The following is a 52,680-nucleotide window of genomic DNA, read 5'->3' on the forward strand; positions in this document are numbered from 1 at the left end:
TCTGGAAGATGGAACGATGGCTCAGGAGCACGCAGAGACTGACAACAGAGGCATCGCAGCTGACGGAGGCAAGGTGAACGACACTACAGAGGCCAGGGAAAGTCTGCAAGAGTCGTCAGAGGATGATCCTGACCCTCCACCAGTGAAAAGCTACCCGCAGCGACATCGGCACCGTCCCCAGGTTCTGACCTACAATGCCTTGGGTGAGCCAACGTGGGTGAAAGCCGGTGCGGAGAGCCTGCCAGTCGTGAGTATGACTCCAGCCTGCAAACCACCAACCATGTGGCGTCCATGGACATCTCTGGATACTGAGGTAATGGGTTGAACTCACACAAACTAGCTGCAAGAAAATTGACTAAAAAGGTAAAAGGACAATGGTGAAATTGGATCGAGTGAAGAGACGCTTCCAGGAGAATGTATTGAAGTAGTACTGTACAGATAGAGACGGGTAACAGACTAAAAGAACTGAGGCCGATATGAGTTCTGTTACATGAGAGTGTTGATCCAAATAGGGTCTAAAGTACAGTAGCTGATGTTTACTGGTATTAGGGCTAAATTGTCCAGATACTTTGATGAATAAGTACTAATTGTATGTCATGTCAAGGGCGACACAAAAAAAAAAAATTAAAAATTACATCATAGGTAATACCATGTTATCAGTAAGAAACTTCAATATGTGGCATGGTACATTTTGGGTATCAGAAATGTCTGTGGACATTTGTTATTGGGGAGGAGAGTGTGGCATACAGAGCCATCAGTAGGTTAAAATATCCACCCCATAATCAAAAAAACATGTTAAATCTAATATAAATGTACCACTGTTATGTTCAAGTTGTGGTGAATTTATTTTCTAATAAGTACAGGTGATTTTGTTATGTTGAAATTAGTTATTGAACAGAAGTCACTGTCGACCCCTGACCAGCAGAGGGCGCGTTCGCCACACTGTGTGTTCTCGGTCATTCAGAGAATGAGGACACGTATAGACTGTGAAGCTGATATACGTGTGTGGCGAACTCTGATTCTAATATCAACATTTTTGGCTCTTTGCAGAAGAAAAATAAAGCGGAATTTCAAATTAAATGTGTAGTGGAGACAGCTTCATGCTGTACCACGCTACACTCACAGTAGGCAAACACACATTGTCGGCTTGATCTGTTTAGCTCAATTTAAGATTAAAGTAGTGTTTGCTAAATAAGAGCATTATTTCCTTTTTATTAGGTATTTTTTGTTGTGATCATTGGAGTGTTTGCAATGGGGCAAACGTCTCCCAACATTCAGACATTTGCTAGTGCCCGCGGAGCTGCCTATAAGGTGTACAACATCATCGATCATGTGAGTAATGCAACAAATATGAACTAACGCACACTTTTTGTCTGAAGGCGTGTTGTCAGATTTTATCACTGAATGTGCATTGCTGCACTTTGGCACACTGTGAGGTTCCTTTGAAGCAGCCAACTGCCAACTATAATGACTTGAAGGACTTTTCTCTAATTGGAGCCCCTGCTGCCTCAGAGAAGAACTGTGGGTCATTCAGTTGATGCTGCACAGTTGTTTTTTTGTGTAAATCCAATCCCATTTAGTGAATCCAGCTTATTTTCTACATCCACCCAGTGACTTTTAATGTAAATTGATAAACCATACTGTTATTTTTCAAATATTTTTCTTCAAGGCTAAAAAAATTATTATGAATTCATCTACAATAAGAAGCCCTGCAGGGCTCCATTTTAAAAAGCAGGTTAATCGACCTGTTGCTGTAGGAACATTCTCCCCAGTGCTAACATTGTTCAGTAAAATCGGCGACCTCTGTCTCCGCTCTCCTTCTAAATGTATATATTAACCTATGCTTTAATCCGAGCATCAATCTTCTTCCCCGCCATCTTCCATTCTTTTGCAGCTGTAGCGCTGTTTCTGTCTTTAAAAAACATTCTCCCTTTCTTTTTTTATTTTTCTTTTTTTATTTATAAATTAAAATTTCTAGTTCCAGTGGTGTGTTTAAGGTGAGCCTTAAAGGGGAAAATCTTTTTATTTTAAATTGGGTCCTTAATTTTATGAATCACTGTCCCCCAGACATCCGCGGTTATATTTTTTATATTTATATTTTTTTAAAACAAAGCAGAGTGTGTATGATGTCATCCACGCGTGCCAGCTACCATTCATTCATCCTGTCCACTGAACTGCTGCTAGTTTTACTCACATGCCTGGAAGATGTCTAGTGCTACTACCACAGATGATCTCGCTCTCGAAATGGAATTGAATGATTCAGATTTTTTAAAAAGGTGTTGAAATTAATCGGACGTCTTTTGATACATTCTTTTAATGCAGGGGATTTAAAAATCTATCAGTAGTTGGTTATTGTTATTTTATTGAACAGAGGTCATAGTCACTTAGACAAGAGACGACTCACCTAAGTAGGTCTTGAGGCTCTATTCTCCTCAGAAAATTACATATGTCAAAATATGATGTGATATGATTTATTCATGGTAATTAATTTGAATATTGCTTAAGCATCTAACTCAAAGAATTTCTTACAGAGAAAATTAGGGGAAATTTAATATGTGTCTAAGTCTTGACTGCATCAAGAAAAGCAGTCGAAAACACAAAGAACTGAGGAAATAAACATTTGGTCTCGCTAAACCTGCTCACTCTAACATGGAAGGCGAACAGCCTTCCTCCTAATGTTGGTTTGAAGTGTTTGTAGAAATATTTTAATCCTGATTTGGGCAAAGAAAACATTTTCACATTTCTGTTCTTTTTTTATCTGCAGAATCCAACTATCGACAGTTATTCAGAGACTGGGTTTAAGCCGGACCCGATCAAAGGAAACATAGAGTTCAGTAACATCCACTTTAGCTACCCGTCCAGGCCTGATGTCACGGTTGGTTCCACATCTACTGCTCTGTGGAAGAACTTCTACAGTAAATTTTTTTGTCAGTTTAAACTGGTTAACAGCTAACATTGGTGTCCTCCTCAGATATTAGACCAAATGTGCTTAAGTGTGAGCAGTGGACAGACCATGGCGTTGGTTGGTAGCAGTGGATGTGGTAAAAGCACTACGATCCAGCTGCTGCAGAGGTTCTACGATATTCAGGAAGGATCTGTAAGTAATGTTTTTATTGTAAACTATAGTGAATACTTTGTCAGTAAATTTGTGCTTTTGCAAATATAACTCAGAAAGATGTATATCAAATGTATAACAGGATCTAATGGCTTTTTGTTTAAAATAGAAAGCACTACCATTTTTACTGTTATTATCATTATTGTAATGTGTGATATTGACATATTTGTGCAGGTCGCCTTGTGAAGGAGCACGGAATAAATTTAGTGTTACTTTCTTCTTTCTTGCAAAATATTATGAGGTTTCCCTATTCTGCACTTTGTAGAGTAACACAAATGCACTCAAACAAGTTGATATAGTCAGTTAAATAGTTAGAAGTAAGACATTTTTTTTGTCCAGATATAGAGTAACCATACATGTAAAAGCCAGTAAATTAGAGTATTTAGAAAAACTTGATTTATTTCAGTAATTGCATTCAAAAGGTGTAACTTGTACATTATATTTATTCATTGCACACAGACTGATGCATTCAAATGTTTATTTCATTTAATTTTGATGATTTGAAGTGGCAACAAATGAAAATCCAAAATTCCGTGTGTCAAAATATAAATCATTTTTCAGAATATTCTAATTTACTGGCTTTTACCTGTATGTTTTTTTTAAAAGAAAATTATTCTAATTTTTTGGCACAAACGACCTTCCTTTATAAGTCAGCTGTGCATTTGTTTGTGAAACGCCATCAGCCTCAGCCCTAGTACTGTTCCAACTCACATGCACAAGAAGACCAAGAATGGACATAGTCCCCGGATGGGACATTATACTTCATTATACTTTTAAGCATCACTATATGGCCCATTTACTGATTAACCACATAATTAAGAAAAAAATTCCAATGTTGAGAGGACTGTGGCAACCAGAAAAGCTAACCGCAAAAAGGGCTAATTTTAGCCTGTCTGCAGCAGCCCTCTTCTCGACATAGCCATTTGTAAAGTACTGCTGCCTGTGATGGCTATTTTGTTGTTTTATTTGGCGAAATGTTCATTTGATTTGTGTATACCCGCCTGTTAATTATTATTCCACCACTAAATGGAAAGGGTAAGAATTTATTATTATGTAGAAACTATTAATAAGAGGAGGAGAAACGTCATGGCTCCAGACGAGCCGAGCGTGTGTTGACGTCACAAGAACGCATCTGTTCCAGTTGACTCATAGTCATGCTGCATGCTCCCGTTCTCCCCGGGTCCACATTTTACTGTGTTCTTGTGAAGAACATACTTGGCGAGGACACAAGCTCGGACTTGCGTTCTTGTGAATTGGAAAACGGCCTTTGTCTGCATTACCTTTATTCCACTGCTTTGGCTCTCTGTCTAATCTATAGAAATGTAATCTCTAAAACAATCTTTTACAATATTTTGCACAAATTGTGGGAAAAAAAAGGTGGCTTATATTCTGTTTGAGGAAAGTTTCTGCCTCAAGTGGAAGCGTTCTAGTATCTTGGTGAGAATGGAGCGGGAGATTGATAAACGGATCAGTGTAATGTGGACGCTGCACTGGTCTGTTGTGGTGAAGGGAGAGCTGAGCAAAAAGGAAAATTTCTTTGATTTACAGGACGGTCTATTTTCCTACACTCAACTATTATTCATGACCGATCCCAGACACAAGTGGCTGAAATGAACTTTTTCCACATGGTGGCTGGGTTCTCTCTTAGAGATAGGGTTCATTCAGAAGAGGCCAAGAGTAGCGTTGATTCTCCACATAAAAGGAGTCAGCTGAGTTGGCTCAGACATCTTTTTGAGAAGCCCCCGGGATGCCTGATTGGGAGGTGGCCTAGAGGAGGGACTATAGCCCCATTTACACTACCCTCTGAAAAGTGATCTTTGCCGAGCATGGATTACTTAATCGTGCCATGCTTGGTTCCTTACGTCCATTTACAGACCACCTTGCGCGATTCCTTGCCTTCTAGTGGCAATCTACAGTACTACTAAACAAATCCACATGGTGGCGCCTGTGACATTCAGGAAGTTATGTTTTGTTATCATTGTGATATTTCATTGTTTGTAGAGATTCAGGCGAAGAAGGCAGCCTTTGGTGAATTTACTTAACAACAGTCGGCTTTTGGGAAGTGGATACGACAAACGATAGTCCAATCAGGGCTAACAGAGGCAAAAAACAACAATGGATGTTGAGGCACATCACATTGCTAAGCAGAATCATCACTGGGAATGAGGGAGGTAAGCTAGTGTTTTAATGAATGTCTGAAATTTCATGATTATGTAGGCTGACGTAAGGAGATGACGCGGTCTGCTCATGCGCTCTTTGTTATCTGAGAACTGAGACACAACTGAACTGCGCTGATCCCTACTGATGAACTGGTACCAGTTTAGCGCAGTTTGGTTGTGTCTGGCTCGGTCCAGTTCAGTTTTGCGTGCTATTTATACTCAACAGTTATCTCGGGTTACCTTGCTCAGACCAATCTCAGCACGGTTTCAAAAGGTTAGTGTAAATGGGGATTATGTCTCTCAGCTGGCCTGGGAGCACCTCAGGCTTCCCCAAGCAGAGATGGAGGAAGTGTCTGCAGAGAGGAAAATCTGGGAGTCTGCTGAGACTGCTGCCCCCGCGACCCGGTCCCCGATGAAGCAAAAAAAAAAAACGACAATGCCGATTTTCACAATCTTTCTTTTCAAATTGCGTATATAAAATATGTAAAACCTTTACAGGCAGCGGAGTCTCATTGCTTTGACTACATCCAGTGGCAAGACATGAACCCCTAACTCTGCACAAACTTGTCCTGTGAATGCAGGCCACAGAAAATAAGATCAGAACAAGGTAGTTTGTTTGCATACCAGAAGTTACACTTTAAAATAAAGTGTGGATTGGTGTTTGGTTGAAATATATATTTTTTCCTGGGCAAGAATCTCCTTTTTGTATTGATGAGACCATAACAAACATTTCTTTTATAGAGAGTAAAAATATAATAAGTAGTGAAGAATACACATAAAAAAGTAACAGAAAATAATATTTTTTCTGAAAATTAAGTAAATCTAAGGAATTGCATATAAACCTTAACTCTATACCTCTTGTTCTGCATCTGCTGCTCTGAATCCATGCAGGTATCTATTGATGGCCATGACATCCGCTCTCTTAACGTGCGCTACCTCAGGGAACTGATAGGGGTGGTGAGCCAGGAGCCCATCCTTTTCGCCACCACCATCTCCGGGAACATCCGCTACGGCAGACCTGACGTGACACAAGAGGAGATTGAAACTGCTACCAAGGAGGCCAACGCTTACGACTTCATCATGAACCTTCCTGATGTAAACTCAGACTTTTGCTAGCATTTCAGCCACATTAGTAATTAACTAGAAATATTATTTTGGTCTAATGTGGTGATCTTACCATTCTGAGCAGAAATTTGAGACACTTGTTGGTGACAGAGGAACTCAGATGAGCGGAGGCCAGAAGCAGAGGATTGCAATTGCTAGAGCATTGGTCCGCAAGCCCAAAATCCTTTTATTGGATGAAGCAACGTCTGCACTGGATGCTGAGAGTGAGACCATTGTGCAAGCTGCGCTAGATAAGGTACGGTTCCAGGCAAAAGATGGAGTGACTGTTGAAAGTTCTATGGATATTTGTATCTTCCATATTAAAACAATGTTTGTACACCTGCATTTTTCCACAAATTAATACAACTGGGTTGCACAGGTGCGTCTGGGTCGTACCACTCTGGTTGTGGCTCACCGCCTCTCCACAATCAGAAATGCTGATGTGATTGCAGGCTTCCAGAAAGGTAAAGTTGTAGAACTGGGCACTCACAGTGAGTTGATGGACAAAAAAGGAGTCTACCACACGCTGGTCACCATGCAGGTATACATACATATGGATACATATGTCTCCAGATCGGGTGTTAGAAGGGCTGTCTTTTATAAATTAAACCCCCGTGGGTTCCGCTTTTCCTCTCTCCAGACCTTCCAGAAAGCGGAGGAGGGGGAAGATGAGGACGAGCTGTCAGCAGGTGAAAAAAGTCCCATTAAAGACATCATGGAGTCTCCTCTGCTGAGGAGGAAATCTACAAGAGGCTCTTCATTCGCTGCTTCGACTGGAGAGAAGGGAGAGAAAAAGCTAAAGGATGAGGAGGACAGTTTGGACGAGGTGTTGTTTTAGGTTACGTTTCTAGAGTAATATTTTATTTGTTGATTTGAAAAACGGGGAAAAAATTACAAATCTTTATGAAACTCTTGATGCTTAGAAGACATAAAAGCTCACACGTCGTCATGAATCCTTTCTCAAGATATTGCTCAAATTCTCTCCCTACAGGAAGAAGACGTCCCCATGGTGTCGTTGTTTAGGGTGCTGCTTCTAAATGCTTCTGAGTGGCCTTATATTTTAGTAGGGCTAATTTGTGCCATCATAAATGGAGCGATGCAACCTATCTTTGCCGTCCTCTTCTCCAAGATTATCACTGTAAGTCACTGCCAGCCCTGTTATCAATTCTGGATATGCCTTCTGGAGGGTTAATAACAAACTGGTTGTATTAATCTCCTCTCAGGTGTTTGTGGAGACAGATCAGGACCTTGTCAGAAAAAGAGCCAACTTCTTTTCTCTCATGTTCGTTGTAATGGGAGTCGTTTCCCTTTTCACCATGTTTCTACAGGTAGGCACACACTTTTGATCTCACTGGGCACAAGCGATATTAGCCAATAAGATCAACTACGTTCTGGAAAGAAGACCTGTATTTGTATTGGAGCCAATAATAAGCCTGTAGCGATATGAACAGCTTAAAGGAAATGTCACTTACAAAAGTAAGACTACAGAATGTGACGTAATATGCTGGGCAGAAACAATAATAGTTATATATATAATAGTTTAAACAGATTAAAGTATGCTTATTGTAATATTAAAATGTTTCTACTTGTTTTAGTTCTATTAGGAAATGCTTCCAGCCTGAGTAGAAAGGTTGTATCTCAGACATAAAGGAAGCAGGGACACAGCCAGCTAATCTGTAAACATAATCCACATTCTGGCACTTCGAAAGCAAACTAACTATTGTTACCGTAACCCTGATCCAAGGTGTCACAATACGTTAAGGCTTCTCCATGGTGTCACTTTTGAAAGCTTAATACATTACAGAGCTGCCAATGATTCATTAATGCATATGACACACATCCTGCTAATATCTGTTTGGTTTTGTTTCCTGTTCTTTTTCTTAGGGATTCTGTTTTGGAAAATCTGGAGAAGTTCTCACCTTGAAGCTGAGGCTGGGGGCCTTCAAGGCCATGATGAGACAGGTGTGTGCACAAGCTGAACTGAGGCGATAATCCCTCATTGTTTCTGACAGCCTAAATAAGTGTACAGCAGACTTAGCATAACTTAAGGACCAGAGTTGTTTACTGGAGTAACTTGCAGGATTCATTTGTCTCGCATTAACGGCTAGCTGGTTTTCTAAAACTAATAATGCTGGGTCTGCAGAGATTTACTACTAAACTCATTCAGAGCTCTGACTTATCCCACTTTCCTACGTGTCATTTCTGTCCTGTAAGTTTGGCTAAATCAGGTTAAACTTGTTGTATCTTGAGATGCAGGAATGATGGATCTACTCTTCTTGTTTTATTTAAACTAAATCATAATATTTTTTTTTACTTTAAAACTAACGGCCATCAACATAGGAATCGGGAGATATTTTCTGTTTTTAGTGTTTCCTTTTTGTGTGTTTAGTTTAACCAAGATTATAAATACAGCCCTGAAATATTGCAACGTTTGGATGAACCATGTATTTATGCTAGCTCTCTGTTAACTGTAAAAAGTTTTCAGGCATTTTATTGCAACAATGTTTTTTATTTCAGGGGGATAATAAATTTTTTATTAAATACATATTTTAAATTAAAGATGATCAGAGAATTTAGTAGTCTCATCAAACAGTCCTATATCTCTTGTCAACTACCTAAAATGGGAGAAAAGCCATTCAGGTAACACAGTTAACCATTTTATAAGTTAAGAAATCTCTATAAATAATTGGTTGCTATCTTCACCGCTTAGTATGGTTGATCCAGAGACTGAAGTGAGACGCTTAGGCACAGCATCTTCAGGTTTTATACTCATGCTTTTTCCCCCCCCTTGTACCTAATGTTATGGCCGATTCTAGGTAGGCATGTATGACTCAGACGGCAAACAAACAACCCCACCCAAAATGTACAAGTAGAAAACAAAGCTGTTTCCAAAATCTTAAAAGCCTTTCCATGAGACAGTGACAGTAATATCTTTCCAATAGTTTTTCACAGTCAATTGATCCCAGTGATCAATTTCTCATTTGAATTGAGAAAGCTTCCTGGAGGGGAAGCAAAACGTCTTCAAACCTTTGAAACCAAGTCCAGTGGATTGTTTTTTTAAACTTGTACGGAATAGGAATCAAAATGAAATCATTTATTTTTTCCTCTTGCAAATCACAAGTCAGTCAGTTAAGGGAAAATGAGCAGATTTCCATCTATAGCTCATTGGTTGGTGTTTCTCAACTTTTATTTGATGATAATTCTTACTACGGAGGCTTCTCTATTTCATGTGTTTGTCATTCCTCTTTGGAGCAACTACTAGAAGGAAACATTTGGCAATTCACAGGGGTTACGAGATATAATGGCTATAGATCAGGTATTAGCTTAAATGGTCTTTTTAATTCATGGGAATCCTTCCTGATGGCCTTCCCAGCTCTTGTTTGTTTAAACCTGTAGCAGTAAATAATGACCAGAAGCTCTTATCTGAATCCCCAGAGAAAGGCTTGGTTATGAACTGTGGGTCCTACTTAAATCTGAGAGGAGAAAGAAAATGCAGCAGAAACCAAGATTGAGACCCAGCCTTTATTATTTAGCTTTTAGCATCACAACAACTAGAGCAGAATGGAAAGAAGGTCAAATTTAGGCTTTTTCATAGCTTCTCTCATGGACCCGTTGATTCTAATGTTGTTTTTACCTTCCTGTCTATTGGCTTACAGGAGGGGCCTGATGGTCAAATACCTCAGAGTTAGACTTTTTTGTCTGGAAGTTTCTCATGTTGGATCACTGTGAACCAAATCATTTATATTCAAGCTGGACATTCCTCTAGATAAACTGTCTGGGTCAAGCTGACAGAAACTAAACATTATGTGCTGCTTCTTACCTAACCTGTTGAAGATGTATTCTCACCTCATTGTCTTTTTTTTTTTTATGCATTTTTATTATTTACAACATTTACTGTTTTTAAATGTTAATTGTTGTCCTGAAGGATCTTGGGTGGTTTGATAACCCCAAAAACAGTGTTGGGGCGCTCACTACAAGACTGGCTACAGATGCAGCCCAAGTTCAGGGGGTGAGTTCAAATGGTTGAACTAATGTTCCGCAGAAGGTTGTAGCAGTGATCCAGCAGCTGAAATCGCTGATCTTACTTTCCGTATCCTTCAGGCCTCAGGTGTACGCCTGGCGACATTCGCCCAGAACTTTGCCAACCTCGGCACCGGTGTGATCCTGGCGTTTGTGTACGGCTGGGAGCTGACTCTGCTGATTCTGGCCGTGGTGCCTGTCATTGCTCTGGCCGGAGCCGTGCAGATGAAAATGCTCACCGGGCACGCAGCGGAAGACAAGAAGGAGCTCGAGAAGGCTGGAAAGGTGGCGAATCACCCTCTGGAAATGTTACTACAGACCCTTGTTTTTTTAGGCTAATTTTTTTTTAATGCTCTCTCTTTAGATTGCAACAGAGGCTATAGAAAACATACGCACCGTTGCCTCTCTCACAAGAGAACCAAAGTTTGAGTCCTTGTATCAGGAAAATCTGGTAGTTCCCTATAAGTATGTGCAGATATTCAATCAAATGTGATTTAGCTGAAGGCTAATTATCAAGAAGTTAACTTTTCCCCTTTACGCAGGAACTCCCAGAAAAAGGCCCATGTGTACGGCTTTACCTTCTCCTTCTCCCAGGCTATGATCTACTTTGCCTATGCAGCTTGTTTCCGTTTTGGAGCCTGGCTCATCATTGAAGGAAGGATGGATGTGGAGGGAGTATTCCTGTGAGTATTGTCCTATCTTCTGGGCAGATGTTCAGCAGTCGGTTTAGGATCAGAAAAATGTAAACCTGATAACATCTCAGGTAAACATTCTTGCCCTCACTAGAGAACTTTTTATTGCGTTAATGATTACACCTGTTCATGTGGTGATTCACTCTACATATAAGCATGTGTTGGGATCATACAGTTATCGATAATTTACTGCAAGAAATAGTTATGGCTCCCATTTATATTGTACCTGTTATCTTAAGCAGAGTCTGAAGTCCACAGAACAGTCTGAACACATAGAACTGCATAAATATTCCCTCCTATTGCTTTGGCACCTCTGAAGCAAACATGGAGATTATAAAAAATAAAACAGCTTTTTAGAAAACTTTTTGAGTGAGAAGATGCATGTAGCTAAAATAAGGCCCTTGTATTTGCTATTTTCTTTAAAGATATGATTTATTACTTTGTGAATAATACTAAATAAATATGACTATTTTTTTTGCTTGAGTTAAGCAGTGTTTATCAAAAATATTAGATTTGGCAACATTACATATATATATGCGAAATCTTAATATCAAAGGCTGCGAGTGCTATGTTTTCAAAGATTTTGCAAAGCATGGTTAAGGGAGGAGAGTGGTTCTGTGTCCCACAGGGAGACACTTGGCAAGAAAGATGTTGTTCTAAAAGTCCTGTAGTTTCCGCACTATAAGGCGCACCTAAAAGCCTTACATTTTCTCCAAAACCATCAGCGTGCCTTATAATTCCGGCATGCCCTATGTACAAATCAAGATTAAGCTTCTTCAGGTCTGGTAACTGACGTCTCCATTCTCTCCCGTAGAAGAAGTAGCACCTGGCGCATACTTGGAATTTTCATTTTAATTTGTGTGTGTTAAGAGCCCCTAATGGCTTATTTCAAGAGATAGGCGTATGACGTAGAGTTTAGACTTAGTGCTATCAGTTGCCCAGTAAAACATGGGAATAGAGCAGAAGCTTGAGAATTAAACATTAATGAATCAATGGTGAAGAAGTGTAGGAAGCAAGAAGATGATCTGTGCCAGGTAAAGAAGACTGAAACGAATTTCCGAAGGAACAAAGCAAGATGGATACAGTTAGAGGACAAACTCGAAAAGTGGGTTATTGAACAGAGCAGCAAGTAGAAGTGTCTCAACAGTCACTATTTAGCACGCAAACTTAACAATGACTTTAAGAGGCGGTCCTTCTTGGTGCTTGCGGTTTATGAAATGACGTAATCTGTCCATTCGCTCATGAACTGCTGTTTTGTAGCAACGGCCAAAAGACTACCAAGAAAAGCTGGCCTCTTTCCGTGCATACTGCAAAAAGATTTGTGAAAAAAGATTAGACAAGAGCACATCATCAACATGGATGAGGTTCCACTGTGGATAAAACAGGAGCACGTACAGTGAATGTTCGCAACACAGGGAATGAAAAGTCATCCTTTACCGTATTTCTTGCCCACCAAGCTAACTCCGCAGGGATGGATGGATGAAGAGAAGATGAGTAAGTGGTTGAGAGAAATTTACGTTGGGAGACAGGGTGGCTTTTTTCACACAGCTCCGTCCCTTTTGATCTACAACTCGATGCGCTCCCATATCACCGATGGTGTCAGAAAAACAAGTGAAGTCCACTAATTCAATGCTTGGTGTCATCCCGGGTGGATTGATAAAATAACTCCAGCCGCTAGATATTGGTGTCCACATGGCATTTAAAGCTAGACTGTTAACTGCTTGGGAGCAGCGGATGTAGAAGGCGAACACACGTTCACCGAGACAGGGAGACAGTGTAGGTTTACAGCTTAAGAAGGTTGGTCATATTGTAAATACCATAATACAGTATATTAAAGTTTGACTTGCATATCTGTCTGTTATATTGACATTCTCTTTAGCGCAGCTGCATCTAGTGGATGTATAGCCCAACTCTACTGTAGCTTCTATTCTATGTGTCTTTTCAATTCATTGAAGGTGCGCCTTATAAATTTGGTGCGGCTTATAGTGTGAATAATACGGTAGCAATAAAAAGTTTGCTAATAAAGGGTTTCCCAAATATTTCAGCCTTTGAATCCCAAAACAAACAATGCAGTAGAACTAGGCTAACCCCTAAAAATATATTTAATTACGAGTAATAATGTCACTAAAAAAAATAAATTACATTGAATTCTTCATTATTTTATGTGTTTTTAATATAATGATACATTTAATTATTTGATTGTGCATTTTGCTATTTAATGGCATTAAACCACATATTAGGAAAATAAAATAAATACGACATCCTATTCACCTGGAAAAGTTCTAGAGGTGTGAATATTTTTTTGGGACCCCTTATAAACTGTTAATATGGCTAAACTTACAGTTTTGTTCATCAGAAATCTAATAAGTATTTGTTTTTTGTTTTTCTGTCAGTGTGATTTCTGCCGTTCTGTTCGGAGCCATGGCGGTCGGAGAAGCCAACTCTTATGCTCCAAACTACGCCAAGGCCAAAATGTCTGCTTCCCACCTCATGATGCTGTTGAACAAAGAGGCAGAGATTGACAACCTTTCAGAGCAGGGAGAGTCACCGGTATGGCACCAAGCAACACTCACCTTCTACACAGTACAAGAAGGTCTTTCTGCAAAGTCATTGTTATGCAACACCTCTTTCTGATCTAAAGGATACATTTGAGGGTAACGTGACCTTCGATATGGTGAAGTTTAACTATCCTACACGGCCAGACGTGCCCGTCCTGCAAGGCCTGAATCTGAGTGTGAAGAAAGGAGAGACTCTGGCCCTTGTTGGGAGCAGCGGCTGTGGAAAGAGCACCACCATCCAGCTGCTGGAGAGGTTCTACGACCCCAGAGAGGGCCGAGTGGTAAGGAGGAGGAACACACACCTCAATATGAGAGCTCCCTGCCCTTCCAGTCTGATAGTTAATGTTTGACTGAACCATAAACAACAGTTCATGGCGCATAAAGACATCGCAGAGTTAATTCACCAGGCAAACTTTGATCTAGGATTAAAACCATTTATTGAATCTCAGAGAGAGAGAGAGAGAGAGCATTTATTATCATGTTCTGGTGTCTGGCTTTATCACAAACCTTAATATGAAGCTTTCTTTTCTCTGTTTATAATACAGATAATCTAAAATAAAATATAAATGTACAGAAGATTTTTAAGTTATATAGCGTCATCCCTTTTAGTTGAGTGTTGTGATTTTATGTTCAATTCTATTCCCAGCCTGTTGGGAATTTATATTTCTGATACTTTAACACTAGATGTCCCGGAGAATTCCAGTTTTCCTGTAAGCCCCCCTCCCCTCTTCAAGTTTGCGTATTCACTCTACATTGCTAACTGTCCCTAATGTAATGCAAATAACCTGTGATATGACCAGCCCTTCTACATGAGACTGGATAAGCCTGAAACAAACTGGCCTTAGAACAAGAGCATAATCCAAACACTTTTCATTACCTGCCCCAGCAACATCAGACCTTCTAGCAGGAATATCTTGATAAGTGATATCTAAATTTTTTATTTAGGCAAAGCTATTGAACAACCAGATATCATACGGATCCTAGTTCCTGAGCTGAGAACAGGTCATAACCATTCTTTTCCAACAAGGCAAGGCAGAACCTATTTATATTGTCCATTCACCAACAGACTCATTTATATTGCAAAGCTCACTATGTAAAAGAAACATAGAGAACAATTGTGTTTTGTCTTGTCTCACCTTTTCATGTCATTCAACATTCAGCTTAGAGAATGACAAACAGTATGATTTCAGTATAGCAGTAACATTTATTTCACCCAAGGAAAAGCACTACATATGAAGCTACGTACAATTGTCCCATTTAGCAGTTTTCACAAACCCAAGATGAGTCCTTCCTGCATTTTTGACAGTTATACTTCGTTCAGTGCTGTGGTTCCTGTTGCAGAGATTGCACACCTGGCCTGCTTATAATAACAATGAAAAATATCTAAAAAATAGAGTTTAGCACATTTTCCCAAAGTAAGAGTTGTAGTATGAACTAGATGATGTTATCTATGTGCTACAAGTTTTGTGGCACTACAATGATCTATAGTGTAATTATTTGCTATTATATGCTTATAATAACAATGAATAAATCTGCAAAAATACTGATTGGCCTATCTTCCCCAAGTAAGAAAGAAAAGAATGTTAGAACTGTAAATATACAGTCATATGTTTATATAACTATTTTTAAAATGTATTTATTACTGTTTTCAAGGCTGCACTTTAAAATATGTAATTCTCTAGAGCTGTTTTAAACAAAATTACTTTTTGTTTACACTTGTGTATACAAAATGACAAAATAAATCTGTCTAAGTCATAAGTAATTATTGGCTTTTATATTCTTATAATAACAATGAAAAATCAAAACAAAAATAGAGTTAAGCACATTTTCCCAAAGTAAGAGTTGTAGTCTGAACTAGATTAGGTTATCTATGTGTGCTACAAGTTTGGTGGCACTACAATGATCTATAGTGTAATTATTGGCTATTATATGCTTATAATAAAAAAGACAAAATCTCCAAATATACATTTTGGCCTACCTTCCCAAAGTAAGACTTGTAGTATGACCCATGTCATGTATTTATCCGGGTTTTATTTCAATAACGAGGAGACGGGTAGTATGGTGGTTGCGGTCCGCTTTACTGAATAGAACTGGCAGGATACAGGAAAAACAATCCCCTACGTAACATGGGGGTACGGTGGCCGCCGAGGCACAAACATAGCAACAGTGAAACCCGATTTAATATCTAACATTTCCTCCTCCCATATTCAGTAAGACTAACCCCCGAATAAGATAACGTACCCCAACAGGGGGTATAACCTAACTTCAAAATTTCCAATCGACAAGAAAAAAAAGGATATGAAAATCCATCAACTACAAGTTCAGGCGGTCAGGAGGCCGTCGCTCCCGCGTGGGATACCGGTGAGGATGGTGGGTCACCGGAGACGACGGTGGCGCTGAATCCGTCGTCAATGGGGGCTGGGGAACCTGGTCTGTGACGTTGTCCTCTTGAAGTGTGGTTGACAGGGTGTCCGGGGCGGCCTGGTCCTCCACCGCGTCTGCCCGGTCGGAGATATCTTGCGGGGAGGAACCCATTGGATCCGGGGCAGGGCCCCTGCTGGCCAGCAGTTGGTCCGTATGACGACGCCACACTAAGTCATCGTTGGTGCGTACTTGGTATGACAGTGGCCCGGTAATGGCCACTACCTTCGCTGGCACCCACCTGGGACCCCTTAGGTAATTGCAAGCTAGGACCGGGTCACCAATGTGAAAAGACCCTGGTGTGCCTGGTGTACCATGTTGAGTGCTTGGGCACCCTCCACTCGGGAGCAACATAACAATAGATTACTTCTATTTTCTCAGTGGTGCTCGGCCTGAAATAAGGACCCAGTTTCCTGTCCAGTGCCTACTATTGAGAAGTTTCTCCAGTCTCTGCTTGATAGGGGTCGTTCTCCTTCAACCCTTAAGGCATATGTGGCAGCACTCTAACATCATGCATCTGTTGATGACCGTCCGGTGGGGGACTGGAGTCTGGTCTCTCTTTGTCTGTGAGGTGCTCATAGTTGGCGCCTGCTGCTCTCTCCTCAAGTGCCTGACTGGGATCTGCCTTTGGTTTTCAACACTTTGTGCTGTTCACCTTTCAAGCCCTTGGTGCAGTGGAGCTCAAGTGGCTCTCATATAAGACTGCCTTTTTGTTAGCCATTGTCTCAACTAGGAGGGCTTTGGATCTACATGACATTTCTGTCAGTCTCTCATGTTGTGTAATCTTATTACCTTTTGGCCCAACTGTGCGTTTGTGGCCAAGGTGTTGCCCCATTCACATTGTAACCAGCCATGAGGTTGGCCTGGTTTCAAACACAGTCTGGCATGACTGAGGAAGGCTCTGAATTGTTTTGTCCTGTAATGGCACTGGAGGCATAATATATTGCTGCCACTACAACTGTAAGGTGCACAGACCAGCTTTTTGTGTGCTCGTCATGATACTATATACTCTAACAAGATTCCCAGGAGTTTTAGCCTCAGTTTGATCACTTAATTTGGGACATGCTTTATCCTCCAGGTGATGGACAGCATTGATGTGAAACAGCTGAACATCCACTGGCTCAGATCTCAGATTGGCATCATGTCCCAGGAACCGGTGCTCTTCAACTGCACGCTGGCGGAAAACATCGCCTATGGCGACAACAGCCGCAAGGTGACCATGGAGGAGATAGAGGCAGCTGCAAAATCTGCCAACATTCACAGCTTTATAGATGAATTGCCTCAGGTAAATGCACACACATCACACAGAACATCTGGGTTATTATCCTGTCATATCTCCTCTATTTCAGGTCAGGTTCGTCTCCTTCAGCAAATGTTGGAGCACATTCTTTGTTTAGCTTGTTGAGGAAGAAAGATGAGGTACCTAATGTAGCATCATGTCACCAAAAATCTCATATTGAAAATATTCCGATTTTCAGAAACCTTTTATAAATATGTACGCCATGATATTTTATATGGGGATATCTATCCTAAAAGGTCATCTTTACATATTTGAATTATCGAATTTACACCAGATAAGCTTATTTCAGCTAGATTTTCTTTTCTTGGTGATAAATAAAACATTTTGTGTGGGTTTTTTTTTTATAATTTAAGCAGCTTAAAACAAAATTATGTATGCAGCAAATTCTAATTTTAGTATTTATCACCAGAAAGTATAAAAATGTTCTAGCTGAGAGATATTTTTTTTTTGATAGCATATCTTATAGACTGTTTATAATTCATACAAACATAATATATTGGATGTTTTTGCCTACTATTTATATGGTTAAGGAGGACAAGAATCAACACTTCTGATAAACCAAACCAGTCCACAGAAAAACATTTTCCAACTTATTCTTATCACCCATGATGTTATTACTGGCAGTGTTTAAAGTTGATTAAATATTTAAATAAAGTTGATTTTATATTTTGATGTGATGCTATATTTCTGCAGGACTTGAATCCAGGTTTCATCTTGAATTGAATATTTACAAGTGAACAGTTATATTCAATAGATTACAATATTATTGAAAAGCATAATTTCACTCACTCAATGGAGTCAGTGAAATCAACTATATAAATTATGTTTTCAAGCCTTTTATTTCTGTTAAATATGATTTCATGCTTACAGCTACTAAAAAAACATTTCATAATATTAAACCGGAACAGTTAAATTAATGATATAAGAGTTTTTCATTTCATATGCAGAAATGTCATCCTAAATGAAAAGTATATAATCAAAGAAAATGTGTGCAGGTTTATATACCTTTAACCTGACAAGCCTCTTTGGGATTGTGAAAGAGCATCACTGTTCCAAATTAGAGGGACAATATTGGAATGGTCTGGGGCAAAGGTTACTTCCTGCATGGTTATCTAAACAGCTTTTGAAACAACTTCAAACAATAGACTCTTGATAGCTTTTCTCAGATTTTTTTTCTAAAAATTTTAAGGCTGCAAGAAAACGTCTGAGGTAATCTTAAGCAGTTTTTATCAAGCAGTTACCTTTATGAGGTTTAAAAGGTCTTTGGTCATCCAGATAAAATGTCTGTGATGACTCGCAACGTTTAAAAGTAATGGTTTATGCTTTAACTACAATTAACCATGTATGACTTATGCAGTTTTGATTATATCTTCTCAGATTCAAAAATATCTTAACATTTTTTACAGATATTTTAAACTTTAATATTTATACTCATTGAGCTCACCTATTTATTGCAACATGATTTGTAATGTAGGTTCTGTAACCAAAAAATGGACAACCATTTAGCAGCTGTTTTCTCACTCGGCTTCAGGCTCAGTTTAAAGTTTTCTATAATTGGAACAAAATATCCCAAGTGAAGGAAACCCTCCTGGAAAACAGGCAATGACTCACCCAAAACATAAATATCCTGCAAACATAAGACTTGATTACAGGAAACTGCTTCCACAAATATGTAATGCTACTATAAAATCTCTGTTTCTGACTCTTTTTGTCCTCTTTTCTGCTTGAGCAGAAATACAACACTCAGGCGGGCGATAAGGGAACGCAGTTGTCTGGTGGTCAGAAGCAGCGAATAGCCATCGCCAGGGCCATCCTCCGCAACCCTAAAGTGTTGCTGCTGGATGAGGCTACCTCTGCTTTGGACACAGAGAGTGAGAAGGTTTGTCTTTCTATTCCATCACTAAAGCTTTGATTACTAAATGATCTTCAAGCAACTGCAAAATCAATCACTTCCTAGAAAGGATGGTGGGCACACAGTGCCATGAAGCCCAATAAAGAATGTTAATAACTGCAGGAAAAATTATATATGTATATATAGTTGGGTGGGACCTTAAAGGGTTCCATATGCTACTATTGGTTATCTAAAGAGTACATTTCTCATATCATAACTATAGTAAATGCAGATTCAGCAGTTATATCAGTGGTTTGACACAAGAATGACAAAGGAAAGGAAATATAGTACGAACAACAAACGCATCGGGAAACAGACTTACTAAGAAACACTAGTTGGTAATAAGGTAAGGTCAATATTTTATTTCATGGTACTAACATTTATGGCAAAACTGGTTTACCGAATCCTAGTCTATGTAAAGAAGAAGTAGAGCATAAGCAGTTGTATTCTCTAAAGAATCAGCCATAATGTTGAGCTTCAGGTCAATCAGCACACAGTCCAGTTTGTCCTAAAGGATAATAGAAAATATTCATTTTGGCTTTATTAGTTATTCCCAAAAGGTGTTTTATCAAAGGAAACACAACTGATTAACTCAGAGTTGCACTTTACTACTTCTGAGTAAGCTTGTGGCGACAGTGGACAAGAACGGCTAATATTTAATGGGGAAAGCCCTGAAGCAGAACCAGACTCGTTGAGAGAGGCCATTTTTAATGGCCTGATGGGGCCAAGAAACTTTCAGATCATTCGTTTATTCTGAGTAGCCTGCCAGCATAGAAAGAGCCAGGGCATCATTCTTTATCTGTCTGATGCTAGAAATATCTTTAATAGAAGAGATCTGATACAGATGAAAGCATCTTGGGGCAGTGCATAATACTGTCTTGTATATTACCTACTAAATGTATTTGGGTGGCCTATATGAAGACGGCTAGCGCTTATTGCTTGATGAAATGCTGCAAGTTTCAGTCCTCGTCTACCTCAATGACCCTTGTCTTAGAAAGACACACATCATCTCGAGATCAACTTGGAGGAAATGATCTGTAGCCGGAGCGAGCATTCAAGCAGGTGTACCATCTATAAAACTTATTTAAAAAAAAAAATAAATAAACTTTGCATGCAAAAGTACTTCCCATGTCTTGCTGGTTTAGTTCATAAATGGAAATTGGTTTTACTAGAGCATGTTGATGATTTCCTCGTCTCTCTGCAGGTGGTGCAGGACGCCCTGGACCAGGCCAGCAAAGGCAGAACGTGCATCATCGTGGCGCATCGTCTGTCTACTATCCGGAACGCCGACCGCATTGCCGTCTTCCAGAGAGGCGTGGTGGTTGAACAGGGGACGCATCATCAGCTGCTAGCAAAGAAGGGAGTCTACCATATGCTGGTCACTACACAGCTGGGCCACGGGACAGAGTGAGGGGACGGTGGGAGTCACTATTTGTCCTGTTGAGGGATTTAAAGGAACTTAGAGGAGCACTTTCTGCCTTCTTTTAGGTTGTTTTACATTAATGCACTTTCACTGATTTATGCTCAATGATTTCAGTGAAACAACTGGGACTGAAAAAGATGGCTATGCCTCGTTAGTTACACTGTTTTAAGTTTAACTGCTGTTATTTGCTGCTGTCACCTTATAAAACTTTTTGAAAACAAAAATATTTTCCTTGAGAAAGTAGAAAAACTGGATTGTATTTGTCCGTTTCTTAGAAGAAATGTTGAAGACTCACATTTCATTTTCTTTTAAGCATGACATCAGTTTATCTATCAGATTAACTAAAATGGTGCTCATAAAACAACTATGATTGATCTGATTCAATAAACTTGTGAAATTATAGATTTAAAGCAGATTTGATTTGCAATAAATGTCCAGATTTGGTTTAAATCTGGTCTTTATCATAGATCCCCTAACTCTCATATGATTAGCTTTATTTTTTATGTCAAATCTACCATTTGCTTTAATGTAAGCCTCATACCTCTATGCTTACCTGCAAACTGTGGCACATTTTTAAACTTTAAGATATTGATCACCACACATTGCTCTTTAAAAAAACAAGTCTGGCATATAATTTACCATGTAAAGCTGTGGATCTCCAAATTGGGGCTGAGGCCCCTTTTGTGGTTCTTGAGATGCTCTCCAGACATCAGATATGTAAAAATGCTTGTTTATAGCAGATGTCATAATGAAAAGTGTTGGATTGACATAACTGACATAATTGTGGAGAAAGCAGAATACATTATTCCTTCCTTAAACTTCCACAATGCCAGCATCTGTTTACTTCAGCAGTCTTTGTTTAGCAGGTTAATAGATTGAGGGACACTCCTGTTTGAATGCTTTTAATCTGGTTGACTCAGGTGTCATATAAACTGATCAGGAAATAAGACTGAAAATTATTTTGTTTAAAAATAAAGTTAAATAAGAGTAACAGCCAATAAGAAATCCTACATTCTGCACTGAAACTGTTTTGTTCTGTTTAAAGATTCAGAGTTTTTTTGTAAGGCCTAAATGAGTTAGTTCATTTAATGATGGATGGATTGACTTTATGCAGATTCTGATCTGCAATGTGTGACTTATAAACGGGGATCACTGATGCAGAGCTGATATTCTGAGGTGAATATATTCTGGTTATTGATACTTCAGCAATATTTTTTTTGGGGGGGTGAGTAAAAATGAATTGTGTTGTGATTTTATATTGTTTTCAATTTTATTTCCAGCCAGTTGGGAATTTATATTTTCTGATACTTTAAGATGTTTATATCCTCCCCAGTAGGGGGGGTAAAATCGTATTTAATCAGATATTGTTTCGTCTGTTATATACTTTTTATGATACACAGCCCTACTAGCTGTGTGTTAGAACAATAGATGAAAGAGTGATTCGAGCACTAATCATGGTCAAACAGTTGATTCTGCACATACATGGAATAAATTCACCACAACTTCTGTTCAAAATATGAGTTTATTAACAAAAATCATTCAGCTCCAAGTCAAACACATTTCAGTTTAACAATCTCAACTAAGACTAGTAAAACTCAACTAAACTAAACTACTAAGTACAAAGAGAAAGGGGAACATGGTTGAAAACCGTATTACAGTTTAAAATGGATTTTTGTGTTTGAAACCAAAGTTTATCTGGAAGAATTTGGGATTATGATCAAATGATCAAATTAGCTTTTCACTAATTTGAAAGAAATTGGAATGTTTTCAGAGCAATTCACAATACAAATCCATGAGGTGAATAAAACATAATTTGGCCGAATAATGTTTTATTAAATGATTTGCTTAATCAAGAACCAAAAACCTTTAGCTAAATGATTCTTTACCCTCTTTGAAATAGCTAGCAGCAAATAGACATCAGGATTCCACTAAATGAGTCTTGGTCATACTTGGTAATGGAAATGTAATGAGAATATAAAGAACACATGAACACTAATGTTATACCAGTGTTTTAACTGTTAGTGGAATAAAGCTTGTCCAAGCTTCAGCAACAGCTCAGCACATATTCCTGTAGCATAGCGTAGCATACAGTCCATTCTTTAGTGTCAATTAGCGTTGTCTTTACTCAGCAGTAAACACGTTTGTTCTTTTTTTTTTTTCCATGTCCAGTTGGAAAGCTTGAGTTCCATCCAGCTGCAGCTGACCAGGGGTTTTTTGTCTCACACCCAGGGCATGGTTCTCATGCAGTTTGGCTCTATAAGTTCTGAAACTCAAGAGAAAACGGGGGATGTTGCAGAGATTCCACAGCTGATTCCACATAATCATGTCAAGATGAAATATGGACATTTGTTCCCAATGTCCAAAAAGTATGATCATGGCATATGGCGCAACACAGTGGCTAATGAGATTATTCTTATTGATTTAGCAGCAAAACTGGTGTTAGAAGAGAGGGATGCCCTGGCTGGACTGGAAGGACTGATATGTCTGCTAATACTCCAAGGCACTGTTTTTAAATCAGGATGAGGGCAGCATTCTAGTCAGACTGACTTACATGGCATAACTCATAACACTGTAAAAGAAAGCTCTGTGTTTATATTTTAGCTCTCTCTACTCAATTCTATCCACAGAAGAGATCACTCGGAACAAACACTTTAAAACACACTTTATAAGGTTTATGTAATAATGAATAGAAAACATGACAACAGCTTTTACAGAACCGTAATCTTACTCAGACCAGAGAGATTTCATGGTGATGATGGGCCATCGGCTTCACTTCATCAGAGTCAGCAGCAGCCCTGAATAACGATTTAAAGAAAGCATTTTACACATCTCTAGTGTTCCACCTGGGCACATCATCATATCTCATGATTACATCATACACATTTTTGTACGTGAGGAGACTTCACTGGCTCCAGCCATATCAAGATATTATAGCGCTCTGGATCAAGCACAATGCTCCCATTCTGTTCCCAAACATTCGTTATGTACATAATGAAGATGCTAACTTTTATCCTGACAGAAGAGCTGTCCTACACAGATAAAGTGCTTGGGAAAACATTTGTATTGACACATAACAGGCAGGTATTATTAAGATTTAACAAGCACCTACATCAGTAATAAAAATAATCAATAATAAACAATATGCTGTCAACACGATGTTGATTAGTCTAGCTTCCAGGCTAGGAGAAGTAAATATTTAGAATAAATTTGGGGGAAAATCCCTGCATATCCTAGATTTTCGGTTTCAGTAAGCCTAAATTATCCCAAGTCAAATGAATACCCCCATTTACTCTGTGTAGGGAGCAGGATTACCTCAATTTATTCTAAGTCTGCACATTTTAGCTGAGATCAGTCACAAGAAAAGCATTAAGAAAAAGGGACATTTACCATAGGAGCCTGTAGATGTTGGCAAGCAAATGCTCATTACACTCTACTGTGATTTTTAATGGGCCTAGAGATTCATAGAATTTTGAGCATCCCTGTTTTTCCCAGAAAATTTCAGGCACAGATCACTTATATGACACAGCGAAGACACTTTTTTATGGTGAGGGCAAACTGTCTCACAAAATAAAGGATGGTACATGTGTTTCATTTTTTTAAATCATTTTTAGGTTTTATCTTTGAATTAAAGTGGTTCCATTTCCCTTGTAAATAAACCTTGCACCATTATTTCACAGGGGGAATGAAAAAATATAAATTTCAGCTGCAACTCTGCTCTTTTTTATGATATGAAGACAGGTTTAGGTTCTTACATAATAATTATATTTGTTGGATATGGTTAATGAAGGCCATATTTTTAAATAGGTCAAGCATAAACATAGCAATAGCTGCAAACTGAAGTCTACCTGATTTGCCCAGTTTTATATTTCACTCTGATTTACTGCTCATCCTTTTTACACCTACTGGTTTACAACTAACTACACATTTCACATGCACACATACATTTTTTATGTTAAATAAGTGAAATGTTGAGTGTAGAAGCAAGGATGTGTATTTTGTACTTGTCATTGGGTGTAATGTGCATGTCTGGCAGTATGGATGTGTGTGCGTGGGTGAAGCTAGTCTGTGGTTGTGTGTTTGTAGCTGAATGATTGTCTAACAAATATCACCTGGTTCACTGCCCAAAGCTTCATTCAATTCCCTTGGGTGACATCTACTGGCTGAAGCGATTGTTGCATCAAATCCTAAAAATGTGATGCTGCTATTCTGTATATACAAAAACTTTGTGTTTCTCATTTAACCGATGAAACAATAATCTTTCATAAACAATGTAATAGGCCCACTGCTTAGGCATATTCAACCTGTCGATTTTGAAGCGTGCACTGAAGCTTCAGTGCTTTTATGTGCAAAATGGTGTAAAATGTGTAAAATCTCCAAAAGGAATTCCAAGTAAGAGTGAATAAAATAAAAGACATAATCCATCTTAAAATTATCTAAAGGGGTAGAATGATAATGTTACTGAGGTGAAAGTCCAACTGGACATATTGATGTATTTGCATGAGGAAGCAATGTACCTGTATGAGTCACTGATGGAAATATTTCCTGAGGTCGAAAAGGACAAACAAAAGGTGGGGTTTGATGCATCAGTAAACATTGCAAGGGATTTATTGCAGATGTAAAATGCTGGATCTCTGAAATAAAACAACCAAGACACCCAGGTGTTTGATGGAGATCCAATTCAATATCATGCCTTTCTGAGAGCCTTTGAGTACAATGTAGAAAGAACAGAAGACAGTGAATTCTGTCTGCACTTTTTGGCCCAGCACACAAGGGGAGAACCACGCAAACTTGTTTGAAGCTATCAACAAATGTCCTCAGACAAAGGCTATCAGAAGGCATGGGCATTACTGGAATAACATTTTGGGAATGAACAAAATATTTCCTCTGGGTATTTGGACAAAGCATTCTCATGGCCTGTGGTTAAAGTGTAGATTGTTAAAACTCTTAAAGTTTATGGTATCTTTTTAAGAGGATTTCAAAGAATGACAGAGTTGAATGTATGAGCTTAACATGCTGATGATGATCCAAAAGTTGCCATACGATCTAAGAGACAAATGGAGGTCAGTAGCTTTTGATATTTAAGAAGAGCTAAGTTTTTTGACATTGTGAACTTCATTGAATGGCAAGTAAAATGACAACAGACCGTCTATTTGGCAACATACAGGACACTAATGACCACACAAAGAGAGCAGCAAAGGTAACTACCATGGTCACACATGAGGACTGCAGGAAAAGACTTGTCAGGTAAAAACATGTGGCACTAACCCCCTTGCATGCTTCTTATTCACCCAAAGAATAAGGATCAAGATGAAGGTCATGCAGGTGAAGTGAAATGTGGAAGATCTAAAGTGAAAAGATATAGAATGATATAGAAGAGGCAAAGACAACAGAACCAACTTTGTCAGTACTGATCAAGAGTTAAAAAAGATCTTTGGAACAGTGGAGTCTAGCTCATATCCACCATGAACTCTCACGCCGAAGGGAATGAAATGGAAGTTCAATCCTCCAAGTGTTTCCCATCAATGGGGAGCCTGGGAGAGGTTTATCCATTCAATCAGAAAGAACCTCAATTCAAACTCTGGATGATGACAGTATACATGCTGTGTTATATAAAGTTTAAGCTATTCTCAATAGCAGGCCAATAACAAAGCCATCCACAGACCCCCATGACTTGGAGGCTCTGTCTCCCAATAATCTCCTATTCATAGTAAAATGGTATTAACATGTAAGAGACATGCACCAGAATTCTTGAAATCCATCTATCGACTTTAATAATTAGTTAATCGACCAGTGAAAAGAGTCACGGCACTTCTGCTGACCAAGCGTGGTGCTGGATCTATCAGAGGTTGATTGGATTCTATCAGGAGTTGATTTGATTTTTCAGAATCAAGAACTGGATAAACTTAGATTTATATTTAGTCTTTATTTAACCAGGTTAGGCCCACTGAGATCTAAAATTTAAATAGGCCTAACCTCACCTCTCTTTTGCAAGTGAGACCTGGCCAAGATGTATTGATTATCGAATGCTATTAAATGGATTCTATTAAAATTCATTGCCTTTATTTATCTTTGTCAAAACGTACCAATAATCATTCCTTCAGATTTGTTCAAAAACATGGTATCAGTAAACTTACAATGTTTTTTTGAAATAATATATGTTTTTTACCTCCCAATACAAACTCTGTCTTCCAATGTTAAAAAATTATTGTTTGGCAGCTAATTTGAAATCTTTAACCTTTTGTAAATTGACATACACCCATGCAGTTCATAAATTTATGCTGCCCCCTTGTGGTTGAAAATGGAGTTACAGTCTCTAATTTAAAGTACGTGATATTTAGTTTACAGAGCCTGTTTGTACAATAAGATCCATTAGTCACAGACTGTTGGTGAGAAACTCAATCAAAATTCTTTCACAAAATAAAAAAAGCAATGCAATGTTTCTTAGATATCTAGTTATTAGCCTGTTTGTCATGTTTTTACTCCATCAAAACTAGACAATTATTCTAAAAGGTATACAATTTATAAAAGATATTTACTCGAGGGTAGCCATGCTTTATTTGAGCAATTCAGGATGAAATGTAATTTATCTCATTCAAGTTGGTTCCTGTATTTGCAATTAAAACCAATTAGCCAATAAAACTCTCGATTGCCAAAGGAAGATCACTCTTTTCCATTAACATTATATTTACTGCCTACAAATGAGAAACTATTTGCAAAATTTGCCAACTCCTTTTTATTACCAATCATCTGATAAAGTCGTAGGAAAAGGTGCTGGGATCATCAATAAAGGAACAGTGATGGAAACACTCTCTTTCAAATCGATGGTACATTTTATCATGAATTGTCTCATGAGCTGAGGGATCATTACTGCTTTCATAAGGAGAGTGTTGCCTTGTAAAAGAAAAAAAAAAGGTAAAGTGTTTTCTTTTTCTTCGCTGGAATATATCAAAGAGAGTTAAACAGGGAGATGATTTTGTCTGGATGTTCAACACGATCACAGAACCTTTCTTTTTTGGACAATTCTTGTAAAAAAGAATATTGGTGAAAAGGTGGATCTGTTTTCCACCTTGGATCTGCCAATGTGGAAAACTGAGTATAAATAGGCCACATCTGCGAGTTAACAACTATGTGCAGATTTATTTGTTTGTCATATTGTGCCATAGTAGTTTTAGCTGTCAGAATGACAATGATGATAGACATCTCTCTTCCTGGATGGGAATGTGTGGATGTGTATGTAAATGAGATATAGTACAATGGATGTCTTTTTTTTTTGCTCGTCTGTTTTCGTCTCTGCTTCATAATGATAATGGGAAAAAAAAGGGAATAAAAGATTTGGCTTTGGCATATCTAGAATCATCACACATGTGAGCACAGCTTCTTACTGGGTCACTTGGCTGTCCTCTAGTGTACTGTTCTAAGCAGTGCAGACAGTCTATAGCTCTGTCTGCCTTTGTTTCAGTGAGTGTTCAAATGTTGTCATGATCTTGTATTGGAGTGGATCTCCACAAGATATTGGTTTGTTTAATTTTTGCAGAAAAATAAAGATAGCTTTTCTTTTCAGATACTAGTTAAGATATCAAGAGCAAAGGCAACAATTTTTCAATTTAAATTTTCATAAATATTCTGTGTAGCGACTAAATCGAAATATCTCGTGTGGCGACATGGTTGTTTAACTTTTAAGTCATAAAGGATTTATTTTCCCTTGTCAGCAAATGTGCTCGGCTCTGTTTATACATTCTTTTGTCTCTAGGTTATGCACCCAAATGTGATCATGAAACTAAATCGGTGCTGTTGACACTGGGTTCCAGCTGCTGTTGGTGCAAATGTTTCTGCATTTACATTCAAAACGTTGTTTTTTGGGGGGTCTTGCTCTGAATATGAGGTCAGTGACCATAAAAACAGTGTTTTATATTCAGTTTTTTGGAGAACCCAAATGCACTGAGGAGAAAGGCGGGATTGAATCTAAAAGGCTGAAAACCTGCAAGAATTATGATACAGGGGGGAAAAATGAAGAAGTAGCATGGGAGAAGAGCAGCAGAGACTAAGAAACTAGAACAGAGAAAGTGGGATCGGACAAGTTTAAAAACTACCTGTCTCATAACAACTGGGCAGGTAATCAGTAGCATGTGAACTTAACAAGTGCAAACAACAGATCGTACTATATATGTTTGGTCATTTGGGTCGGGCAAGTGGAGGGAGAAATTTGCACAGAATGAATAGAGAAGGATCTGGGAGAACTAAATAAAACTGATATAAACTAAAAGTTGGTTATGAAATAAAAACTAAATGATAAATTTATATAGAGATAGACATTAATATATTTTTCCTTTATTAGAAAAATGAACAATTTAAATGAAAATGTTTGGCTTTGCTCATGATGTCTATGTTAGTACCTACACTTTAAATTAGTTCCCACAGAATTGAGTTTTTCTTCAACTACAATGACTTTGTCATTGTGCGCTTTAAGAAATGGGAAACAAAACTAGTCCATCATCAGTTTATATTCACATGTTGTCGTGAGGTTACTGCATGTGGGTTTAGTTTCAGAACCTTTTTACATTTTTGAAGCCAGGTCACACACTCATTCTTGAATCAACTTGTACACAAAAACCACAGAAGAGACATCGTCATTAGACCGTGACAGGCAGCACGCCCTTAAAATCTAAGATAGAAAACGTGACGGTTGATTGTGTCACATTGCACGATGTTATGGATATTGCTCAAGATAAGAAATACTCAGAAAAACTAAACACAATTTGCATGTAGTTTCCAGCAATAAAACATCTTTTTGCCTGCTGACTGTATATTATCTCTGCTTATGAGGATATCATATAAAATCTTAGCTTTATGGTGCTTTTTATCTGTGACTCACACAAAGTCAGAGTTTAAGATGAGATCATATTACAACCTTTTAAGGGAATAAGGATAATGCCTTCTACTAGACATTTGTCTAATTATGGTTTTAGAGCTGCACCTTTGACCCCTGCTTTCACAGTAATGTCATCATGGGTAATTACAGTGTCCTAAGGCAATATTGGGAAGTGAGGATTTCTGATAAAAATAAACATCCTTTTTATGTTACCTTACAAAAACTGTGAAATAGGGAGTAAAGCAAATCACAAAGACAACATTTGTTTCAAAGTAAAATAAAAACAATTTGTAATTGCTTATATTTTGATCGTCTTTTGAGTTTAAGGCTTTCCAAAGCTGTCATTGGGTTTTTATTTCCTAAATTTTAGGATATTACAACATTCATTGTTTTTTTTATTGTCTGGCAGTAACAAATTAAAATTCATAATGGTATTACCATTCACTTTGTGTTTCTCCCACAGAGATAAAATGTACCTAAACAAAATCTTTTTTTTTTTTTTTTTACTTTAGGGAAAAGTTTTCTTCTGCTATGAAAAAAAAACTCTTCACCACATATCTACTTGAGTATTTGTTGTCAAACTGTGGGTCATTTTACATATTCAGTTAACAGTTAACAGTTAACCTTTTAGATCTGCAACATTTCTATGATATTTCAAGCATGACTGGGCAGTAGGGCTGAGAAATGAAATATCTAAGTTGCTCATCCCAAATCAGATTACTTGATATATTTCTAATGTAAAAAATCAAAATAAAATACACAGTTTAGCTAATGGTTTAACACTGTGATTTAATTTCTATGTTTTTTTGGTAAACCTCTGAGAACAGAAAGTGACCGACTAGCATCACTCTGACAAACAAAAGCCATACGAGGGCATTGATGGAAAAAAAAATCTAAATTTTTCTAATATCCTAAACTGTTGCTATAAATTCATATGTTATCCTTTCTGACTTTATGACTTTTTAACAAAATAATTGGTATATCGAACCAATTCAACGCCTTCTTCAACTGAGTATAAATTGTGCATTTTTATATATATATATATATATGGATACAGATATATAACCATATGCCAGAAACATCCACACATCTCTAGTTAGTGCCCTTTTTAAATTAGATCTACATGAAGACATTGAATATTTAATTAAAAACCACCTACATAAAATGACCTTTGGATTTTCTTTATTGTTATTTTACTCATTTGCTACACTTTAATGTTTTATCATAAAACAAGCTGTTATCAGACAAAGATAAACTGCGTCATAAACAATAACTTCCAGACAAAAATCTAAAATGCTACATGGGATGAGCATTTTAAAAGACATGATATGAATAATAGTAAACCTTTGAAAAGTAATGAAGCTGAAAAATGCTCATAAGGTCATGAAGCTTACACATAGGCCCCAGTAGCAAACTGAAGACAAAGGAAGAGCAAGAGAAAAGCAAGTGCAGACAGTCGGCTAAACAAGGAAAGCTAGATGGAGGGAATCTACCAATTAACTGAAGAGTCTGGCTGAAAGAGATATTACCAAGACAGAGGCAAACATAGAAAATCAATCCTAATAGAATAAGGCAAGAACTAAAGAATCATATCAGAACCACAATCTAACCTGCAGATTCTGACTATCTAAATACAAAAGGTTTATACTAATAAAGGCTCTGTTTACTAAGGAATATTTAATTCAAAAATACTCAAACACAAAGGGAAATATTTCTTTTTTGTATTTGATATTATCAAGGTTTCTTTAATGAGTTGGAGATATAGACAAGTCTATCTAACAACAGATCTGGAAAGGCTGTTATCTGGAGACTGCTTTTCTACTTTGGGTGTAACAATACATTAATCAATCAATTAAATGATTTATAATATATTTAAATTAAAACAATAAAAAAATATTCATCCATATCCTCACCATTGGATACACAAATTCCAGTTTTACTGTGCTATATATATATATATATATATATATATATATATATATATATATATATATATATATATATTTATTTTAATTAAAAAGACAATTTCTGTTTAATTGACATTCAAGATCAGACAATTGTTTCCACATCATGCCACAAGGCGATTCGCCAGCTCTGTGTACTCAGCTTTTTGTCTGTCTCTGATGTAGACTATTACAAAAGGTCCTCTGAGTATTTCTACAGATGTCTGGACTCTGTTTTGTACTGGGAGTCAGAGGTGTACAGAGGGAAAAGGAATGGTGATCATCTCATCCCATGTGGTCTTCCTGTGCTGCTGACTACCTAATGAGACAATGGACCCTTCCTTTTCACAAACTGTGGTGTGTTTTTTTTTACACAGTCTCTAGAGAAATCAAAGAATATAATCCTCACAGTGCTGTCTGACTTGTCTTAATGACAGTGGGTTTGTTGAAGCGGGTGAATGATTGCATCTTCAACTCCATCTCCAGTTTGCCTGATCAGGTGCACCAACAGCACTCTGTCTAGGACCTTCATGATGTGGAATGTCAGGGCAAAAGTTCTAAAGTTGTTCAGGACTGTTGAATAAGTTTTCTTCGGCAGGATGTCAACCAAAACACTGAACGTTTGCATGGACTATTTTTCTCAAAAGGACAGAGTTAATTGGTACTCATGAGAACTTTAAACTATTATGGCTATCTAGGTTTTTGTGGCATCACTAGTTTAATTATTCCTACCCAATGTCCTCACTGATCTCCTCTAAAAAAGATGCCAACATTACCTATTGTCACTCATGTGCAATATTCTTCTCTCTCACTGTGCAATAACACATGCCAACTACTGTATAGCCTGTGTAATTATTTTACTTGTTTATAAGGTCAGTACACCTCTGCAGTACAAGTGCAATAATCCAAGTTATTAATAACCCTACTGCTCTCTAAGGTTCAGGAAGTTTGCGTAGAGTCAGGCAAACAAGGCAGCCCTGCGGGTATTTACTTGACGGTCGGCTTTCAGGAAGTGGATAAGTTGTGCGTGCCAATTACACTCAAGAGTTATCTCGGTTACCGTGCTTGGACTGTTCTTGGCATGGGTATTGTAAATAGGGTTTAGTGTTGAATTAGCACTGTACCTTGTGTTTCCTCTTTAGCCCCATTTACACTGCCCTCTGAAAACCCATCCGCGCCAAGCTTGGATCAGGTAACAGTGCCGAGCTTGGCTCCTTACAACCATTTACACACCATGCAGACACGGTTCCTCCAAGTGATGATCTACGATACTACTGCTCTCTAGAGGTAAACAAACTAGCATGGCGTCACCCATAATATTCAGGAAGTTTGGATTTAATTGCGATATTTCGTTGTTTGCTGGGAGTCAGGCGAAGAAGGTAGCCTTGGGTGAATTTACTTGACAGAGTCGGCTTTTGGGAAGTGGATACGACAAACGATAGTCTAATCAGGGCTTAAAGACACAGGAAACAACAACAGGAGTTGAGGTTCATCACACTGCTAAGCCTAATCAACATTGGAAATTGTGTGGAAAGGTAGGGAAGGTTGAATTTTTAAGAATGTCTGAAATTTTAATGATTACAGAGGCTGACTGTAAGGAGATGACGCAGTCAGCTCATGCGCTCTTTGTTATCTGAGAACCGAGCCAGAACTTAACCGTGCCGAGCCCTACTGATGAACTAGTACCAGTTTAGTGCGGTTCGGTTGTGGCTGGTGGGGTCCGGTTCAGTTGTGGGTGACATTTATACTCAACAGTTATCTTGGTTACCGTGCTCAGACGATCTCAGAACGGTATCAAAAGGTTAGTGTAAATGGGGCTTAATTGTTCATACTTTGTATTTCTTTTCTCTTTTAATGTGTTTATAATTGAAAGTGACTTGCAGAACTAGCTGTGGTTCTTTATTCAAGTTGGAGTTATGGATGTGGAAGAACAGAATGTTTAACCTTGTCCTTTAAATTAGAAAAAAGAACAACTACTTTCATACAAGTTTTAGAAAAATTCAATAAAATCTCAAAAAGGGGGGGGGGGTAGCAGAGCTGGGTGCAGGTGCTGGGGTTGAGTGTATGTCCAATGTATTGAGACCTTAGTCCTCAATTATCTGAGTTGGCCACTTACCTGATTTAACAGACCAGTCCAAGAATGTCCCCAAGTGCTGCAGTCCCAGAGGACATGCTGGAAGCCGATCCTGGTCAGGGATCCAGAACAGACAGGAACAGGATCAAGATCAGGCAGGAACAGAACGGGTGGCAGGATACAGACTTCCAGGCATCAACAAGCTCCCAGGAGGGTTCAGAGTCTGACAGGGTCCGAAAGCTTGACCAGGTGGTCACGCACAGAAGCAGACAGGATCAGGTGCAGATGAGCAGGCTCAGTGGAAGAGGGTAGCCGAGACAGGACGTGGAACCAGAACTTGATGCAGGACTTTAAACTGGTCTCCTCCCTGGAGCCAGGCTTACTGGAATAAAAACTGAACCTCCCCACATATACAGGTGCTGGTCATAAAATTAGAATATCATGAAAAAGTAGATTGATTTCAGTAATTCCATTTAAAAAGTGAAACTTGTATATTATATTCATACATTACATACAAACTCATATATTTCAGATGTTTATTTGGTTTAATTTTGATGATTACAAATGACAACAAATGAAAATCTCAAATTCATCATATCAGAAAATTAGAATATTACTGAAGACCAATAAAAACAAAGGATTTATAGAAATGTTGGCCAACTGAAAAGTATGAACATGAAAAGTATGAGCATGTACAGCACTCAGTATTTAGTTGGGCCTCCTTTGGCCTGTATTACTGCAGCAATGCGGCGTGGCATGGAGTCGATCAGTCTGTGGCACTGCTCAGGTGTTATGATAGCCCAGGTTGCTCTAATAGTGGCTTTTAGCTCTTCTGAATTGTTGGGTCTGGTGTATTGCATCTTCTTCTTCACAATACCCCATAGATTTTCTATGGGGTTAAGGTCAGGAGAGTTTGCTGGCCAATTAAGAACAGGGATACCATGGTCCTTCAACCAGGTACTGGTAGCTTTGGCACTGTGTGCAGGTGCCAAGTCCTGTTGGAAAATGAAATCTGCATCTCCAAAAAGTTGGTCAGCTGCAGGAAGCATGAAGTGCTCTAAAACTTCCTGGCATGTGGCTGCGTTGACCCTGGACCTCAGAAAACACAATGGACCAACACCAGCAGATGACATGGCACCCCAAACCATCACTGACTGTGGAAACTTTACACTGGACTTCAAGCAACGTGGATGAAGTGCCTCTCTTCTTTTCCTCCAGACTCTGGGACCTTGATTTCCAAAGGAAATGCAAAATTTACTTTCATCAGAGAACATGACTTTGGACCACTCACCAGCAGTCCAGTCCTGTTTCTCTTTAGCCCAGGCAAGACGCTTCTGACGCTGTCTGTGGTTCAAGAGTGGCTTGACACAAGGAATGCGACAGCAGAAACCCATGTCTTTCATACGTCTGTGTGTGGTGGTTCTTGAAGCACTCACTCCAGCTGCAGTCCACTCTTTGTGAATCTCCCCCACATTTTTGAATGGGTTTTGTTTCACAATCCTCTCCAGGGTGCGGTTATCTCTCTTGCTTGTACACTTTTTTCGACCACATCTTTTCCTTCCCTTCGCCTCTCTATTAATGTGCTTGGACACTGAGCTCTGTGAACAGCCAGCCTCTTTAGCGATGACCTTTTGTGTCTTGCCCTCCTTGTGCAAGGTGTCGATGGTCGTCTTTTGGACAACTGTCAAGTCAGCAGTCTTCCCCATGATTGTGTAGCCTATAGAACTAGACTGAAAGACCATTTAAAGGCTTTTGCAGGTGGTTTGAGTTAATTAGCTGATTAGAGTGTGGCACCAGGGGCCATCAATTTTGAACCTTTTCACAATATTCTAATTTTCTGATATGATGAATTTGAGATTTTCATTTGTTGTCATTTGTAATCATCAAAATTAAACAAAATAAACATCTGAAATATATGAGTTTGTATGTAATGTATGAATATAATATACAAGTTTCACTTTTTAAATGGAATTACTGAAATCAATCTACTTTTTCATGATATTCTAATTTTATGACCAGCACCTGTAGAGCCAAAAACCCAGAGGACTCCGCGGGGGAGGAACAGTGGACGATCAGGAGACAAGACAAACACAAAAACCCTCTTTCCACTGGCTGCCAGGATCCAGAACATGAACCAAGGCAAAAAACTGAACGGACAGACTAACAGAAAGACAAGTAATGATCTGGCACTGAATGCTCAAGCTGAAATGAATATAACCAAGAGGAAACAGGTGAGAGGAATAAATTATAATTGAGGCAGGGAGGGAAAACGACAGCTGAAACGAATGACTAATTAAGGGAGAGTAAGCAGGCCAGATCATGACACCTAATGTTTTGAGTCTATAAATTTTGATTGCTTACAAGGAAAGGAAAATAATTCAATTTGTTTTTGGAACATTTATCATATTAAACATTTGCACACAGACATGTTAGACTGCAGTGATTTCTAAATTTAAAAAAGTTGTAATTAGAAATTTCACCTTCAAAAGGCTAATTTAATGAGAAACTGATCATATTTAATTTTATTTATCTGGCATAGACCAACAATATTTTCTACATCTGCAGGTTCCCATGAAGATTTAATGATAAGATGTTTCACTTGTGATAGTTTATGGTTTTGTAAACACTGAAAACTACTTATAACAAAAATGACGCCCACTACATCCTGCAGACACAGGCAGTTTATGCATTATGTAATGATCACATTTCTTCTTAATAAAACAAACAGGAAAAATAAACCGTCAGTTTCTATTAAAGGAAGAACTGTTAAACTGCGCCTGAAGATCTGGCCTTTAAAAAAAAAACTGTTTGGGTAAATGTACATTTGCATTGTTAACAAAATTATTCATTTTGTGTATTAAAATATGTTCAGCATGAAAGTGCTAATAGACTGTTAATATTTGGGACTGGGGTGTCCTAGTTTTTGGTTTGAAGTTATTCTTTTTAAAATGATAAAAACAATAGAGTGTTAATCTAATCTCAAGGCTGAAACCAAAGGTATATGGTGTTTTGTTAAGATTTCTTTTTTTCAAATAATTTTTCTTTGGTAGCAAAGGTGTGTGAAATTATCAAGGTAGTAATAGATGGATAAATATCCATATCATATTAGATATTCAGTAGTAAAGTGTGATTAGCATAGCTTCAGCTTTCCAAACTATGGTATGTTTAGTTTGGAGAGGTTTCTGTCCACCTTGAGCTCTTTCATTAAACTTACATTAAAACCAAAAACTCCCATCTATAAAATTGAAATGTTATGTGATAGACCAACACAAAGCAGAACACAGTTGTTGTCATGATGGGTCTCTGAGTTAAGCCCAAAATGCAGAACACACACGGAAACGGGGTAAAAGTTCAACAGAGTTTATTGTGGTTCACAAGCACACGATAAAGAACTTAATCTGGAACAGGTTCAGGGCTGGTTCACTAAAGTCTTGACTGGGACCGAAGACTGTTGGTTAGCAGAGTTTAAGAGAAGCTAAGCATCTAGCTTCAGGCTTAGCATGGCAGACCTTGATCTGAGCTTCCAGCTCACTGCAGAGAACAACAGGGAAAACCCACGTAGGATTCTAAAGGCTGAGCTTCCAGCTCATTGCAGAGAACGACAGGGAATATCCACTTAGGATTCTTCAGGCTGATTCCACATAGGAATCATCAGGTAGACTCCACACAGAAGTCTTCAGGTTAAATCCACATAGGAATCTTCAGGTCGGCTCACCAGGGCAGATTAGCAGGTTAAGCTCTCCTAGAGCTTCAGGCCAGAGACAGGTTTCCTGAGATGCAGCTCTCCCAGAGCTTCAGACCAGGGACAGGGTTCCAGTGAGGCAGCTCTTCCTGAGCTTCAGACCAGAGACAGGTTTCCTGTGAGGCACAGACAAAGGAGAGATTAGAATCTGATCTCACACTAGAGACAACTAAGATTCAATCTATAACAGAGGCTCAGGAAGCTAACCAACTAAGATCAACACTGCGGCGTGGAAGCAAGGTCTGGCAGGAGCTTATAAAGGGGAGGTCTCCTGATGAGTAGATGGAAATCAGGTGTGCTGGAAGGTTCCAGCTCCAGAAGACCCACAGCGCACTCTGCTGGAGACAGAGGGTAATCTCCAGATCCCAACAGTAACTCCAGCCCAAAGGGAAAATAACAAAGAGCAGAAGGGGATCCTCGGCGCCCTCTGGTGGGCAAGCCTGAGGATCCCAACAGAGCCCCCCCCCCCCTCAAGGGCGGATTCCAGACGCCCCCTTAAAAAGTCCAAAAAACAAACAAAAAACAACCCACCCAGGGCGGGCGGAGGGGGCACTAGGGCAAGGAGGGCCAGAACCAACAGAAAAAAAAAGTCCAAAAAACAACCCAACCAGGGTGGGCGAAGGGGGAAACAGGCCAGGAGGGCAGAAAACAAAACCAGAGTCCAGAAAAAAAAACGATCCACTTATGGTGGACGAAAACAAAAGAAAACCCAAAAAATTTCTTGGGCAAAGTCTCAGGTGGCTGGCCGAGGGACCGGCAGCGGGACAGAGTCTCAGGTGGCCGGCCGAGGGACCGGCAGCGGAGGCGTAGCAGATGCTCAGGAGGCAGACCGTTGGGACGGAGGCGAGGCCGATTCTCAGGGGGCCTACCGCTGGGCCGGAGGCAAGACAGATGCTCAGGAGGCCGACCACGGGGCTGGGGACGAAGCAGCGTCTTAGGGGGACCACCACCGGGCCGGAGGCATGGCAGAGGTTCTGGAGGCCGGCCGAGGATCCGGTAACGGAGCAGAGTCTTAGGTGGTAGGCTGCGGGGTCGGAGGCGAAGCTGACACTCTGGGGGTCTGCCACGGGATTGGCGGTGAAGATGACGCTCTGGGGGTCTGCCACGGGGTCGGCGGTGAAGATGACGCTCCGGGGGTCTGCCACGGGGCCGAAGGCGAAGCCGACGCTCCGGGGGTCTGCCGCGGGGCCGGAGGCGAAGCAGCTTCTCAGGGGGATGACGGCCGAACTTCAGCAGGTACCCCCACGGGGTACCCCGTCCCCTCCTCGGCAGCTCAGGAACAGGCTCAGTAGCGACCGCCGACTGCGGCTCTGGAGGAGGCTCTGAGGAGACCGCCGACAGCAACTCTCGGACTGGAACAGGGGAGCCCGCCGATTGCGGTTCCGGGTCTGGAACTGGGGAGCCCGCCGATTGCGGTTCCGGGTCTGGAACTGGGGAGCCCGCCGATTGCGGTTCCGGGTCTGGAACTGGGGAGCCCGCCGATTGCGCCTCCCGGTCAGGAACAGGGGAGCCCGCCGATTGCGGCTCCCGGTCAGGAACAGGGAGGACCACCAACCGCGTCCCAGGAACAGGCCCACAGGAGACTGCCACCTGCGGCTCCTGGACAGGAACTGAGGAGCCCCCTGACTGCGGCTCCACATCTGGAACATGAGAAACCACCGACAGTGGCTCCACATCTGGAACATGAGAAACCACCGACTGTGGCTCCACCTCAGGAACTGGGGAGGCCACCGACTGTGGCTCCACCTCAGGAACTGGGGAGGCCACCGACTGTGGTTCCACCTCAGGAACTGGGGAGGCCACCGACTGTGGTTCCACCTCAGGAACTGGGGAGGCCACCGACTGTGGTTCCACCTCAGGAACAGGGGAAACCACCCATGGAGGCACATGTTCAGTCTCTGAGGTGGCTTGAAGCGTCTGTAGAGGGCTCTTGGGGGTTTGTGGCCCCTGCTGAGAGGCTCTTGGAGGCATATTTTCACCAATTCCGAACTCTGAAGCCCACTTAAGTTTAAGCTCAGGGGTCTCTGGACGGCACAGGGAAGGCTCAGGGGTCTCTGGACGGCACAGGGAAGGCTCAGGGGTCTCTGGACGGCACAGGGAAGGCTCAGGGGTCTCTGGACGGCACAGGGAAGGCTCAGGGGTCTCTGGACGGCACAGGGCAGGCTCAGGGGTCTCTGGACGGCACAGGGCAGGCTCAGGGGTCTCTGGACGGCACAGGGCAGGCTCAGGGGTCTCTGGACGGCACAGGGCAGGCTCAGGGGTCTCTGGACGGCACAGGGCAGGCTCAGGGGTCTCTGGACGGCACAGGGCAGGCTCAGGGGTCTCTGGACGGCACAGGGCAGGCTCAGGGGTCTCTGGACGGCACAGGGCAGGCTCAGGGGTCTCTGGACGGCACAGGGCAGGCTCAGGGGTCTCTGGACGGCACAGGGCAGGCTCAGGGGTCTCTAGACGGCACAGGGCAGGCTCAGGGGTCTCTAGACGGCACAGAGCTGACCCAGGGGTCTCTAGACGGCACAGAGCTGATTTAAGGCGACACCGTTTCTTACGCCTAGGGGTCTTTGAAGCAGAGCTAACAGGTTTGAAGTCTGATTCTGGCAACAAGTTAACATGTTGAAAGATTAGAGTTCCTGAATGGATTACTGGTTCAGGAGCTGGATAATCAGGCGAGGGAACAGGTCTAGAAACAACGGTGACGGGTTCAGGTGTTTGGTCAGGCTGGCGGGGAACTCTAACTGTTTGACGTGAAACTGGTGGGCCAATTTTGAGTCCTTTAACGGATGGAGCTAATTGAAGGTCAAGAACACGAGAGCTGAGACTAACCTGGCGCTGAAGGGAACTGGATCTGGTTTGTAGTGCTATATCTAGCCCTATAGCTAGCTCTATGAGGTCCTCCAAGTTAGCTGGCTCAACGTAAAATGAAAGCTCGTTTCTGACGGGTTCATTCAGAGCTAAGAGATAAGCGGTCTTGAGCGCAGACTCGTTCCACCCGGAAACTGCTGCTTTTCCCTGGAACTCTGAAGAAAACTCGGCAACGGATCTATTACCCTGTTTAGATTCAAAAAGTCCACTTGAAACACAGGATTTATTTGTGACCTGATTAAAGGTCCTTTCAAACTCCCGGATGAATTTTTCATATGTACAGTTAACTCTAGTTTTAGGCGGAAATCTGGTCTCCGCCCACTCAAGGGCTTCACCGGACAGAAAAGAAAACTTTATCATAAAGAAAACTAGACTCATGAAAACCAAAAAATAACTGACACTGAAATAGAAATCTCCTGAGCTTACTTGGATTGCCGGAAAATCTCTCAGGCAGAGAAGGGCTGAGTGAAGAAAACGACGGGCTGGGTTCTGACCAGAAAGGAGGATTATTATCTTGACTTGGAAGTGACGTCACTGCCGGTGACCTAGGAGACGGAAGTGAATTCGGAGCAGGACGTGCCGCTGACGTGGCGTTAGCATTATCCAAGTAGCTAGCGAGTGTTTTATTCTGCTGTAACTCACGGAGGGTTTGTGCATGACCGTGGATCTGAGCGTCCCGTTCCTCAATCCATCGACGGAGGTGATCTGCTGGGCTTTGTGTTTGGCCGCAGTGTTCTGTCATGATGGGTCTCTGAGTTACGCCCAAAATGCAGAACACACACGGAAACGGGATAAAAGTTCAACAGAGTTTATTGTGGTTCACAAGCACACGATAAAGAACTTAATCTGGAACAGGTTCAGGGCTGGTTCACTAAAGTCTTGACTGGGACCGGAGACTGTTGGTTAGCAGAGTTTATGAGAAGCTAAGCATCTAGCTTCAGGCTTAGCATGGCAGACCTTGATCTGAGCTTCCAGCTCACTGCAGAGAACAACAGGGAAAACCCACGTAGGATTCTTCAGGCTGAGCTTCCAGCTCACTGCAGAGAACAACAGGGAAAACCCACGTAGGATTCTTCAGGCTGAGCTTCCAGCTCACTGCAGAGAACAACAGGGAAAATCCACGTAGGATTCTTCAGGCTGAGCTTCCAGCTCACTGCAGAGAACAACAGGGAAAATCCACATAGGATTCTTCAGGCTGAGCTTCCAGCTTATTGCAGAGAACGACAGGGAATATCCACTTAGGATTCTTCAGGCTGATTCCACATAGGAATCATCAGGTAGACTCCACACAGAAGTCTTCAGGTTAAACCCACATAGGAATCTTCAGGTTGGCTCACCAGGGCAGATTAGCAGGTTAAGCTCTCCTAGAGCTTCAGGCCAGAGACAGGTTTCCTGAGATGCAGCTCTCCCAGAGCTTCAGACCAGGGACAGGGTTCCAGTGAGGCAGCTCTTCCTGAGCTTCAGACCAGAGACAGGTTTCCTGTGAGGCACAGACAAAGGAGAGATTAGAATCTGATCTCACACTAGAGACAACTAAGATTCAATCTATAACAGAGGCTCAGGAAGCCAACCAACTAAGATCAACACTGCGGCGTGGAAGCAAGGTCTGGCAGGAGCTTATAAAGGGGAGGTCTCCTGATGAGTAGATGGAAATCAGGTGTGCTGGAAAGTTCCAGCTCCAGAAGACCCACGACGCACTCTGCTGGAGACAGAGGGTAATCTCCAGATCCCAACAGTAACTCCAGCCCTAAGGGAAAATAACAAAGAGCAGAAGGGGATCCTCGGCGCCCTCTGGTGGGCAAGCCTGAGGATCCCAACAGTTGTAAAGTGGGATGAAAAGTTGTTTTCAAATGTGGCATACATTTGAATTGAGACTTCTAAGTAGTTTTTTTTTTTTTAATCAAAACTTCTTTGATGTATTTACAGCTGCAGGTCTTTTGGGGCATGTTTCTACCAGCTATGAACATGTAGACAATAATACATTTGCTCAGTCTTTTTAATTTTTTTAGTTGCTCAAACTCAGTCAAATGAGATCAGAACTTTGGCTGTTTTAACACATGAATGTTCTTTTGGTCTAAACCATCCCATCATAGCTCTGGCTTTTTGGCATCTTATAAGTGTCTTGCTAGAAGATTTAAAAAAACGCAATCTATGTTTAGAGATTCAGTTCACATCAAACAACTTATAGCATGGATGCTCAAAGCAAGGCTCCGTTCAGCATATAAGACTAGCCAAATTTAACTGCCTGTCCAGGCATAAAAGTATTAAAGTATAAGAAAAGGGCAATGTTTCACTTGATAGCTTCTTGGACGTGCAATTGTCTTTACACCCTTAATTAACCTTAACTTTGTCCTGGTCCTTTAGTTCCTGCAGCGCATCCAAGGTATAACAATATAAGATTCCCATGAGAATAGAAATACATTTTAACACTTTAATTTAGCAAGTTAGAGAAAGTGTTATGGAATCAGTGCTGGGGCTATTACAGATTGAAAACACTCCAAAGTCAAAGAACCCTAAGCTTTTAAACATGTTCCTTCTGTTGCTTCCTCTATGTATTAGTGAAAAAAATCACTAAATCAATAATAACAACAGATGTTTGCTATTTATGTGTGCATATTGCTAAGTGTGCATATTGCTAAGTGGCTTGTATCGCACTCAGAGGAACAATGATTTTTAACTCCTTAGTTTCCATTCATGAAATAAGCTAGAAGAACTCCTGTTAGCAAAACACTTCACAGTGAGCTCCTGGTAATTTGTATTACATGCCAAAACTCCTCTAAAATTAGATGTCTAGGCAGCAGGGGGCTGGAGCCCTCAGCCTAGGGTCCTTCTGTGGCTTTGTTGCAGTTTCAAACTCAGAGAGACAGGATAGAGGTTATGATCAGTTCAATGGTCAAAATAACTGGGTTCTATGCAGCCAGGCGACTCGCCAAAAGAAGGAAGAATAGAGCATCTTCTAGGATACCAAAGGACGGCTACCCTTTGTTCCAGCAGCTCTGTGCAGAATAAGTTTAGGATATCTGCAGATGACCTTTTAATACAGAATCCAAGCTTAGACAATCTTCTTCTTTGAAGGAATGACTAGAAAGTGGCAGATGGTTCTGATTGAGTGTCCCAAACTCACTTTGTTTCAGTTGAAGTGAGTCTCTCCAGAGGGGTGTTGAGCAGGAGAAATACCTTATCACTCACCTTTTATCACCTATGTTGTGACCTGAAAGCTGCAAGTCATGTTTGCTGAGCTGTAGTTAGAGTTTTTTATGGGTACCTTAACACAACGCTGACATTCACATATACACAGTCAAACCGTTACAAGAAAGTAGGCATGGCATCCCACAGTCTGGGTGCAGCAGCTTGGAAAGATTGGTTTAGTTCTGAAAGTGAGACCTCATTGGCAGCACATGAAGTGACAGACGTTTTACAAGTTTTTCTATTTGAGAATTGTAAAACCAGACTTTAGCACGACATAGAGATGAGCCAACCCCATACTAAATTAAGTAAGGCAGGGCACACACTGTATGATATTTTCAATAGTTGTACCCATGTACATCTCAAACTGTACGAATAAATTGTAGGATTTAAAAGTTCATAGCTCACGATGCATGTTCTTACACTGTACGGCCCAACGCTCTGATGTGATCTACCTGCTCACAATGCACGTCCAGAAACTACACGTATGACTCAACGCCGAGAGATGGCGCTGGTCGGACTCGTCAATCTGGAAAAAGAACAACAAGAACTCCCTTGTTTGCACATGCGCAGTGCATGAGGTTCTGGTAATTCTGCTCGTAGATGCTTGTAGCTCTGCTTCAACAGCAGGATTTGCTCACGAACACCTTACGGCCAACTGAACTTCAAACATGTTTGATTTTCTCCTGATGGGGAGAAGGTTGTGAGAGGCTAATCGCCCCTCGTTACTCCCTGTATACTACACGGTGCAGGACACTTGATGAGGCTGAAACTTGGGTGGCTCCAAAAAATCAGCCCGAAAAGGGCAAAAATTCGTACAATGTATTCCCGGCCTAAACAGACCATAACAATAGTTGAATTATGTATACAAAACATTAATTGACACATCATTCTTTATTTTGAGAAATCGTATCAAAAAGCATGTTCTATCAGTTTATGATAATGTTCCCATGTATAATTTTATGAACTTCAGGATGTTTAAATGAGCAGAGCACATGAATACATCAACGGAAAAATAAACATACCTGAACTGCAGAATTAGCTGGCCAAAGAAAATATGTACAAACAAAATAAATCTCAACATGGTGCCCTGAGGCACTCCACATAGCTTACCATATCCCTTTTCTATTCGCTCAACTCCAGACAATCTAGGACAACTAGATCTCCTCAGACTATTAACCAGAATAGAATTATTAATTTAATCAAAGCTGAGATATGGTATGGTAACATCCGAAAATGTCAAGGAAAAAGAAAGAGATTTATAAAACAATGTGCGCACACAAAACCAGGGGGTTGCTGGTGGTGACTAATTGTAATTTGAAATTTCACCTTTAAAAAGCTAATTTAATAATGAGAAACTGATCATATTTAATTTTATTTTATCTGGCATAGACCAACAATATTTTCTACATCTGCAGGTTCCCATGAAGATTTAATGATAAGATGTTTCACTTGTGATAGTTTGTGGTTTTGTAAACACTGAAAACTACTTATAACAAAAATGACGCCCACCACATCCTGCAGACACAGGCAGTTTATGCATTATGTAATGATCACATTTCTTCTTAATAAAGCAAACAGGAAAAATAAACCGTCAGTTTCTATTAAAGGAAGAACTGTTAAACTGCGCCTGAAGATCTGGCCTTTAAAAGTAAAAGAAACAGTTTGGGTAAATGTACATTTGCATTGTTAACAAAATTATTCATTTTGTGTATTAAAATATGTTCAGCATGAAAGTGCTAATAGACTGTGTTAATATTTGGGACTGGCGTGTCCTAGTTTTTGGTTTGAAGTTATTCTTTTTAAAATGATTAAACAATAGAGGGTTAATCTAATCTCAAGGCTGAAACCAAAGGTACAATGTGGTGTTTTGTTAAGATTTCTTTTTTTCAAGTTATTTTTCTTTGGTAGCAAAGGTGTGTGAAATTGTCAAGGTAGTAATAGATGGATAAATATCCATATCATATTAGATATTCAGTAGTAAAGTGTGATTAGCATAGCTTCAGCTTTCCAAACTATGGTATGTTTAGTTTGGAGAGGTTTCTGTACACCTTGAGCTCTTTCATTTACTTACATTAAAACCAAAAACTCCCATCTATAAAATTGAAATGTTATGTGATAGACCAACACAAAGCAGAACACAGTTGTAAAGTGGGATGAAAAGTTGTTTTCAAATGTGGCATACATTTGAATTGAGACTTCTAAGTAGTTTTTTTTTATCGAAACTTCTATGATGTATTTACAGCTGCAGGTCTTTTGGGGCATGTTTCTACCAGCTATGCACATGTAGACAATAATACATTTGCTCAGTCTTTTTAATTTTTTTAGTTGCTCAAACTCAGTCAAATGAGATCAGAACTTTGGCTGTTTTAACACATGAATATTCTTTTGGTCTAAACCATCCCATCATAGCTCTGGCTTTTTGGCATCTTATAAGTGTCTTGCTAGAAGATTTTAAAAAAAGCAATCTATGTTTAGAGATTCAATTCACATCAAACAACTTTTAGCATGGATGCTCAAAGCAAGGCTCCGTTCAGCATATAAGACTAGCCAAATTTAACTGGCTCTCCAGGCATAAAAGTATTAAAGTTGGGTGGCTCCAAAAAATTCTCACATGACTGGAGAATCAGCCCGAAAAGGGCAAAAATTTGTACAATGTATTCCTGGCCTTAACAGACCATAACAATAGTTGAATTATGTATACAAAACATTAATTGACACCATCATTCTTTATTTTGAGAAATCATATCAAAAAGCATGTTCTATCAGTTTATGATAATGTTCTCATGAATAATTTTATAAACTTCAGGATGTTTAAATGAGCAGGGCACATGAATACATCACCAGAAAAATAAACATACCTGAACTGTAGAATTAGCTGGCCAAAGAAAAAATTTACAAACAAAATAAATCCCAACATGGTGCCCTGAGGCACTCCACATAGCTTACTTTATCCCTTTTCTATTCGCTCAACTCTACCAACAGACTAGGACAACTAGATCTCCTCAGACTATTAACCAGAATAGAATTATTATTTTAATCAAAGCTGAGATATGGTATAACCACACCAAGGGTCTAATTTATAAGATATTGTGGATCCATTGTAAAAGTTTATGCACGCCAAACATCCGAAAATGTCAAGGAACGAGAAAGATTTATAAAACAATGTGTGCACACAAAACCAGGGGGGTGCATGGTGGTGCAGTTTGTAGCACTACTGCCTTGCAATTAAATGATTGCACCTTGTTTTCGACGTTAGTTTTAACCTACTGGTAGTATATTGTGTCAATGTCCTCCCAGCAGTTTTTCAAATCAAACTTTTTTCATTTTCATTGTAATATAAGACAGATAGGAATGTTATGTCACTCCAGAGAGCATGTCTTCACCAGTCTAGAGTCCAGTAGTGTAATGAACTCAGAATGAAGGACCCAATAGTCAAGGGGAGACAGACAGTGGGAAAGATTTAAAACGTTTGATAAAATAAACTGAACAGAACAGAGCTGTGGATCTGCGGATCTGCAGTGACTGCAGGGGGAGGCGGGGCACCACCCATCACTGGCAACTCTGGTTTAGAGAGAAACACAGGTAAGTGATCATGATAATCTGATGGAGAATGATTATCCATACGAGTCACTTACCATGTTTAACAGTTCAGTCCAACTCCTTTAGAGCGAGGTAGAATCAAGCCGATAGACTGCCATCGAGATGTGACGGGAACAGCCCAGAATGAACCAGATGCCACTCATTGAAAAAGCATGAATCTGAGCCTGGTCAGGAAAACAGTTCAGAACAGATAGAGTTAGAGAGCCAGGAGTCCGTAGCCCGGTAAGGGGTTCCAATCAGAACAGGAACAGGCAGAGTTACAAAAATCCACAGAGTTCAGGCAGTTTCAGGGTTCAATGAGTCCAGAGAGTTCAGGCAGAAACGTTCAGATGGAAACAGGTAGGCTCAGTTGTTGAGAGGCAGAACAAGACATGATATCAGGAAAACTACGGTACTTTAAACTAGCTCCCTGGACTGAGCCAAACCAGGAACAGGGCACGGTCAGTGGATAAGTGACAGGACATGATCAAGAAACACTAAGACAACACTAAAAACCCTCTCTCACCACTCCAAAACGAGAGCAGGAACTATGGAAATCAGCAATGATCTCAAACTAAAATAATTATCTGGCCCAGATAGCTGGGCTGAGCCATATATAAAGCAGCAGGGGCAGGTGGAAAAGATCAGTGATAATTAGTTACCGGGCAGAGTTAGGCAGGTGTGTGAAATGAGCAATTAGGTCAGCAATCGGGGCAGCGATAATGACAAGCAGTGTTGCATTGCACTTAATGTAAGGCTTGGATGCTCCTGGAAACCCATTCCACAAAGCTGTCTGTTATTGAGCTCTTATGAGGGCCAAATTAAGTTTGAAAACCTGTAGTTAGCCACTCTGCATTACTGTTCCACCAGTCTTGCTGCGCTCCAACTTCCTCTGAGCTCAAGGAGAGCATGCGCTATATTGTTATTAAAGGTACACTATGCAACCGGTGTTGATTTTCCAGCGAGGCTCCCCCCAGAGGGCGAAAGTAAAAGTGCACTGTCGTAAATATGCTCAGCTGTTCTCCTGGTTTCTCCGTCACGCCAGGCGCGGTTGTTTTGAGCCAGACGGGCGAACGCAGCTGGCGCGACAGAAGCAGCGAGTTTACATGCAAAGTCAATGGTTGACGCGCGTCAAGCATCTGACGCGTGTGACGCGCCGCAAACGCGCTGCTGCTCGAAATGGAAAAATTGAATTTTTGCTGCTCGACGCGCCGCCTCAACCAATCAGAGAAGCTGATCTGGGAGCTGGCAGGGAGAGAGACACAGCGCTGATGATCAGAGCGCTATTATCACTCCTCTTAAACAGTTTATTGACGCCTAAATTAACTTAAAATGCAGAAATCTGCCGGCAGAATATGTTCGCTTTTATTATCCTGCTGCCTGCAGTTTGGATTATTTAGATGAAAAACACCTACCAGCTGCCGCCGTGAACCGCGAGGGGGCGACCCAGCCAGAGGCTGCTGATGAAGGGATTCCAACTGTCGGCGCACCGCTGCTATGTGGGGGTCTGAGCGGCTCCGACAGAAAGAATATTGGAAGGCAGGATTGTAATCTGGAGGAACTGACTGCACTGATTACGTTTTCAGGTGTATTTTCTCACTTAAAAACATATTAAAACTACTTTATTCCCACTGATCACAGCAAATATAGCTGCAAGGCAGAGAAAGGATAGTGAAGCTCCGCCCAACGTGCGTCAGACACACTTTTGCACCAGCCAGAGCAGCAAAGCTGCTTCAGCCGGGCGTCAGAACTGGTACAAGCAGTAAAAATGAAGCAGCAGACGCGATTTTGCTGCTTTTGCTGTGTCCGGTGTGAAAGCAGCGCTGCACAAAGATCGCCACTGTGCTAGCAGCGAGCATGCTTTTTACTGGGGGCGTGTAGCAGTTCTCGCCGTAAAGCAAGACCGACTCTCGCGAGACTTTTGAGCCTGTGGGGGCGGGTCGGTGCTCCTGCAATTGCAAGTGCGGTTTTTCCCCCACAGACCACCAGGGCGGCCGAGAATACCTTTGTTCAACCTGAAATGACTCATTTAATCATCCATAACGTTATGGAGCACATTAATTAACTGAAAAATGTTGCATAGTGTGCCTTTAAACTCATAGGAGCAAAACATGCGGAAATGAACGCTTAATTGAGTATGACATATTAAAAAAAAAATCCTCATCAGCATCCAGCATATGTGCAGTTTCTGCCAAAATATTTTCTTTTTGTTGTGGATTTTTGAGACAGGGATAACTAATTAATAATTTTTATGAACTGCTTGTTCTCTACTTCCAAACTTAGCATCTCTTCATCCATGCCTGCAATAAGAAGTTTCTTTTGACTGGATTTGATGAGAGTGTGAGAGCAAGAGATGAGAAATCTGCCTCCTGGTATGCTGAAGTACCAATAGTTTGCATCCAATCATTTAATTAAACAGCCTTAGTTTTGGGCTATCTATAAGAATTATGCTATACTTTGTAGCTACCGATCTGTTGTTACCTCAAATTAATTTTACAAACCAAATAATCTCTACGTTCTTTTTCCTATTTGGTGCAATTACAATTGCGGATCTTAACCTGGCCAGACTGGAGCGGGGCAAAAATTAGCTTGGCTCTGTATTTTGATGGTTACAGAAGGAGAAGACGGAGAGGAGTAGCTGTGGAAGTGGAACAGTTCTCATTAATTAACAGGACAGACAAGTATTTTGCACAACATGTGTGAGCGGGTGGAGCAGAGCCCTGACGGAGTATGGGGAATCTGGGGGTCAAGCTGGTGTCTATTCTAATATACTCTACTCCATAATAATGCCCTTTTGCACCATTATTTTTAAACTGCTGCACTTTAAGCCACTCATTCACTGTTGAAATGACAATAAAGTTTCTCTAAGTCTAAATCTCTAGGTCAGTGTTTACCAACCTTTTTTGACTTGTCTACCTCTTTCAGCATTTTTTCTTACCATTAGTACCCTTCTTAGTCAAAAGTTGTGATGATTGTGCAAAAGTGGAACGTACAATTTAATTGTTAGGAATTAAATACTTAAGGAATCAAAATAAATACAAAATAAAATCATAATATAAATCTTTATTTATAAAACTGGACTTTCCCTGAGTAACTCCCTCATAATCTTATTTAAACTTGATGAATTGGGAACAAAATACAGAACAAATATCATACACAGACTTTATCAGTTTTACTTTGTTTTGATCAAGACACCTGAGCTGCTTTGATGAGCTCCAATAGCTCAGTGTGAAAAAAAGCTGATAGCAGTTCTTTACATCCAGTTTGTTCCTCTGCATGGTTTTGATGGGTGTCAAAGCTGAAATTGAACTCAAACATTTAAGAAAAACTTTGTTTTTGGTTGAAAAAAGCTTATTTAATTTCTCTATGTAGCCCTATTTTACTGCCTAAGAAAAAACAACTTTTTGGGCAACCCTTGCAATGCACTCGCAAGGTTGGGTTGGGAATCATTGATCTAGATAAGGGGTTACCAACCCTTCTAAGGTTTATAGCTACTTCATGGGTAATAGCTCATAGGAAGTGTTACCAACACTGACCTGTGGACTCTAAGAATCAGTTTTCACCTAAATTTAATGAACAAACATATTGTTTTATATTTCTTTCATTTTCCAGTTTAAATATTTAAATAACGTTTAATGTGGAAACTAAATAATTAGTTTGGAGCTAATTGTTAATTTAACAAATTAAATATTTCATTTACAAACTAAATATTAAGCTCCAAACTAAATATTTATTTAACAAAGTAATATTTTTATAAAATTAATGAACGACAAAAACTATTTAAAAATAATAATAATAACCCCTTTATTTTCTCTTAAAATACGCTGCTTATGTTCACAAACGGCACCACATAGATAGGTGTGGGAATTTAAATGTAGTCCAGGTTTAAAACCAGAAAACAGCTGAATTCAGTGAGACTGATGAGGGAGCAGAGCAACCAATGTACACTGAGGGATGGCCGAAAGCGGATTGGCACCAGAACCTTACGGTCAATCTACACTGTTCCAAAAGGAAAATTAACAAGCAATTAAAGACTAACTATACTTTCCTACAGCATTTGGTAACAAATAGACATATATATTTAAACATCCGTAATTTCTAGATAAAAGGTATAGTGGATAAAACTTAGTTTTGAGTTCATAAATCTATTCCATTGTCATTACTTACCTACTTGTATAAATAAACATTCTGCATAAAATTTATATTTATAAGCACTAATATCTACATAAATTTATTATTTCATATGTTTTTATAAAAACTATTTATCTTTGATTTCACTGAAGACTCCTAGATGACTTGCAGAGACACATATTTTTCTCTTTATCCCATATACTGTCGGACAAAATCTAGTTCTGAAAAGAGCATAAATTCTGTACTTATCATCTTTGATGTTAGTATACTGATGTGTATATTTAACCCAAAATAATTAAATGTTCTGAACATTCCACTTGAGCGTATTACTGTTGCCACCATCTGTATGAGAGAGAAAAAACTGAGCCCCCATCTAGCTCCGCCCCTGGAGCAGAGGTAGCTCTACATTTGGTAAAGTGTAACACTTCAAGATGTTCTGTAAACTGACGTTTGGACACGTGAGGACTGAATCCACACCCCTGTCTACTGTTGACAAAGCAAATCAATAATTTGCAATGAAACTCCGAAGCTTGACTGATAAGAGCCACTAATCTGCCGGTGTGAAAGCAGGGAGGAAGGCTAACGTAGAGAGACACGAGCCGTTTAGTTTGTAACAGACTGGGATCCACTGACGGCCAGCAGAGGATATAAAGCCATGTGAGGAGGAGGAGGAGGAGGAGGAGGAGGAGGAGGGACGTTATTTACTGTGATCATCCTGAGCTGAGGGGACAGAGAGGGAAAGGAAGGTGGCTGAAAGACAGACGGTAGGTCCTGCTTATGGATTTAGTTTAATGGAGGGGGGGCTTTAAAAGGGTAATTAATTTCAGGTGGTATTAAAGCGAAAGTGATTCTTCCTGTTTTATTAACTCAGACTACCTTTTATCTATTTTCCCTTTTTTTCAGGTTAGTTTTTATCGGATAAGGTCAATGTTTGAACTTAGATACTAACCTGTTTCTCTTCCTTTATCAGGACACAGACATGGGGAAGAAACGCGACATGGAAATGGTGTCTGAAGCCAACCACCTTCCAAATGGAAACTTAGAGTAAATAAAGCTTCACATTTATTTATTTTACCTTTTCTTTTTTATCTTGTTCTCTACAATTTTACCTGTCAGTTGTTGCGCCATAATGAGCGACTGCACTCAACTCACTTTTATTTAAAGATAACGACGCAGAACATGAAAAAAACGGACCAGAACGCTTAAATCTAATATAGTCTAGGTTTTTAAAAATTATATAAAGTCTAGATATTCTAAACCCTCATTGGAAAAATTCATGTTTATCATAATATTTATCTATTATTATTTAGTCAAGAGAGAAAAGCACTAAAATGCTATTGCAATCTAAAGGTTAATAGAGTTAATGCAATACTACCAGGTACAAGGTTCAGTTTATGCAGGCTAGCATTTAAACTTTACATTTTTTTTATATGAGCTATAAACTATACTGACAAGAAATACATTGAGCATCAATGTAATCTGTAGCTGAATCTACAGGTGCTGGTCATAAAATTAGAATATCATGAAAAAGTAGATTGATTTCAGTAATTCCATTTAAAAAGTGAAACTTGTATATTATATTCATACATTACATACAAACTCATATATTTC

At 39.9% G+C, this 52,680-nt stretch overlaps 1 protein-coding gene across 1 annotated transcript; it reads left to right on the plus strand.

The window, feature by feature from the left end:
* The first annotated feature begins 1,224 nt into the window (after nt 1-1,224).
* LOC119779502 (ATP-dependent translocase ABCB1-like) lies at nt 1,225-21,623 on the plus strand. The gene is made up of 19 exons (XM_038279160.1): nt 1,225-1,332; nt 2,765-2,875; nt 2,972-3,097; nt 6,166-6,369; nt 6,464-6,634; nt 6,758-6,919; nt 7,019-7,204; nt 7,370-7,516; nt 7,602-7,706; nt 8,263-8,340; nt 10,304-10,387; nt 10,480-10,683; nt 10,763-10,863; nt 10,941-11,081; nt 13,484-13,640; nt 13,732-13,929; nt 17,148-17,354; nt 19,102-19,248; nt 20,465-21,623. The coding sequence occupies exons 1-19, from the start codon at nt 1,252-1,254 to the stop codon at nt 20,669-20,671; spliced, it is 2,817 nt and encodes a 938-aa protein (XP_038135088.1). The 5' UTR covers nt 1,225-1,251; the 3' UTR covers nt 20,672-21,623.
* The last annotated feature ends 31,057 nt before the right edge of the window (nt 21,624-52,680 follow it).

Source organism: Cyprinodon tularosa, unplaced genomic scaffold (genome assembly GCF_016077235.1).
Source record: "Cyprinodon tularosa strain WSP-4 unplaced genomic scaffold, ASM1607723v1 ctg1486, whole genome shotgun sequence".
NCBI lineage: Eukaryota > Metazoa > Chordata > Actinopteri > Cyprinodontiformes > Cyprinodontidae > Cyprinodon > Cyprinodon tularosa.

What these genes read in the sequence shown, in the direction of transcription:
- LOC119779502 (XM_038279160.1), top strand. Translation starts at nt 1,252, where the DNA reads ATGGGGCAAACGTCTCCCAACATTCAGACATTTGCTAGTGCCCGCGGA. An exon ending in TTTTCACCATGTTTCTACAG is followed by an intron (nt 7,707 to 8,262) that starts GTAGGCACACAC and finishes TCTTTTTCTTAG; the next exon opens with GGATTCTGTTTTGGAAAATC. An exon ending in ATGCAGCCCAAGTTCAGGGG is followed by an intron (nt 10,388 to 10,479) that starts GTGAGTTCAAAT and finishes CGTATCCTTCAG; the next exon opens with GCCTCAGGTGTACGCCTGGC.